The following is a 72089-nucleotide window of genomic DNA, read 5'->3' on the forward strand; positions in this document are numbered from 1 at the left end:
TCAAAGTTATTCTTTCCGATCAATCCATTGGGCTATTCCTATAAGTGTCACAAACATCCCTGGAGTTCATAGTAAAATAACACCTCAAGACACAAATCAACCAAAACTCTAATGTCACCTAGATACCCTAATGTCACCTCAAGTATCCGCGGGTTTGATTATATGATATGCATCACACAATCTCAGATTCATCTATTCAAACCAACACAAAGAATTTCATAGAGTGCCCCAAAGTTTCTACCGGAGAGTCAAGACAAAAACGGGTGCCAACCCCTATGCATAGATTCCCAAGGTCACGGAACCCGGAAGTTGATCACCAAAACATACATCAAGTGAATCAATAGAATACCCCATTGTCACCACGGGTATCCCACGCAAGACATACATCAAGTGTTCTCAAATCCTTAAAGACTAAATCCGATAAGATAACTTCAAAGGGAAAACTCAATCCATTACAAGAAAGTAGAGGGGGAGAAACATCATAACATCCAACTATAATAGCAAAGCTCGCAGTACATCAAGATAGTGCCAAAACAAGAACACGAGAGAGAGAGAGAGAGAGAGAGATCAAACACATAGCTACTAGTACATACCCTCAGTCCCGAGGGTGAACTACTCCCTCCTCATCATGGAGAGCGCCGGGATGATGAAGATGGCCACCGGTGATGGATCCCCCCTCAGGCAGGGTGCCGAAACAGGGTCCCGATTGGTTTTTGGTGGCTACAGAGGCTTGGCGGCGGCGGAACTCCCGATCTTGGTTCTGTTCTGAAAGTTTGGGGATATAAAAGAGGTGTTGGCGTCGGGAATAAGCCAGAGGGGTCCACGAGGCAACCACGAGGTAGGGGGTGCGCCCAAGGGGTAGGGTGCACCCTCCCCCCTCATGGTGGCCTCGAGACTCTTTTGGTCCATCTCTGATGCTCCGTGGGCTTCTTTTGGTCCAAAAATAAGCTCCGTAAATTTTCAGGTCAATTGGACTCCGTTTGGTATTCTTTTTCTGCGAAACACAAAAACAAGGAAAAAACAGAAACTGGCACTGGGCTCTAGGTTAATAGGTTAGTCCCAAAAATCATATAAAATAGCATATAAATGCATATAAAACATCCAAGATGGATAACATAATAGCATGGAATAATCAAAAATTATAGATACATTGGAGACTTATCAAGCATCCCCAAGCTCAATTCCTGCTCGTCCCTGAGTAGGTAAAAAATAAAAACATAATTTTTGATGTGAATGTCGGATTTCAGGATCCGGCAACCCGTGAGAGGTTTTAACACTGGGGTGCGTGTGGAGATCTCAACCTGCCCAGCCTGCCTACTTGCGATCCTCCCTAGCCTAGCGCGTAGAGCTCACCGAGATAGAAAGACCTAGAGATTTATACTGGTTCGGGCCACCGTTGTGGTGTAATACCCTAATCCAGTGTGGTGTGGTGGATTGCCTCGAGGGGCTATGGATGAACTAGTACAAAGGATGAACAAGCCTCAGGAGGTGAGGTGTTCTTGAGCTGGTGTGGTGTTTGGGGGTGGAATGGATCTCTCCCTCACTATGGTGGTGGCTAAGTCCTATATATATTCGCATTGGTCCTCTTCCCAAATATGAGCGGGAAGGGATTCCACAATGGCGGGATTTGAAAGGGCACAAGTAGTATAGTCTATCCTGACAAAAGTAGTCTTCGCCTGCGAAAAGCATCTGGTCGTGACGCTGCGATGGGATCGGTGATGATCTCCATCCTTTGGCTGATTCCTCGGGACTCCTCGCCTGCAGATTTCCTCCCTTGCATCAAAGAGGAAACCTACGCTCTGCACCCGCCTGGCGCCCGCCTGGTCTTGTTCATCATGGCTCACGTCAGCTGAGCCTCCCGAGGTAGCTGCATAGAACTCTCCGCCCCTCAGGAGCCCTCCTAAGGAGGCCAACTCCTTCGGGGGTCTTGGCGTCATCTGCCTCGCGAGGCTTGCCCCCTCGCGAGGGTCTTGCTGTGTTGGTGTTGAAGCTGGGACATACCAGGCCATCAACGGAGCCACGTGGTGGGTCGTGATGACCCACAAGTGTAGGGGATCTATCGTAGTCCTTTTGATAAGTAAGAGTGTCGAACCCAATGAGGAGCAGAAGGAAATGACTAGTGGTTTTCAGTAAGGTATTCTCTGCAAGCGCTGAAATTGTAGGTAACAGATAGTTTTGTGATAAGATAATTTGTAACGGCTAACAAGAAATGTAATTAAATAAGGTGCAGTAAGGTGGCCCAATCCTTTTTGTAGCAAAGGACAAGCATGGACAAGTTCTTATAATGAGAAAAGCACTCCCGAGGACACATGGGAATTATCGTCAAGCTAGTTTCATCACGCTCATATGATTCGCGTTCGTTACCTTGATAATTTGATATGTGAGTGGACCGGTGCTTGGGTACTGCCCTTTCTTGGACAAGCATCCCACTTATGATTAACCCCTATTGCAAGCATCCGCAACTACAAAAGAAGTATTAAGGTAAACCTAACCATAGCATGAAACTAGTGGATCCAAATCAGCCCCTTACGAAGCAACACATAAACTAGGGTTTAAGCTTCTATCACTCTAGCAACCCATCATCTACTTATTACTTCCCAATGCCTTCCTCTAGGCCCAAATAATGGTGAAGTGTCATGTAGTTGACGTTCACATAAAACCACTAGAGGAGAGACAACATACATCTCATCAAAATATCGAACGAATACCAAATTCACATGACTACTAATAGCAAGACTTCACCCATGTCCTCAGGAACAAGCGTAACTACTCACAAAGCATATTAATGTTCATAATCAAAGGGGTATTAATATGCATTAAGGATCTGAACATATGATCTTCCACCAAATAAACCAACTAGCATCAACTACAAGGAGTAATCAACACTACTAGCAACCCACAGGTACCAATCTGAGGTTTTGGTACAAATATTGGATACAAGAGATGAACTAGGGTTTGAGAGGAGATGGTGCTGGTGAAGATGTTGATGGAGATTCACCCCTCCCGATGAGAGGATCGTTGGTGATGACGATGGTGAAGATTTCCCCCTCCCAGAGGGAAGTTTCCCCGGCAGAACAGCTCCGCCGGAGCCCTAGATTGGTTCCACCAAGGTTCCACCTTGTGGCGGCGGAGTTTCGTCCCGTAATCTTGCTTATGATTTTTTCCAGGGTAAAAGACTTCATATAGCAGAAGATGGGCACTGGAGGGCCACCAGGGGGCCCACGAGGCAGGGGCGCACCCCACCCTCGTGGCCAGGGTGTGGCCCCCCCTCTGGTACTTCTTTCGCTCAATAATTATCATTAATTCCAAAAATGACTTTCGTGGAGTTTCAAGAGTTTTGGAGTTGTGCAGAATAGGTCTCCAATATTTGCTCCTTTTCCAGCCCAGAATCCCAGCTGCCGGCATTCTCCCTCTTCATGTTAAACCTTGTAAAATAAGAGAGCATAGCCATAAGTATTGTGACATAATGTGTAATAACAACTCATAATGCAATAAATATCAATATAAAAGCATGATTATCGATGGGAAACGACACCTTTGGGATCACGAGGATCCCTTCTGCAGTTGCGGAGCGCGGGATTTTGAGAAGAGCAGGATTAGTAACCAACGCAAGGATCGTTTACCCAGGTTCGGGCCATGAGGGACGCGTAAAACCCTGGTCCTGCTTTGGTGGATGTATTGGGTGTTCTTGAGCTCCTGAACTAGCTATGGTGGCTGCATGGTCCAAAGAGCCGAATCCCTCTCCAGTACGCCATGGGCCTCCTTTTATAGTCGAAAGGGGCTGCCACAGTGGCACACAGGAGGTGGAAAGGCCTACAGTGCTATGAGCTTATCGCTCGTATTACAGGACAAGACGCATTTAATGCGTAGCTTAGGTGTCCCCTCGCTTTATCGGGGACGGGGGCGAGGCCCGTCCCGTCCGTCGCCGCTCCTCCTCGCTTCGACACGCGCCCTGGCCAGCGATGCATGTGGCGCCATGTAGGCAGGCACACAGCTGAGGTGGCATGGTGGTGGAGCCTCCACGAAGATCTGTATGCCGCCACGCAGGCATGTGCTGAGTTGGCCTGGAAGCTGCATGTTGCCACGCAGGTGCCTGCCCAGCTGGTTTGGGCTGGCAGCTGCATGTGAACGGCGGTGGTGACTTGGTTGGCGCGGTCTTGGCGGTGGCCTCGCTGATGCCCTTGGCAAGGGCCTTGCTGGGTGGCCCGGCAAGGGTCTTGCCGTGGCGCGCTGTCGTCCCCGGCAAGGATCTTGCTAGGTGTCTTGCGGGTTTCCTCGGCAAGGATATGGTCGAGGATCGTCGCCTCCCAATCCTCATCTGATCTTGAATATTCTTTGTCTTCACAAAGATCTGCATGCCACCATGGAGGTGCCTCCCAAGACCTGGCCCAACGTGGTTGATGGTGTTGGAGACCATGGGTTCGAGGGTGGCTCACTCCGCTGGTGTGGGCGAGCTGCCCCGGCAAAAGGCTTGCCGGGGCTGCTGAGGCTGCCCCGGCAAGGGTCTTGCCGGGGAAACCTACTTCGTCCATCTTCTTTGTGTGGTCTTGGTGTTTGGTGTTGCCTTGTTTGTCTTGTGCCTTCGGCTTCTCTCCGGCTCCCCTCCCTTGCCCTCCTATGTGCGGCCGTGGCGCGTGGCTCTGACTGCCCGTGCACAAGTAAAGGGGTTAAAAGGAGAGCCCCTACTTTTGTACACCGACGGGAGCCCCCGTGCCTGGGCCACACATAAGCGTGACACGTTGTTGGGCCAGGCCCAGAACGGTGCGCGGGCAGGCGGGGCAGATTTTACCGCGGTAACTGTTTCGTCTGCTGTGCTTCCCCACGACCTGCGTCGAACGCGCGTCGTGGAAGAGCGTTCATGACATGGGGCGGGCATGCGTGGGACGGTTTCTGCATGCATGCATCGTATCGCAGTTAATGGGAAAGTAGGCGGCCCGCGCCTTCCCTCTAAAAAGGAATAACCGCGGGCGCGCTGCTCACTTTACCCCTCCCCTGTGTCTCCTCCAATCTTGGAACCGCCGCACCCTTTCTTCCTCCTTCCCGAGCCCCCTGTCTTCATCCACCGTCGCTGCGCTTCCGCCATCCTATGCCCTCTTGCTTCCCGCAGCTGCCATGGCGCCCAAATCCACCAAAGGCAAGGGAGTGGCCAAGGATGCTGGGGCGACGGAGCAGCCGGAGAGCGAGCTGGTGGCGCGACGGGCGTAGTTTGCCTACTTCCCCTCGACGGTCGACGTGTCCGAGCTCAGGGAGTTCTTCAAACCTCTGTGGGGGGGTGAAGACGGGGGGAGAAACAACGAAGCATCCAGCCATGCGCGTCATCCCCGCCAGCGCCAAGGCCGCCCCAAATCGGTACCCTTTCTTTGTCGATTACTTCTCCTGCAGGCTCTGTCCCCCCTTCTCCGATTTCTTCAAGGACGTCATGCACACCTACGGCTTCCGCCTTCTGGATTTCACTCCGAATGTCATGGTGTGCATGGCTCTCTTCGCACACCTCTGCGAGGGCTTTGCCGGGGTGCACCCCAACACGACGCTCTTCCGCCACTACTTCTCCCCTCGGATCCAAAAGGGGGGCGCCATCTCCGGTTGCGTTGCCTGGATTCCGAGGGCCAAGGGCGCGTACCTGGAGGGCGCCACGAAGGAGAGGTGGGAAGAGTGGCGGGGGCGGTGGTGCTGGATTGAGGAGGAGAACCCGCCAGCATTCTGCGAGGTTTGTCGGGAGCCACCGGTCCGTGGAAAAGACTGGGGCAACGTCGACACCGACGACGAGAAGCTCACGATTGCCACCACCAGGATTCTTCGGCCCACCGAGGCTGGGCTCACCCTCGAAATGATCGGGGCGGACTTCATCCGCCACCGAATCGCTCCTCTGCACAACAAGGGGAGGCCGGCCTGGCTTTTCACGAATGCTGTTGACATCATGAGGCTCCGCCTTGGCCTCGACCACAACCTGACGGTGCTGAGGCACGCCCATCTCTGCCAACAGATCTTCCAGCTTGAGGTCAATGACGACGGTGAGGTTGAGCGGTCCGGCAAGGCTGCGAGGGCTGCCGTGAAGGCCGGCAAGGTTGTTAAAGAGCTCGTTTTCAAGTTGCCGGTAGGAGTGGTCCCGATGTGCAACAATCTTCGCCGGTCCGACATCATCACCATGATGTCGTACTTCAATCCGCATAGCCTTGACCCGAGCTAGGTCGAGCCGGATGAGCTCCAAATGCAGGAATTCTTAGACACCTTGCGCGAGGAGTACGCCACTGCCGAGCCGCGGCTCATCCAGGACACCTCCCAGGCGGAGCTGGACTACATCGCCACCAGGGTGGCGGAGGGAAGCTCGCTGAGAAGGCCGGCAGCACCGGCGGTGTGGAGGACAAGGCCGTGGTGGAAGCGGAAGATGAAGAGCTTGCCCGGTGGACGACGGCCGCTGGGGAGGCCAGCAGCACCGGCACCGGGGTTCCCCTCATTGAGGACGTGGCCGACGACTCGTCGGATGAGGAGGACGAGGGGGAGGAGACCATGACCACCGACCCTCCAGTCACTAGAAGAGGGCGATTCCTACGGCAGGCCACCTCGGGCGAGCCGGTCCGTTCCGGCCGGGCCGCACAGCTGCGACAGGCCCAGGAGACGTCTGGGCGCCAGACAAGGGATGCGGCAACGAAGAAGGTGGTGAAGGCCGTGGCGGCGAAGAAGAAGGCATCCGCTTCTTCAACGTCCAAGCGTGCCCAGACGCCACCGCCTCCCCCCTCGCCGGCAGACGTTGGTGCGGGGATTGCTTTTGACTTTCGACCCCTCAACCCAGAGAGGAAGAGGAAAGCTCCAGAGGAGGAGGAGGAGGAGGAGGAAGAGTAAGCTCTGCTTTCCCCCCTTCTTTTCTTTTTTGTTTTCTCCATTTCCTCAAATGGTGCTGCCTATTTTGAATCATCTTCATCCCGCAGGGACGTGGAGATGTTGGCCCAAAGGGTGAAGAGGGAAAGGGTCTCGACGAGCGGCCAGCCCCTGACAGGCACCTCCAGCACGCCACTGGTGGTGTTGAGCAGCCCGGACAGCAGCCCCCAGCCCCCAGCGTGAGTCCATCACCCGTCCTTCGTCGACGTGCGCTATGGGTATGATACTTTGGTACTGACCATGCTGTGGATGTAGGAGGGGAGCAGCAGCAAGGGGAGCCACATAGGGCTTCTCCCAACGTGCCGCCCCCATCGTCCACACCGCCCCAAGGGGCGTCCCCGGCAAGGGCACCAAGCACCGAGCCCATGCACATGGAGGAGGAGGAGGAGAACGCGGGCGCCGGTGGCTTCGCCTCGACGCCCAACCTTGGTGGAGAGGGGACTTCTGCTTCTCGGCTTGGCACGGGTAAGCCACTCGCCTTCCGTTCCTGCTTGCGTTCTTTCTTTCTTCTTTACTGGCTTTTTGATCTCGGCCTCGCCCTATCCCCTTCTTGACATTCAGAATTCCCCTCGATGGACCCAGAGGACGTTGATACCATCATCAAGGATGTCACTGAGGATGCCGCGGCGCAGGCCGAGAAGATCGCCCCCGAGGAGAGCGCCAAGTGCGTTGCTGAGGACGCTGCCAAGGGGCTCGTCAGGGAGCCCGGCAAGGGACCTGCCGGGGGGGCGGCAAGGCTGCTACCAAGGAGGAGGTGGTTGATGACCAGCCCTCCTCCGCCGCCGCCTCCGGCTCCGGCAGGTACCTGAGGGTGGGTGACGACTTGTTCGTCCTCCTCCCAGGTGCATCGAGCACCAGGACACCCGTTGAGGGAGAGGTGTTCGACGAGGAGGTGCTTTCCGCGGCCGGGTTCGAGGTCGTCGACGAGCCGGGCGTTGATAGCAACGGTTCCCAGGAGGAGCGGCTGCTCCAGGCCATGGGCGCCAGCTTCCGAAAGCTCCAGACGCTCCACCGCGCCCGTTTGGACAAGGCCAAGTCCAGGACGGTGATGGTGGCAGAGGCGGACCTCCAGGGGCGCGTCTCCGAGGCGCAGGACTGGTTCCGCTAGGCTCAAGACAAGCTGAGGGCCGCCCAGGGCGAGCTGGCCAAGTGTGACGTGGAGCTCACCATGAAGCTGGCCGACATCGAGAAGGCCCAAGAGACGGCGAAGAACTTGGCCGTTGCTGTCGAAGCCGCCCGGACCCAGCGCGAGGCCGCACTAAGCTCCCAAGAGGAGGACCTTGCCGCGCGCGAGGAGAAACTCGCCACCACGCTCCGCGGCAAGGATGAAGAGGTGGACAAGCTCGTCGTACAGCGGACCCAAGAGCTAGAGCAGAGTCACAGGGAGGCACTCGATGCCCATGCTCTGGTTCACGCCGACAAGGTGAAGGAGCTGGAGGCAGAGCGGGATGAGCTGAAGGAGCAAACTTTGAAGCTGTCCAAGGAGAAGGACACGCTCAACAGCGCCTTGGTGGAGGCGCACGATGCGGCCGTCAGCAAGGCCGGAGAGCTCTCCGAGGCCAACAACTCCATCAGAGACCTCAAGCTGAAGCTGGAGGATCTCGAGAAGATGATGTCGGAGGCCAAGGCCCGAGAGGGGACCCTGACCAAGGACCTGGAGACCGAGAAGCAGCTGCGGAGGAACGAGGCCGCCAACCTTAACAACCACGTGAAGGGCGAGAAGCGTTGGCTCGGACGCCTCGCCGTCGTTGCAAACTCGGCTGCCATGCAGCTGGCCACCATGGGGATGTCGGACGTGAGGTACGCCCCAGAGACAAGCCTGAGCCCCAACGCCAACCTGACCCTATTCTTTGAGAGGGTCATCGGCGCTCTAGAGCGGCTTCACTCCAACTGGACGACCTCCCTGGCCGAGGAGTCCCGGATGCTTTGCCGGGGCGCCATGACCAAGGTGCTTGCCAAGATGGCGCACTGGCATCCTGACCTTGACTTCGAAGCTGCGCTGAAGAGCTTGCCGGAGGATGCAGACATCGCGGCGCTCAAGGAGCGTATCAAGCCCATCATCAGCCGCATCGACGGAATCAAGAGGTTGGAGGGCCAGCGCCGGGATTAGGCACCCTGTTTCTTATCGCCGCTGCAGGTTCATGACCAAGACAATTGCTATCTTTAGTTAGAACCGCGGTGCCAATTTTCTATAATATAACCCTGCAGTACTTCTGACATTATGCACGTTATTTTCCTGTTCGATTTTCCTTTGTATGTCCACCCTACATTAACTGGGTAGGCTTGCCGGCGCGTAAACCCAGGGCGGCGGCGTGAGGACGGATCCCTATTGGCCTATCGGGTGCGCATGCTCCGGGAAAACCACCTTACCGCCCTTAACGCGGCCGCTTGAACTGTCGAGCTTGACTCGAGTCAGAGTCGAGAGTGTTGCTAATTGCGGAAGGCTGCCCTGCCGCTCTCGACGCGGCCGCTTGAGCTGTTGAGCGAACTCAAAAAAGAACAAGGGCATTGCCAACTGCGGGAGGGCCCCTCTGCGTACAGGTTTTCCATACATAGGCCGAATCTCTGAGGACGATAACCATATACTAAGGAGAAAAGTTTAAAGTTTGGCATGACTTAGCTTTCTCGTCACTGCCCTGGCATCCTTCACGCTCGCAGACAGCGCCACTCTCTTGGCCTCCTTCTCCGCGGAGCCGTGGCGATGAAGAACTGCTAGGCCTACTACTAGGCTAGATTCTCACAATTGCGGGCCCCTACCTAGCGCGCCAAAGATGTCGGTGGGAAACGACACCTATGGGATCACGAGGATCCCTTCTGCGGTTGCGGGGTGCGGGATTGTGAGAAGAGCAGGATTAGTAACCAGCACAAGGACCATTTACCCAGGTTCGGGCCGCGAGGGATGCGTAAAACCCTAGTCCTGCTTTGTTGGATGTATTGGGTGTTCTTGAGCTCCTGAACTAGCTGCGGTGGCTGCGTGGTCCAAAGAGCCTAATCCCTCTCCAGTACGCCATGTGCCTCCTTTTATAGTCGAAAGGGGCTGCCACAGTGGCACACAGGAGGTGGAAAGGCCTATAGTGCTATGAGCATATCGCTCGTATTACAGGACAAGACGCATTTAATGCGTAGCTTAGGTGTCCCCTTACTTTATCAGGGACGGGGGAGAGGCACGTCCCGTCCGTCGCCGCTCCTCCTTGCTTTGACATGCGCCCTGGCCAGCGATGCATGCGGCGCCATGTAGGCAGGCAAGCAGCTGAGGTGGTGCGGTGGTGGAGCCTCCACGAAGATCTCCATGCCGCCACGCAGGTGTGTGCTGAGTTGGCCTAGAAGCTGCATGTTGCCATGTAGGTGCCTGCCCAGCTGGTTTGGGCTGGCTGCTGCATGTGAATGGCGGTGGAGACTTGGTTGGCGCGGGCCTGGCGGTGGCCTGACGCCCTTGGCAAGGGCCTTGCCGGGTGGCCCGGCAAGGGTCTTGCTGTGGCGCGCTGTCGTCCCCGGCAAGGATCTTGCCGGGGGCCTTGCGGGTTTCCTCGTCAAGGATCTTGTCGAGGATCGTCGCCTTCCAATCCTCATCTGATCTTGAATATTCTTTGTCTTCACAAAGATCTGCATGCCACCATGGAGGTGCCTCCCGAGCCCTGGCTCAACGTGGTTGATGGTGTTGGAGATCGTGGGTTCGAGGGTGGCTCACTCCGCTAGTGTGGGCGAGCCGCCCCGGCAAGAGGCTTGCCGGGGCTGCTGAGGCTGCGCTGGCAAGGGTCTTGCCGGGGAAACTTGCTTCATCCATCTGCTCTCTGTGGTCTTGGTCTTTTGTGTTACCTTGTTTGCCTTGTGCCTTCGGCTTCTCTCCGGCTCCCCTCCCTTGCCCTGCTATGTGCGGCGTGGCGCGTGGCTCTGACTGCCCGTGCACAAGTAAAGGGGTCAAAAGGAGAGCCCCTACTTTTGTACATTTACAATGATGCAAAATGGACGTATCAACTCCCCCAAGCTTAGACATCGCTTGTCCTCAAGCGGAAGCCGATATCAAAAAATATGTCCACATGTTTAGAGATAGAGGTGTCGATAAAAATAAAATACGGACATGAGGGCATCATGAACATTCTTATAACAGCAAAACACACACACACACACACACACATATATATATATATCATATGATTTCTTATGCTCAAGTAACAACCTATTCACAATGTCAAGTATGCATCATAAACTTCATTGGGAATTAACAAACTATAATCTCAGTCATTGAAGCAATTGCAATTTATCATAACATAGGAAAGAGTCAATATAAGAGCTTTTCAGCAAGTCCACATACTCAACTATCATTTAGTCTTTCACAATTGCTGACACTCACGCAATACTTATGGTTATGGAGTTTTAATCGGACAAAGAGAAAGAAAGGGGCTTATAGTGTTGCCTCCCGATGTTTTACCTCAAGGGTTACCTCAAGGATAATGTCAACAATAATAGTTCATGCTAACTTACAACCAATTGGATATATATATATATCAGGATCTTTCCAACACGAGGTGCTTGCCAAAGGATAAAATGAAAAAGGGAAAGGTGAGGATCACCTTGACTCTTGCATAATGTAAAAGACATAAAATAAAAGATAGGCCCTTCGTAGAGGGAAGCAGAGGTTGTCATGTGCTTTTAGGGTTGGATGCACAAAATCTTAATGCAAAAGAACGTCACTTTATATTGTCACTTGTGATATGAACCTTTATTATGCAGTCCGCCGCTTTTATTACTTCCATATCACACGATCGTATAAAGCTTATTTTCTCCGCACTAATAAGTCATACATATTTAGAGAGCAATTTTCATTGCTTGCAACATGACAACTTACTTGAAGGATCTTACTTAATCCATAGGTAGGTATGGTGGACTCTCATGGCAAAAACTGGGTTTAAGGATATTTGGAAGCACAAGTAGTATCTCTACTTGGTGCAAGGAATTTGGCTAGCATGAGGGGGAAAGGCAAGCTCAACATGTTGGACGATCCATGACAATATACTTTAACTAAGATGCGAGAAAACATAACCCATTACATTGTCTTCCTTGTCCAACATCAACTATTTAGCATGTCATACTTTAATGAGTGCTCACAATTATAAAAGATGTCCAAGATAGTATATTTATATGTGAAAACCTCTCTTTCTTATTACTTCCTATTGATTGCAATGATGACCAAAACTATGTTTGCCAACTCTCAACAACTTTTATGCCTCATACTCTTTATGTGTGAAGTCATTACTATCCATAAGATCAATATGAACTCTTTTATTTCTTTTTATTCTTTTATGCATTTAAGATCATAGAAAGATAGCAAGCCCTTGACTCAACACTAATCTTTATTATATATAGCTCACGGACTCGATTACATAGAGGGATCACAAAGCAAAACTCAAAACTAATTCATACCAAAACTTTATTCTACTAGATCAAGATATTACTAAAAGGATCGAGCTAAGTAAAACGGTAAAGATAGAAGTGTGATGGTGATACGATACCGGGGCACCTCCCCCAAGCTTGGCAGTTGCCAAGGGGAGTGCCCATACCCATGTGATTATGTCCTCGGAGGTGATGAAGGTGGTGATGATGATGGTGGATAATCGCACATCGAGCGTAAAAGCTCCTCCAATTTGCGGATAATGCCCTTGAGTGCGACGATATGATCCTTCAACAAAACATTTTCCTGTGTGAGATACTTGTTTTGTATGCGAGCTAACTCAATCATCTTGAAAGCTTCAATCTCAGTTGGGGTAAAGAGGTTAGGAAGAGGTTGAAGGATGTTTTCTTCTTCTGCCACCGAAGCTTGATCCTCCATGGCCTTCTTGATCCCATCATCCTTGTTGATCTCCCCAGGTTCTTCTCTCTTCAGCTCAATCTTCAATAGCCAAGCATCCTGGTCTTCATTGTTGGAGGAGGGTGACATCATGGTGCTCTAGATCTGTTAGAAAAACATCTCAAAACAAAGACAGAGGATTTTTGTGTGATACGGTGGTCAAAACCTTCGGGAGATTATATAATGAATTTTTACCGACCAAAGGAAGTAACGTGCAAGAAAACGGAGTCCGAAGAGCACACGAGGTGCCCACGAGGCAGGGGGCGCACCCAGTAAGGTAGGGTGTGCCCTCCACCCTCGTGGACGCCTCGTGTCCTTCCCGACTACTTCTTATTTTCCTATTTTCTTAAATATTCCAAAACAGAGAAAAATTGCTATTAGGATTGTTTTGGAGTCGGTTTACTTACCGTACCACATACCTATTGCTTTTCGGAGTCTGAAACATTCTGGAAACTGTCCCTTATGTATTCCTCCAGGGTTACGGTTTCAATAATATTAGTTTCGACATTTATAGGATTACCTGAGATACAATGTTTGATTCTTTGACCGTTCACCACCTTCGGATTTGTGCCTTCGAAGTTGTTGATTTTTATGGCACCGGAACGATAGACCTCCTCGATAACGTAAGGACCTTCCCATTTAGAGAGAAGTTTTCCTGCAAAAAATCTTAAATGAGAGTTGAATAGCAACACATAATCACCTACGTTAAACACACGCTTTTGTATCCTTTTGTCATGCCATATTTTAACTTTTTCTTTAAACAGCTTGGCATTCTCATATGCTTGGGTTCTCCATTCTTCAAGTGAGCTAATGTCAAATAACCTCTTCTCACCGGCAAGTTTGAAATCTTAATTGAGCTCTTTAATGGCCCAATATGCCTTATGTTCTAGTTCGAGAGGTAAGCGACATGCTTTTCCATAAACCATTTTATATGGAGACATACCCATAGGATTTTTATATGCAGTTCTATAGGCCCATAATGCATCATCAAGTTTCTTGGACCAATTCTTTCTAGATCTATTAATAGTCTTTTGCAAAATTAATTTGAGCTCTCTATTACTCAACTCTACTTGACCACTAGACTGTGGGTGATAAGGAGATGCAATTCTATGATTAACATCATAATTAGCAAGCATTTTATGAAAAGCACCATGAATGAAATGTGAACCGCCATCACTCATGAGATATCTAGGGACTCCAAACCTTGTAAAAATAACTTCTTTAAGCATATTAATAGAGGTGTTATGATCAGCACTACGGGTTGGAATAGCTTCTACCCACTTAGTAACGTAATCAACAACAACTAAAATTTGTGTATATCCATTAGAGGCGGGAAAAGGTCCCATATAATCAAAGCCCCAAACATCAAATGGTTCAATAACAATGGAATGATTCATAGGCATTTCTTGACGTCTACTAATATTACCAATTCTTTGACATTCATCAAAATACAAGACAAACTTACGGGCATCTTTGAAGAGAGTAGGCCAATAAAAACCGGATTGCAATACCTTATATGCAGTTCTATCTCCAGCGTGGCGTCCTCCATATGCTTCCGAGTGACACTTGTGTAGGATCTGTTCATGTTCATTGTTAGGTACACAACGTCTAATAACACCATCTACCCCTTCTTTATAAAGGTGTGGGTCATCCCAGAAGTAATGTCTTAAATCATAAAAGAACTTTTTCTTTTGCTGGTATGTGAAACTAGGTGATATAAATTTAGCAACAATGTAATTAGCATAATCAGCATAGCATGGAGCAGTACGAGAAGCATTTATGACCGCTAATTGTTCATCAGGAAAGCTATCATCAATAGGTTGTGGGTCATCAAGAACATTCTCTAACCTAGACAAGTTGTCTGCAACGGGGTTCTCAGCTCCCTTTCTATTAATAATATGCAAATCAAATTCTTGGAGCAAGAGAACCCATCTAATAAGTCTAGGTTTAGCATCTTTCTTTTCCATAAGATATTTAGTAGCAACATGATCAGTGTGAATAGTTACTTTAGAATCAACAATATAAGGTCTAAACTTATCACATGCAAATACGACTGCTAAGAATTCTTTTTCAGTGGTAGCATAATTTCTCTGCGCACTGTCTAGAGTTTTACTAGCATATTGAATAACATTTAATTTCTTATCAACTCTTTGCCCTAGAACAACACCTACAACATAATCACTAGCACCACACATAATTTCAAAGGGTAAATTCCAATCAGGTGGCTGAACAATAGGTGCAAAAATCAATGGTTTCTTAAGTATTTCAAATGCTTCTACACAATCATCATCGAAAACAAAAGGAATATCTTTTTGCAGTAAATTAGTCAGAGGCCTAGAGATTTTAGAAAAGTCCTTAATAAACCTCCTATAAAAACTGGCATGACCAAGGAAACTTCTTATACCTTTAATGTCCTTGGGACACGGCATCTTTTCAATAGCATCAACTTTAGCTTTATCAACTTCAATACCTCTTTCAGAAATTTATAGCCCAAGAGAATGCCTTCATTAACCATAAAGTGGCACTTCTCCCAATTCAAAACAAGACTAGTATCTTTGCATCTCTGCAAAACTCGATCAAGGTTGCTCAAGCAATCATCAAAAGAGGATCCATAAACGGAGAAATCATCCATGAATACCTCACAAATCTTTTCACAAAAGTCAGAGAATATAGCCATCATGCATCTTTGAAAGGTAGTAGGTGCATTACATAAACCAAAAGCCATACGTCTATAAGCAAAAGTACCGAAAGGGCAAGTAAAAGTGGTCTTTGCTTGATCATCTGCTGACACAGGTATTTGAGAGAAACTAGAATAACTATTAGAAAGCAGAAATGTGTATGTTTGGATAGTATTTAAAGCATTTGATCAATAAAAGGTAAAGGGTAATGATCTTTCTTAGTAGCTTTATTTAATTTAAGGAAATCAATTACCATCCTATAACCTATAATAATTCTTTGCGGGATCAATTCATCTTTATCATTAGGAACAACAGTAATACCTCCCTTCTTAGGGACACAATGGACAAGACTTACCCACTGACTATCAGCAATGGGATAAATTATACCTGCCTCGAGGAGCTTTAGTATTTCCTTTCTTACCACTTCTTTCATCTTAGGATTTAACCATCGTTGATGATCACTAACTGGTTTGGCGTCTTCGTCCAATTTTATTTTGTGTTGGCATAGAGTGGGACTAATGCCCTTAAGATCATCAAGAGTATATCCAATAGCAGCGCGGGGCTTCTTCAGAGTTTTCAATAATCTTTCCTCTTCCTGCTCTGAAAGGTTAGCACTAATAATAACAGGATATATCTTTTTTTCATCAAGATAAGCATATTTAAGTGTATCAGGTAATGGTTTAAGCTCAAACACGGGATCACCCTTGGGTGGAGGAGGATCCCCTAGGATTTCAACAGGCAAGTTGTGTTTCAAAATAGGACCCTATTTAAATAATACTTCATCTATCTCCCTTCTTTCATTCATAAACATATCATTTTCATGGTCTAGCAAATATTGTTCTAACGGATCAGTAGGAGGCACGACAATAGAAGCAAGACCAATAATTTCATCCTTACTAGGCAATTCTTTATTATGGGGTTGTCTACGGAATTTAGAAAAATTAAACTCATGTTCCATATCCCCTAATCCAATTGTAACAACATCCTTTTCGCAATCGATCTTAGCATTGACAATATTCAAGAAGGGTCTACCAAATATAATGGGACAAAAGCTATCTTGTGGGGAACCAAGAACAAGATAATCAGTAGAGTATTTAACTTTCCCACACAAGACTTCAACATCTCTAACAATCCCCAATGGTGAAATAGTATCTCTATTGGCAAGCTTAATTATAACATCAATATCTTCTATTTCAGTGGGTGCAATAACATGCATAATTTCTTTATATAAGGAAAGAGGTATTGCACTAGCACTAGCACCCATATCACATAAGCCATGATAACAATGATCTCGTATTTTAACAGAAATAACAGGCATGCCTACAACAGGTCTATGTTTCTTAGCATCGGGTCTAGCAATATTAGCAGCTTCATCACAAAAATAAATAACATGCCCATCAATATTATCAGCCAAGAGATCTTTAACCATAGCAATACTAGGTTCAACTTTAATTTGCTCAGGAGGTGTATATGTTCTAGTATTACTCTTATGAACAACAGTTGAAGCTTTAGCATGATCCTTTATCCTAACAGGGAAAGGTGGTTTCTCAACATAAGTAGTAGGAACAATAGGATCATTATAAGTGATAATCTTTTCTTCAACTGTAACAGGTGCAACTAATTTTACTTCAATGGGAGGATTATATTTAAACCACTTCTCCTTAGGGAGATCAACGTGAGTAGCAAATGATTCACAGAAAGAAGCTACTATCTCAGAGTCAAGTCCATATTTAGTGCTAAATCCACGAAAAGTATCGGTATCCATAAAAGATTTAACACAATCAAACTTAAGTGTCATACCTGACTCCTTACCATCGTCAGAATCCCAATCTTCAGAGTTGCCTTCAATTCTTTCCAATAAATCCCACTTGAATTCAATAGTCTTCATCATATAAGAGCCAGCACAAGAAGTATCGAGCATGGTGCGATCATTGAGAGAAAGCCGAGCATAAAATTTTTGAATAATCATTTATCATGAGAGCTCATGATTGGGGCATGAATATAACATTGACTTAAGTCTCCCCCAAGATTGAACGATGCTTTCTCCTTCACGAGGCCAAAAATTTTATATATAATTATGATCATGATGAACAAGATGCATAGGATAAAACTTCTGGTGAAATTCCAATTTGAATCGTTTATAGTCCCAAGATCCCGTATCATCACATAGCCTATACCATGTCAATGCATCTCCCTTCAAAGATAAAGGGAAGACCTTCTTATTAACAACATCGTTGGGCATACCTGCAAGCTTAAATAATCCACAAACTTCACCCACATAGATAAGGTGTAAATCGGGATGCAATGTTCCATCTCCTGCAAAGGGGTTAGCTAGCAGTTTCTCTATCATACCCGAAGGAATTTCAAAGTAAACATTTTCAGTAGGTTCAGTAGGTTGAGGCGCAACTCTTTGCTCTATTGGTCGGGGTGAAGATGCCCCGAACAAGCCCCTCAAAGGATTAGTTTCCATAGTAACAAGTGACAGTAAATTTCAGCACACTATATAAATGTTTCCTTACCAAGTTCCACTCATCAAAGGCGCTTCACTCCCCAGCAATGGCGCCAGAAAAGAGTCTTGATGACCCACAAGTGTAGGGGATCTATCGTAGTCCTTTCGATAAGTAAGAGTGTCGAACCAAATAAGGAGCAGAAGGAAATGACAAGCGATTTTCAGTAAGGTATTCTCTGCAAGCGCTGAAATTGTAGGTAACAGATAGTTTTGTGATAAGATAATTTGTAACGGGTAACAAGAAATGTAAGTAAATAAGGTGCAGTAAGGTGGCCCAATCCTTTTTGTAGCAAAGGACAAGCCTGGACAAGTTCTTATAATGAGAAAAGCGCTCCCGAGGACACATGGGAATTATCGTCAAGCTAGTTTCATCACGCTCATATGATTCGCGTTCATTACTTTGATAATTTGATATGTGGGTGGACCGGTGCTTGGGTACTGCCCTTTCTTGGACAAGCATCCCACTTATGATTAACACCTATTGCAAGCATCCGCAACTACAAAAGAAGTATTGAGGTAAACCTAAGCATGGCATGAAACTAGTGGATCCAAATCAGCCCCTTACGAAGCAACACATAAACTAGGGTTTAAGCTTCTGTCACTCTAGCAATGTCGGATGTTGGGTTCTGGCAGACCCTCAAGGTTCGAACTCTGGGGTGCGCACGAAGATCTCTCCCCTACCGACCTACGTCCGATCGTCTCGTGAGATCTAAGCTAAAAACGATGAACAACACAAGGGACACGAGATTTATACTGGTTCGGGCCACCGTTGTGGTGTAATACCCTACTCCAGTGTGTGGTGTGGTGGATTGCCCTAGAGGCTGATGATGAATAGTACAGGGGAAGAACAGCCTCGCGAGAGGTGTTCTTGAGCTGGTGCGATGAACTGCTTGGGTGAGTTCGATCGCCGCTCTCTTAATGAGCACTCGATGAGTCCGTCCCCTTCCTCTATGGTGGCTAGTCCTATTTATAGAGGCCCTAGTCCTCTTCCCAAATATTGAGCGGGAAGGGCGCCAACAACGGCCATATTGAAGGGGAACATCTAGTACAAGTTATCCTGACTAAAGTTGGTCTTCGGCTGCCAAAGGCACTGGCGATGACGCCATCTTGGGCTCCACGGTGACCACCATTCTGCCGCTCTGCTGGTCTTGGTCTCCTTGCACTGAAATGGCAACCTTTGCCTAATGCCTCGGTACTCCACGCCCGCGCTTGCCCCCTTTGTACCAAAGAGGAAGCAAGGACTCTACGCAGGCCGGTGCCCGCCTAGCGCCTGCCTGGTCTCGATCGTCATGGCTTGCGTCATGAGCACCCAGTGAAGTACCCAGCCTTGATCTCTTCGCCTCTTTGTGAGCCTGCCTGGCGAGGCCGTTCCTGAGGAAGCCTTGCATCGTCCGCCCCGCGAGGCTTGGCCCCTCGTGAGGGTCTTGAGTCTTGCGCTGATGAAGATGGGCCGTACTGGTCCACCACTTGAGCCACGCCGCGGGCAGCAGGCAGGCAAGTCTGGGGACCCCCGTTCCCAGAACACCGACAGTAGCCCCCCGACCCAAGGTGCGCTCGGACTTGGCTTAGCGAAGAAGCGAAGGGGCAAGTGTGGAGCGCCGCGGGCCCCATCAGCCTATAGTCTTGGGCACCGCATGGCGGTTGATTGGACGTGGGCGTCTCCGCTTCCCCATGCTTCCTCATTATGTGCCTGGCTAAGCGGCCATGAGGCTTGTAAACAGTTATCCTCCCTTCGTAGCCTGCGCTCCTTGTTCCTCTTTCCTCCTCGAGCCTCTGCTTCCGCCTCCAATCCATCTCGAGCTCTTCCCCCCTCCCATTGCCATGGCGGCAATGAAAAAGGATAAGGGGAAGAAACATGCGCCTTCGACCAGCGCGCCTCCGGCGGTTGCTCCCACAGTCGACAAATCGCTCATACTCAACCTGGGAGCCCTGGAGAAGGTCTGCTCCGCGCTTGCCTCCAGCTTCAATGAGTGCGGGAAGACAAAGGTCTGGCCCGCGTCCCACGCCTCCTTCGACAGGATCGTCACGGAGGTCCGATTCTTTGTGGACGCCTTATGGGCAGGCCTGGTTCCCCCTTTTCCGCCTTCTTTAATGTGGTGCTTTCCCATTACCAGATCCACATGATGCATCTTGGCCCCCAATCCATTACTCTGCTTGCTGTCTTCGCCTTCGTCTACGAGGCCATGGTGGGGATTCCCCCTTCCGTTGCCCTTCTGCGCCACTTCTTCTCTCTGCGCTTGTCTGACCCTTCCTGATGCTCGGGATGCGTGAGCTTCCAGGCCGTGCCGGAGACGGTCGCCTCAGGGATCGATTTCGGCCTCCCACCTTCCACGAGCTGGTTCCGGGAGCGGTGGCTGTATGTGGACGTTGAGGTGCCCAGCCCCCTGCTCGTGCACCCGATGTTGCGTGCCATTCCCAATCCTGGTTGGGGTCACGAGAAGCTTACGAGCCCCCAGCTTGCCTTCACCTGGCATCGCTTCGAGAGGCTGAGGGAGCTCGGGGTGATGGTGCCCCGGGTGGTGAAGGAGTTCCTCCAGCGTTGCATCGCTCCTCTCCAGCGCCATTCTCTCCCAATGTGGGCTTACTCCAGTCGTCAGGGCCGCATGAGGCTCCAGGAAGGGAATCTCGCGCCTGAGACGCTGAAGAAGGTGTTGCTGGTCTTAACTGGTGGCCCCTCTCCTGGCAGCATTCATCACGGGGCACCCTGTTGTACCTTTGCTCAGACAGGGTCGACTTCATGAAGCAGATGCCCCACTTCGACGAATGGGGGTTGCGCCCGGCTGGCCTCGTGGGGCCCCGCGAGAACCCGGTTGTTGTGATCCTTCCCCCAGCCGCCCGCGCCGTCCTTGCCCCAGGAGTCGCTATAGGGAGGCAAGTATTGGCAGGAGCTGGGGGGGCCTGATGTCGAGGTGCTGATGTCGCGTGGGACTCCCGAAGCGTCATCCTCCAGAGCTTACAGAGCCCCTCGTGAGGTGGTGGCTGATGAGGGGGCGCGGCCTGCCACTCCCGAGGCCGAAGCCCCCGAGGCCTCGGCAGGCCACCAAGAGGTGGCACCTAATCACTCCTCTCAGGCTGGTGCCCTTGATGTAGGCCGTCCTGATGCCTCGGCTCCTATGCCGCGCGCCGGCTCTCACATCGCGAGCTTGGGCCAGTTCCGTGTAGATTTTGAGGCCCTTCGCAAGAGGAAGGAGGCTTCCGGTGGTGATGATCGCTCGTATCACCCACTGAAGCACAGGAAGTACTTTGCCATGGACGAGTAAGTCCCTCCTTCTCATAGCCCCTTGTTCGCCTCTCCCTTTGTTGACTGTGGCCTTTCAGGATTCCCTCTAACGAGTCCGCGGAGCCAGCTGAGGAGCCCCTCCCTCAGGCTCCTCTTCCATCACCAACCTTAACTGCCCCGAGCCTGCGTGCCGCCCTTGGTGCAAGCTTGGCTGGAGAGGCAGGCCGGCCCGAGGCACGCCTTGATCCTGTCATCGTGCCGCTCTTCCCTCGTGAGCTCTCCTTGGGCACATTCGACTTGCCCTGAGCTCCTCCATTGATCATAGGTAGCGAGTGGCTGAAGCCGATCTTTGGGTCCTCAGCGGGAGGTGGATCAACGCCTGGCTGGGTCCCTTGCAGGGCCCGCCCGGCGAGCGCAGGGGCACTAGCCCCTCGCCCCCTGCCGAGAGGGGGCGAACCACTCCAAGGCCCTCCGCCAGCGTCGATGGCGGAGGATGGTGTTGACGACGTGCTTGGGCGTGCACGGGAGCGCAGCGCTGTCCGCCAAGAGTTCCTCCAGAGGGCAGTCGATGCAGTGAGCCAGCTCGGCGCAGAGCTGGTGGCTGAAGATGCGCGTCTCAAAGCTGAAGGCTTGAGGCTGGTCGAGGAGCGATGCAAGCTAAAGGCGGCTATTGGTCTCGTGCGCCACCATCGTGACCTCGAAAACGCCAAGGCTAAGGCATCCCTGGTGGCCTCTCGAGAGGCCTGTTCCCGGGCCCTTGAGGAAGCTCAGGTGGCAGATAGGCGGCGCAAAGCTGCGGAAGAGCGCGCGTGGGAGCTCCAAGACTGGTGCTACTCCCCGGAGCAGCAGGTGGGGCTGCGCTAAGGTGCCCTTGTGCTGCTGAAAGGGGGGCCCGCTGAAGAGGCGGAGCTCCGGAGGCGCGAGGAAGCACTGACGCTGGAGACTGCCGAGCACAACCTTGATCTGGAGCGGTTGGAGACAAGGGAGCGCCAGGTCGCCCAGGCGGAGGACGAGATTGGCATGCGGGAGGCCCGGATCCAGGAGGAGATCGACTGTTGCGTGGCGGAGGCTCGCACCAGCCTTGAGTGCGAGTATGAAGAGCGGCTGGAGTTGATCAGGGCTGAAGCCGTGGGCAGGACTGCTGCCCTCAGGACCAGGTTGACCGAAGCCACACAGCGAGCTGAGGCCACCGCTGCCGCGCTAGGCTCGACGCAGGCTGAGCTGGCCTCCTCCTGCGCCGAACTGCTCCTTCTTCAACGGCGGTTTGATGATGCCAAGGTCGTCGCGTAGCGGAATGCGGACGAGTTCCGCCAGCAGCAGACGTTGGAACACATGCACGGCCCCATGCTCCGGACGCTCAGGGAAAGGGATAACACGGCCTTAGGCAACATCTGCGAGGCTGTCATCGAGGAGCCGCATGTGACCAACTACGCCGGCAATCTCCAGTTCTTCACTCACGTGGTGACGCATCTGGAGAACCGCTCTGAGAGGTCTCGCCAGCTGGTGGAGGAACGGAGCCGCGGCCTGCTCACACGGGCATTCTCCCGCGTCTTCAGCCATCTCCAGAACCTCGATCCCCTCTTCGACTTCGATGCCGCCATCACCCAGGTGCCTGAGGCCGTCCGAGGTGATCTAGTGTGGTGGGTGGAGGACAATGTAGATGCGCTCGTCCGGGCCTTCACCTTCGATGACGACGGGGTGATCGTTGCTGCCGATGAAGGCGTCGTGGTGAACGGTGGTGGAGACGGTGCCAATAATGGTGATGAAGAGGCTGGCAGCGACGACGGTGGTGCCAGCGATGCCTCCGGGGACGCCCTGGGGGATGCAGCAAGCAATTCGTCCGATTGATCCCGCGCTTCCCCCGGCTGCTTGTCCTGCGTAGGAAGAGACTCGGGCGTGGCCCTAAAGGTTGTGAGAGCATTTTTGGGAGGGGAAGCCCCTCATGTAAGAAGATTGTTGCCTACGTGTTGTCAAGATTGGCGCCGGATGGGTGCCTGCATGATGCCATGATTGTCGCGATGAGTAGGTTGTCGTGGTTTTACCTTTGTCTTGGCGAGCCTCAAGTGGGCCTGTGGTGTCTATTTGAGGGTCTCATGGGGGTCCCATTTGACCATGCGGCGAGAGCCTGGCTGGAGCGAACTCCGGCCGCGAGACGGCGGGCGCACATGCTAGGCCCTGCCCTACTCGCAAGGGGCCCGCGAGAGGGAGGCAGCTAGTATGAATTCCCACTTGAACAGAAATCGGGGCATGAGAAAGCACACGAATAAGACACGACACCCCTCCCCGCACACACAAATGCAAATTCGACTTCAACTTTAGATCCGAGACGAGAAAGCTTGTTCGCACGAAAAAGAAAGCAAGAGCAAAAGGCCGCGTCCGGCACCTAGTCTAGTCTTCGACGTCTTCTCACTAGCGCGGAGCTAAGTGCTACCACTGGGCGTGGGAGGGAGCCCCCGAGGCCCAAGGGTGGCTCTCCGGAGACTCCGGGGCGTGTACAGCCCCAACTCATTATTACGTGAGAGTGTCATGGGCGGCGAGCTTCACAGGCACTGGGCCTTCTTCACAGGTACTGGCCTTGCTTCATATCGCCAGATGAGGGGCCCGCCTTGTGCCACCCTTGACTCCATCGACGGCGATCAGAAACCAGGACAACACCAATGGGGAAAAGAGGACGCCACCGGTTCCCCCGACGACCACGGGTCCTCTTCTGGGGGCAAGCCCTGGGGCACCTCCCCGGCAGAGGGCCTACCTCCGAAGAACACCTTGCTCCGCACGCCGTGGGGAGGAGCCTGGCTCCCGACCCCTCTCCTGCTGCCCCCAGTGCCCTCCTCCTGAGGGGAAGGAAATGGCCGCACTGGGGCAGCCATCCTCTGCGGTGACCTGAACCTCCTACGACCCATGGTTAGCATAAGCCTACTCCTGAGGAATTAGCAGTACCCGGTTGTTGTCGAGGCTCCCGTGAGGCTCCTGAAAGAGCTCGGGGTACCAGTTGAGGCACCCGTGAGGCTCCCGTTCTGGCACCTCTTCCTCCCAGCCTGACCCGAGGAATGAGCCATGGTCTTCCTCCAGCGCGTACCCTCGATCCACCATGCGGGGCACATAGGCCTCCGGGGTCACCACCCCAAAGGCCTCGCCGTGGTGCTCCGTGCGCCATGCAGTTCGACTTGAAGCTCCATCTTGGGGATGGTAGGGTGGCGGCCCGCCGGGACCAAAGGCAGTGATGCGCATGCCCTCGCTTACCAGGGGCGGTGCCGGCGCAGCTTGCTGCTCGGTGTTGATGGCCAGGCCGGTGTTGATGAAGCCTTGAGGCGCGCCCCGGGGTGCGTGGGCGCGGATCGGTCTGCCTCGTGATCCTCCCGGGGCCTGGGGTGGAAGCTGGACGCAGAACGGGGGAGCCCCTGATGCAGCGGCATCCAGGAGCTCGGTGACGCGTTCCAGCAGCACGTCGCGGCCGCTTTCTTGCAGTCTGCACCGCAGCAGCTCCCGCGCCACCGTGAGAGCGGCCTTCATGTTTGCCTGCTCCCGCCGGGTGTGCAGTGCCGTGGCCGCAGCGTGGGTTGAGGCCCTCGCTGACGATCGTACCTGCCGTGGAGTGAGGGCAGGGGATGCCTAACCGCGCCGCACGCGCCCCGCAGCGTTCTGCGGGGCGCGGGCTGCCTGAGGTGTGGGGCTAAGGTCAGCTTGGGCAGGTGGCACGGGATGGGCAGGCCATGCGTCCCAGCGGTCGGAGTTGGCCGTCGGGTCGCTGGACATGGAGGCGGTGAAGTGGCAGAACGTAGGACGGAAGAAGGAAGATACCGGCGCACCCCTACCTGGTGCGCCAAATGTCGGATGTTTGGTTCCGGCAGACCCTCAAGGGTCGAACTCTGGGGTGCGCATGAAGATCACCCCCCTACCGACCTACGTCCGATCGTCTCATGAGATCTAAGCTAAAATCGATGAACAGCATAAGGGACACGAGATTTATACTGGTTCAGGTCACCGTTGTGGTGTAATACCCTACTCCAATGTGTGGTGTGGTGGATTTCCTCAAAGGCTGATGATGAATAGTACAGGGGAAGAATAGCCTCGCGGGAGGTGTTCTTGAGCTGGTGCCATGAACTGCTTGGGTGAGTTCGATCGCCGCTCTCTCTAATGAGCACTCGATGAGTCCGTCCCCTTCCTTTGTGGTGGCTAGTCCTATTTATAGAGGCCCTGGTCCTCTTCCCAAATATTGAGCGGGAAGGGCGCCAACAACGGCCATTTTGAAGGGGAACATCTAGTACAAGTTATCCTGACTAAAGTTGGTCTTCGGTTGCCAAAGGCACTGGCGATGACGCCGTCTTGGGCTCCACGGTGACCTCCATCCTGCCGCTCTATTGGACTTGGTCTCGTTGCACTGAAATGGCAACCTTTGCCTGATGCCTCGGTACTCCATGCCTGCGCTTGCCCCCATTGCACCAAAGAGCAATGACTCTGTGCAGGCCGGTGCCCGCCTGGCGCCTGCCTGGTCTCGATTGTCATGGCTTGCGTCATGAGCACCTCGTGAGGTACCCTGCCTTGATCTCTCCGCCTCTTCGCGAGCCTGCCTGGCGAGGCCGTTCCTGAGGAAGCCTTGCGTCGTCCGCCCCGCGAGGCTTGGCCCCTCGCGGGGGTCTTGAGTCTTGCGCTGATGAAGATGGGTCGTACTGGGCCACCACTTGAGCCATGCCATGGGCCGCAGGCAGGCAAGTCTGGGGACCCCCATTCCCAGAACACCGACAAGCAAACCATTATCTACTTATTACTTCCCAATGCCTTCCTCTAGTCCCAAATAATGGTGAAGTGTCATGTAGTCGACGTTCACATAACACCACTAGAGGAGAGACAACATACATCTCATCAAAATATCGAATGAATACCAAATTCACAGGACTACTAATAGCAAGACTTCACCCATGTCCTCAGGAACAAGCGTAACTACTCACAAAGCATATTCATGTTCATAATCAGAGGGGTATTAATATGCATTAAGGATCTGAACATATGATCTTCCACCAACTAAACCAACTAGCATCAACTACAAGGAGTAATCAACACTACTAGCAACGCACAGGCACCAATCCAAGGTTTTGGTACAAAGATTGGATACAAGAGATGAACTAGGGTTTGAGAGGAGATGATGCTGGTGAAGATATTGATGGAGATTGACCCCCTCCCGACGAGAGTATCATTGGTGATGACGGTGGTGATGATTTCCCCCTCCCGGGGGGAAGTTTCCCCGGCAGAACAGCTCCGCCGGAGCCCTAGATTGGTTCCACCAAGGTTCTGCCTCGTGGCGGTGGAGTTTCGTCCCGTAAGCTTGCTTATGATTTTTTTTCCAGGCTAAAAGACTCCATATAGCAGAACATGGGCACCGGAGGGCCACCAGGGGGGCCACGAGGCAGGGGGCGCCTTGTAATGGTGGGCGTGCCCCCCACCCTTGTGGCCAGGGTGTGGGCCCCCTCTGGTACTTCTTTCGCTCAATAATTATCATTAATTCCAAAAATGCCTTTCATGGAGTTTCAGGACTTTTGGAGCTGTGCAAAATAGGTCTCCAATATTTGCTCCTTTTGCAGCCAAGAATCCCAGCTGCCGGCATTCTCCCTCTTCATATTAAACCTTGTAAAATAAGAGAGAATAGCCATAAGTATTGTGACATAACGTGTAATAACAACCCATAATGCAATAAATATCGATATAAAATCATGATGTAAAATGGACGTATCAGGCCGCAGGCAGGCAGGACCGGATACCCCCAAGTCCAGGATGCCGACAGTAGCCTCCGGGCCCAAGGCACACTCGAACTTGACTTCCAGGCGAAGCCAAAGGGCAAGTGCGGAGCACCGCGGGCCCTAACCGCTTGCGGCCTTGATGATGCGTGGCGATTGATTGGACGTGGGCGACTCCGCTTCCCCATGCTGCATTGGCAACTGCTCCCATCTGACAAAAGGGGTGTTGCCTGCCGCCAGGCTTCCATTTCTCCTTCTTTGTCTTGCGCCAGATCCCCTTCTCCCCACAGCGGAAGAGCTCACAAGATCTGCCGATTCTCCACCAAATCCTCTACCTGATGGCCGCCAAAAAGGCCATGGCTTCCTCCCCGGTCTCCGGTGCCGCCTGGTGCGAGCTAGGGCTGATGGCGCTCTGCGTGACCAGGGAGAAGCTCGAGACAACACTCCTCCTGACGGTGAGCGACGAAAATGAGTGGGGGAAGACCTTGCTCCGGGTCGCCACCGCTGCCCTGGAGCCCGCGGGCAGCAACTTCTTCCCTTTCTTCATGCACAGCGTCTACTCCGGGCTGGTACCTCCGTTCTCCCCTTTCTTCTTCGCCATCCTTCACAACTATGGTCTCCATGCGCTCCACATCCATGCCAACTCCATCCTCCTTCTGTCCCTCTTCGCCTTCTACTGTGAGGTGTTCATGGCTGTTCTGCCCTCCGTTGCCCTGTTCCGCCATTTCCTCTATCTTCGCAAGACCAGCGACAATCCGGTCGGGTGCATCGGTTTCGTCGCGGCACGGGGTGGGAACGCAATCTCCCACGCCGGGAAGAAGGTGGAGGACACCGTGAAGAGGTGGGTGTTGATGGATGCCAAGAGCTCTCAGAGCTTGCTGAAGCTGCCGGCCGGATTATTCGTCTCCAACAAGTGGTGGAAATCTGAGAAGATCACCGACCCTACCCTGACGCCGTTCATGAAGACAATGGACAAGGAGTTGAAGGATGCGAAGCTGACGGGAGCCATGCTCATCAGGGAGTCCCTAAAGCAGCGTGTCGTGCCGCTTCAAGACGCCCTCGTCCCTTGTGGAAGATTGGCGGTGATGACGACAAGATCCGCCTGCACCGAGATCCCCTTCCCGAGGAGGAGCTGAACAAGGTGCTGATCTACCTGACGGGAAGGGACTCAAGCGACCCTCCGGAGGGCTGGCTCCCGCTGTACGACTGTGATGATGCCGAGGAGGCCGACGCGGCGATGCCTGTCTTTGACGAGCTCGGGTTTGTGCGGCTGGGGTCTTCCTTGCCGCCTACCACCTTGGTGCTCCTCTCCTCCGACGGCCAATCCTCCGAGGCCACCGGGGATGAGGTTGTGGATGAATCCTCTACCTCGGAGCAAAGGGAGCTCCTGCGCAACCTTTCAGACGATGATGATGATGACGAGCCCCCGGTGGTGGAGGTGCCGCGACTTCCAGGGGTCACCACGAGGTCTGCGCTGGCATACTTGAAGAAGCACAAGCGAGCAGTTGTGAAGAAGAGCAGGTCCGCGGTGATTTCTCCGGGCAGCATCCCACCTTCGCCGACGCCGTCCCAAGCGGCACCAACCGCAAGCTCTCCTGCTCCCAAGGGCTCGGCGCCAGCTACTCCGCCTCCGCGCCCGCTGCTGAGCATGAAGAGGCACTACTCCTTTGTTGACCAGTAAGTTTCTCCCTTATCCTCGCTTGTCAGTTCTTGAATTGGTGCAGAACATATTCTCTTGTCACTGGCAGCAGCCGTTGAAGAAGCACGGAGGTCGCCGTGGCAGCAAGTGACGGAGCAGCCCCCGTAGCCCTGGTGACGAAGAATGTCGCAGCCCCCACGGCCCTAGGGGCAACACCAGCTCCGGAGGACATGGATGCCCATCCTCAGGAGGTGCCGATTCGCTCAGCAGGCCTGACTCCTTCGGCGCCTAGTCTTGCCATGGCTGCTGAGGACAACCAGCCTCCGGAGCCCCCGGTCCTTCATGAGGCTAAGGTTTCTTCTGCCTTGGCACCGAGGGCGTCTCCTCCCTTGCCCAGTGCGTGGCCGAGTCACGTGTTCCTGCTTCCTTCGGGACCCTGGAAGAGGCAAGGGCGGCGCTGGACCTCCTCCAGGGTGAGCTTCAGGGCCCGGATTGTCGTTCGGCGCGAGGACGCTTGGGGTTGATCTCTGGTTGGCCCAGGGCTGATGCGTCTGTCCGTGTGGCCTGGGGCTCTGTGGAGGAGGCCCAAAAGGCGCTTGGGGTGGCTGCCATGGTGCGTGACCTGGCACATAAGGATGCCACAAAAGCCGAGGACCGGCGCCGTGCGGCGGAGGCTGATCTGAAGACTCTCCAGGTCCAGCAGGCCATCCAGCTCCAGGAGTGCGAGGAGAAGCTGAAGGCCCAGGAGGCTGTTGTTGCCAGTTGGGACGCCGAGGTGAAGAAGACTGCCTTAGAGCAGGTTGGGGAGCGCGATCGCTTGGTGAAGCTGAGGGAGGAGGTGGAGGCAGCCCAAGCGGCCTTGTTCGAGGCCAAGAAGGTGGCCACCAAGGAATGCGACACCCTCTCCTCCCTCGAGGCGCGCTTCCACAAGGCCCAGAAGGCGCTCTTTGGAGATGGTCCCTCGGGAAAGGCGATGGTGAAGACCCCAAGGGAGAGGCCTGCTGCTCTGCTTCCTGAAGTCGTGGCGGTGCTCAAAGATGCTATCGATGGGTTTACATCCCTGGTGGAAGGCGAGGCACGCTCACTTTCTTCCTCGGCTCTAACGTGCGTCTTCAGTCATCTTTATCTCTAGGATGCCAGCTTCAACCTCTCCTCCTTCCTTACTCCGGTGGACGCCGACTCCTGGGATGTTGTTGCTGCCGCCGTGAAGAGCTTCGTGGACACCATGCTGGACAAGTACATGGTGGTTGGTTCTCCAAGTGAAGCAGGTGGGACAAGCGACGCGCCTGACGATGAGGTTCCGCTGGCGAGCGGTGGTGATGCCCAAGTCTGAAGAGGTGGCTTGGAGATTCTGCTTTCGCCTTTTATCCTACACCATGCGACATGCCTCGGGGAGGCGTTTAAAACTATTTGCTTGGAACAATATGTCTTGTAATAACTAGATTATGCTTCTTCAGCTTTTCCGTTTGCTTTATGATACGTCTCCAACGTATCTACTTTTCCAAACACTTTTGCCCTTGTTTTGGACTCTAACTTGCATGATTTGAATGAAACTAACCCGGACTGACGCTGTTTTCATCAGAACTGCCATGATGTTGTTTTATGTGTAGAAAAGAAAAGTTCTCGGAATGTCCTGAAAATCCACGGAGGCACTTTTTGGAAAATATAAAAAATACTGGCAAAAGAATCAAGACTAGGGGGCCTACACCCTGTCCACGAGACAGGGGGCGCACCCCCTCCTCCTGGGCGCGCCCCCTATCTCGTGGGCCCCCTGGACCTCCACCGACCTCAACTCCAACTCCATATATTCATGTTCGGGGAGAAAAAAATCAGAGAGAAAGTTTCATCGCATTTTACGACACGGAGCCGCCGCCAAGCCCTAATCTCTCTCGGGAGGGCTGATCTGGAGTCTGTTCGGGGCTCCGGAGAGGGGGATTCGTCACCATCGTCATCATCAACCATTCTCCATCACCAATTTCATGATGCTCACCGCCGTGCGTGAGTAATTCCATCATAGGCTTGCTGGACGGTGATGGGTTGGATGAGATTTACCATGTAATCAAGTTAGTTTTGTTAGGTTTTGATCCCTAGTATCCACTATGTTCTGAGATTGATGTTTCTATGACTTTGCTATGCTTAATGCTTGTCACTAGGGCCCGAGTGCCATGATTTCAGATCTGAACCTATTATGTTTTCATGAATATATGTGTGTTCTTGATCCTATCTTGCAAGTCTATAGTCACCTATTATGTGTTATGATCCGACAACCCCGAAGTGACAATAATCGGGATACTTCTCGGTGATGACCGTAGTTTGAGGAGTTCATGTATTCATTATGTGCTAATGCTTTGTTCCGGTTCTCTATTAAAAGGAGGCCTTAATATCCCTTAGTTTCCGCTAGGACCCCGCTGCCACGGGAGGATAGGACAAAAGATGTCATGCAAGTTCTTTTCCATAAGCATGTATGACTATTTACGGAATACATGCCTACATTACATTGATGAACTGGAGCTATTACACGAGGAATCGCATCCGGCATAATTATCCATCACTGATCCGTTGCCTACGAGCTTTTCACATATTGTTCTTCGCTTATTTACTTTTTCGTTAAACTGTTACAACAACTAAAAAACCCCAAAACTATTATCTTTACTTTTCCCACCGTTACCTTTATTATCATACCACTTTTGCTACTAAATACTTTGCTGTAGATACTAAGTTATCCAGGTGTGGTTGAATTGACAACTCAACTTCTAATACTCAAGAATATTCTTTGGCTCCCCTTGTGTCGAATCAATAAATTTGGGTTGAATACTTTACCCTCGAAAGCTGTTGCGATCCCCTACACTTGTGGGTTATGAAGACTAATTTTTGGCGCCATTGCCGGGGAGCATAGCTCTATTATCTGAGTCACTTGGGATTTATATCTGTTGATCACTATGAAGAACTTGAAAGATGACCGAACTATGATTTTGCCCTCAACTACGAGGGGAGCTAAGGAACTGCCATCTAGCTCTGCACTAGATTCTCCTTCTGTTATTAGTAAACTTGCGACACCTAAACCTGCTACTGCTATGAACTCTGATATGTCGCATGTTATTGATGATGCCACTTCTGATATGCATGATGAAACTACTTCTGTGCGTGATACTACTTTGCCATTAGGTGAATTTCTGGATGAACAACTTGCTAGAGTTAGGGGGAATGAAATTATTGAAGATGCTATTATTGATGATAGTGATGATGAAAGTTATTCCAATGATTATGAATTGCCTGTTGTTCCTAAGGGTTATGTTATGAATGAAGAAGCTGCTAGTGAAATCTTTGTTTGCAATGATAGATATGATCTTAAGAAATTATTAGCTAAATGGAAGCAGCAGTATCTTAATGCTAGAATGAAACCTGACCCTGCTTTTGCTACTTCACCTATTTGTGTTACTGATAAGGATTATGAGTTCTCTGTTGATCTTGAAATTGTTACTTTAGTAGAATCAGATCCTTTTTATGGCCTTGAATCTGAAACTATTGTGGCACATCTTACCAAGTTGAATGATATAGCCACCCTGTTCACTAATGATGAGAAGTCTGCTATTTTTATATCCTTAAGATATTTCCGTTCTCATTAAAGGGTGATGCTAAGACTTGGTATAATTCTCTTGCTCCTGGTTGTGTGCGTAGTCCCCAGGATATGATTTATTACTTCTCTGCTAAATATTTCCATGCTCATTAGAAACAAGCTGCCTTGTAGGAAATATATAATTTTGTGCAAATCAAAGAAGAGAGTCTCCCACAAGCTTGGGGGAGGCTTCTCCGATTACTTAATGCTTTTCCTGATCATCCTCTTAAGAAAAATTAAATACTTGATATCTTTTATAATGGACTATCCGATGCTTCCAAGGACTACTTGGATAGTTGTGTTGGTTGTGTTTTCAGGGAAAGAACAGTCGACAAAGCTGAATTACTATTGAATAATATGTTGACTAATGAAAATAATTGGACTCTTCCTGAGCCAATTCCTGAGGCAATTCCTGAACCAATTGAGCCAACTCATGAGCCTATTCCTAAACCCACTCCGAAGAAAAGAGGTGTTTTATTTCTCAGTCCTGAAGATATGCAAGAGGCAAAGAAATCAATGAAAGAAAAAGGTACTAAAGCTGAAGATGTTAAGAATTTACATCCTGTTGAAGAAATACATGGTCTTAATATACCGCCTGTTGAAGAACCACATTGTCTTGATAACCCGACATAGGTAGTAAAGGTAAATTATCTCTATAGATTTGATAAAGTTGAAATCCCCTCTACTAAATTTCATAGCCATGCTTAGATAAATTTTATGACTTTATGGATAGAGAAGAAAGTTTTAATGCTTATGTTGGTAGAGAGTTAAAGAATAATGCTTTCGAGATAGGACGCGTGAGCGATAATATGGCTAGAGTTAAAGGTGAACTCAAACTCATTAGCAAATATACTTCTATGGTTGCTACTCAAGTTGAGCAAGTACTTAAAGCTCAAAATGATTTGCTTGATGAATTAAATAATAAAAATGACTTTGCTGTTAGAGTGGCTACTAGAACTGGTAGAATGACTCAGGAACCTTTGTATCCTGAAGTCCACCCTAGGAGGATCGAACAAGATTCTCAGAGAAACAATTTAGAGGCACCTAGTTCTTCCAAAAATAAGAAAAAGAAAAATGATAGGACTTTGCATGCTTCTAGTGAACCTGCTGTAGACACACTTGAGAATCCTAATGATATTTATATTTCTGATGCTGAAACTCAATCAGGTGATGAACATGAACCTAGTGATAATGTTAATGATAATGTTCATGTCGATGCTCAACCTAGCAAAAACAATGATGTAGAGATTGAACCTGCTGTTGATCTTGATAACCCACAATCAAAGAATCAACGTTATGATAAGAGAGATTGTGTTGCCAGGAAGCACGGTAGAGAAAGAGAACCATGGGTTCAGAAACCCATGACCTTTCCTCCTAAATTAAACCATCCAAGACAAAGGATGATGAGGATTTCGAGCGCTTTGCTGAAATGATTAGACCTATTTTCTTATGTATGCGCTTAACTGATATGCTCAAAGTAAATCCTTATGCTAAATATATGAAGGATATCATCACAAATAAAAGAAAGATACCGGAAGCTGAAATTTCCACCATGCTTGCTAATTACACTTTTAAGGGTGGAATACCAAAGAAACTGGGAGATCCGGGTGTACCAACTATACCATGCTCCATTAAAAGAAATTATGTTAGAACGGCTTTATGTGATCTTGGAGCCGGTGATAGTGTTATGCCTCTCTCTTTATATCATAGACTTGAATTGAATAAATTGACACCTACTGAAATATCTTTGCAAATGGCCAATAAATCAACTGCTATACCTGTCGGTATTTATGGATGTGCCTGTTGTGGTTGCAAATGTCACTATTTTAACGGACTTTGTCATTCTTGATATTCCCGAGGACGATAGTATGTGTATTATCCTTGGTAGACCTTTTTTGAATACTGCAGGTGCTGTTATTGATTGCAACAAAGGCAATGTCATTTTTCATGTTAATGGTAATGAGCATACGGTACACTTTCCGAGGAAACAATCTCAAGTTCATAGCATCAATTCTATTGGAAAAATTCCAACTACCATTATTGGAGGTTTTTAATTTCCTCTCCGTACTGTCAAGAAAAAGTATGATATTCTTATTGTTGGGGATTTTCATATCCCCGTTGAGGTAACTTAGTGTTATTCGAAATTTCTCCGGTCTCGTGTTATTCGGAATGAGTTTGTTAACAAGACTTGATCAACCTTGTTAGTGGATTCATTTTGATGATCACGAGATGGATGAAACTAGAAGGTACAACCTTCTGTACCCTCTTTTTACTTTCTGTTATTTAGAATAAATAAAGCAAAAATAGTATTATCCGTCTGTTTTCTGAATTATCCGTGCATTAAAAAATATCCCAAAAATAAAAGTGCTCCAAATGCCCTGCAAATTTAGTATGATTTTTTATGGAATATTTGAGTATTTTAGGCATTGAAATCACTGCGGGAAGGGCAAGCACCAGGCCACGAGAGTGGAGGGCACGCCCACCCCACCTGAGCACGCCCCCTGTCTTGCGGGCCCCTGGTAGCCCTCCTCCACTTATGCCAGCACCCACACACTTCATATTCTACACACAAAAAATCCCCATCCAGCTCAAGCACGAGTTCTAGCTCATTTTGCTGCAATTTTCGATCTCCTTGCTCAAAGCTCCATTCACAAAACTGCTTTGGGAGATTGTTGCTTGGTATGTGACTCCCCCGTTGGTCCAATTAGTTTTTGTTCTAGTGCTTTATTCATTGCAATTGCTGCATAGGTGACCATGTTCTTGAGCTTGCATGTTAAATTTATGAGGTCCCAAGCAATTCTAATGCATGATATAGGCTCTAGCCACTTGTAGGAGTAGTTGCTACCAATCTTGTTTAGTTTTATTCACTTTTATTTTGAAGTTACTAAAATTTCAGAAATTTACAGAAAATGTTAAGGAAATTTTTGAGGGGCACTTCTAGCCAAGGCACTCAGGAAAAACAAGCCAAAGAGAAGGAAAAGGCCAAGTATAATCTTCCTCGCTTAGCGGAAGTACGATCGTGTGAATGGCCATGCGATGATTTCTTGAAAGAAGCTGGAATTCATGAAGATTTTTATTCTTTAATCGAGAATGCAGGCCTCCCCGGTTTCATGAACGACCGAATCGATCAGTATCTCTTACTTACCAATACTTTCGTGCAATTTTTTTATTATTATCCTAAGAAGTCACCGCCTGCAGTATCATTTCATTTATATGATGAGTTCAGAGAAATGTCTCTACGTAATTTTTGTACAGTGTGTAGGATACCTTATGAGGGAGAATAAGAGGAACCCCATCGTAATGATGTGGATGGCTTTGTTAACACTATCATTGTGGAGGATCCAAAGAAGGGTTCTGAGGCAAAAATATCTAGCATACACTTTCCTATTTTACACTACTTTGCCATATTTGCTAGTAGATGCTTGATTGGTCATGGAAATACTGGAAACCTTAGTGTTCCTGATATTATCATTCTTCAACATGCCTTGCTGGGAGACAATAGTTTTAGTATGGGTGCCGTCGTTGCTAAACGGTTAGCCCTAAATCGTACAAAAGGCCCCATATTTGGAGGTATCTATGCTGCACGTCTTGCTAGACATTTTCAGATACCCATTAGGCACCATGAGAAAGAGGAGACAAAATTGCCTCCTCACATTTTAGATTACAAGAGCATGGTAGCACACAAGTTTATTGTTGACAAAGAAGAGAAGATGCTCTTGTATAAACTTAGATTTGATAATAAGTACATTGAGATTATTATTTTGCCTGCGCCTCTGTTGTTTGATTTGCTTGCAGAAAATTTTCTTGTCACACCGGAAGCGGTGAACAATCATCGAGCCCAAGCTTTCACTCCAGAACCTGAGCCAGAACCTGAACTGGACCCTTATCATGCATCATCTGTCCAGTGAGATCCGGAGATGACCAGCCAGTGGTATCCTGATTACACCTCTCAGTACACCGGGGAGAGTACCGGCGGTCCTTGGTATTAGACCAACTTAGGCCAAAAGCCTAAGCTTGGGGGAGTACGTATTTCTCACCGACTTTACATTCATGTTCACACACTAGTCGTCGGTGCTCATACTCTTTCATTGTATTATCCATGCTAGTTTAAATTTCTTTTTCTAGTTTTCTTCTTGTGTGTTTGATAAACCTTAAGAAAAACCAAAAAAATAGTTAGTTTAATTTCCATGCTTGTAGTAGAGATTAAAATGAAAACCCAAAAAGATTTCTTGTTCTTCTTCTTACTTGTTGGGAGCTTTCCCGTGTAAATAGTTTTATTTTCTTTTCTTTCCTTTGGGGGTTGAGAAGACCATATTGAAAATGTTTAGTGGCTCTCATATGCATGATTGTTTATTTAAATTAGAGCCCATATTACTTGTCTTATCTTTTGAGTTGAATGCTTGCAGATTCTAGCTTAGTCCAATGCACGTGCACTCTTATTATTATACACTTCATTTGGTCGTGCAAGTGAAAGGCAATAATGACAATATATGATGGACTTATTGAGATGAGAAAAGCTGGTATGAACTCGACCTCTCTTGTTTTTGTGAATATGATGAGTTCATCGTTTGTGATTCAGCTTATTATGAAGTAAACATATTTGCAATGACATTTAGAGATTATAGTTGCTTGTGCCATTCTTGATTAGCTATGAGTTATAATGGTCTACCTTGCGTGCCAACATGCTATTAGAATGATTATGATGTGGTATGATGGGATGGTATCCTACTTTGAATGAATTGAGTGACTCGACTTGGCACATGTTCACGCATGTAGTTGAATCAAATCAACATAGCCTTCATGATATTTATGTTCATGCTAGATTATATCCTACTCATGCTTGTACTCGGTGTGAATTAATTTTAATGCATGTTTATGACTGTTGTCGCTCTCTCAGTTGGTCGCTTCCCAGTCTTTTGCTAGCCTTCACCTGTACTAAGCGGGAATTCTGCTTGTGCATCCAAACTCCTTAAACCCCAAAGTTGTTCCATATGAGTCCACTATACCTTCCTATATGCGGTATTTACCTGCCGTTCCAAGTAAATTTGTATGTGCCAAACTCCAAACCTTCAAATGAAATTCTATTTTCTATGCTCGAGAAGCTCATGTTACAACTAGGGCTGGCTATATCTTCCATGCTAGGTGGGTTATTCTCAAGAGGAGTGGACTCCGCTCCTCATTCACGAGAAAGGGCCGGTAACCGGGATGCCCAGTCCCATGATCCAAAAAGATCAAAGGAAATCAAAATAATTGAACAAAACTCCCCCAGGGCTGTTGTTCGTTGGAGGCACTCATTGTTTTGAGCAAGCCATGGATTGATGCTTGTTGGTGGTTGGGGGAGTATAAACCTTTACCATTCTGTTTGGGAACTGCCTATAATGCATGTAGTATGGAAGATACAACCATCTCATAGTTGTTGTGTTGGCAGCAAAAGTATGCCGCTCAAAATGTTATTCAATCTCTATTTTAAAATCGAGCTCTGGCACCTCTACAAATCCCTGCTCCCCTCTGCGAAGGGCCTATCTATTTACTTTTATGTTGAGTCATCACCCTTCTTATTAAAAGCACTCATTGGAGAGCACACTGACATTTGCATTCATTACTATTGGTTTATATTGGGTATGACTTGACTGGATCTCTTTTACCATGAATTACATTGTTTAGTCAGTCTTTGATCTTTAAAGGTGCTCTGCATTTATGTTTTGCGGTTCACAAAGGGCTAGCGAGATACCATTTTGTTATATCATGTTATGATTGTTTTGAGAAAGTGTTGTCATCCGAGTTTTATTATTATGGCTCGCTAGCTGATTATGCTATTGATATGAGTAATTGTGAGACCTAAGTGTTATTGTGAGTATGGTTAGTTCATAATATTTGCTGAAATTTGAATGCTGGCTTTTCATGTTTACAACAACAAGAGAAAACAGAGTTTGTAAAAGTTTTTCTTTATCACTTTCAGTTTATCAACTGAATTGCTTGAGGACAAGCAAAGGTTCAAGCTTGGGGGAGTTGATACGTATCCAACGTATCTACTTTTCCAAACACTTTTGCCCTTGTTTTGGACTCTAACTTGCATGATTTGAATGAAACTAACCCAAACTGACGTTGTTTTCAGCATAATTGCCATGATGTTGTTTTATGTGTAGAAAATAAAAGTTCTCGGAATGTCCTGAAAATCCATGGAGGCACTTTTTGGAAAATATAAAAAATACTAGCGAAAGAATCAAGATCGGGAGGCACACCTAGTCCACGAGACAGGGGGTGCGCCCCCTCCTCCTAGGCGCGCTCCCCTATCTCGTGGGGCCCCTGGACCTCCACCGACCTCAACTCCAACTCCATATATTTACTTTCAGGAAGAAAAAAATCAGAGAGAAAGTTTCATCGCGTTTTACGACACGGAGCCGCCGCCAAGCCCTAATCTCTCTCAGGAGGGCTGATCTGGAGTCCGTTCGGGGCTCCGGAGCAAGGGATTCGTCGCCGTCGTCATCATCAACCATCCTCCATCACCAATTTTATGATGCTTACCGCCGTGCGTGAGTAATTCCATCGTAGGCTTGGTGGACGGTGATGGGTTGGATGAGATTTACCATGTAATCAAGTTAGTTTTGTTAGGGTTTGATCCCTAGTATCCACTATGTTCTGAGATTGATGTTGCTATGACTTTGCTATGCTTAATGCTTGTCACTACGGCCCAAGTGCCATGATTTCAGATCTGAACCTATTATGTTTTCATGAATATATGTGTGTTCTTGATCCTATCTTGCAAGTCTATAGTCACCTATTATGTGTTATGATCCGACAACCCCGAAGTGACAATAATCGGGATACTTCTCGGTGATGACCGTAGTTTGAGGAGTTCATGTATTCGTTATGTGCTAATGATTTGTTCTAGTTCTCTATTAAAAGGAGGCCTTAATATCCCTTAGTTTCCGCTAGGACCCCGCTGCCACGGGAGGGTAGGACAAAAGATGTCATGCAAGTTCTTTTCCATAAGCACGTATGACTATTTACGGAATACATGCCTACATTACATTGATGATCTGGAGCTAGTTCTATATCACCCTATGTTATAGCTATTACATGAGGAATCGCATCCGGCATAATTATCCATCACTGATCCATTGCCTACGAGCTTTTCACATATTGTTCTTCGCTTATTTACTTTTCCGTTGCTACTATTACAACAACTACAAAAACCCAAAAACTATTATCTTTACTTTTGCCACCATTACCTTTATTATCATACCACTTTTTTTACTAAATACTTTGCTGCAGATACTAAGTTATCCAGGTGTGGTTGAATTGACAACTCAACTGCTAATACTCAAGAATGTTCTTTGGCTCCCCTTGTGTTGAATCAATAAATTTGGGTTGAATACTTTACCCTCGAAAGCTGTTGCGATCCCCTACACTTGTGGGTTATCACTTTATTGTTCTGCGTCGGCAGAGCCCAGCCCCGCGCGTACCTCGGCCTTCGTTGGGTCGTCCGGATCACCAGGACAAGCCTAGGAGCTGAGGGGCTACGCGACCAGTTAGGCTCCTGAGTCACGATGCTCAGGGGTCCTCCTTGACGTGTGAACAGCTTAGGAAAAGATGCAGGGGGTAAGCCTTGATGTTCCGCGTCGGCAGGGCCCGGTGTCGGTGTCAAAACCGGCGGATCTCGGGTAGGGGGTCCCGATCTGTGCGTCTAAGGCTAATGGTAACAGGAGGCAAGGGACACGATGTTTTGCCCAGGTTCGGGCCCTCTCGATGGAGGTAAAACCCTACTTCCTGCTTGATTGATCTTGATGATATGAGTATTACAAGAGTTGATCTACCACGAGATCGTAGAGGCTAAACCCTAGAAGCTAGCTTGTGATATTATGATTGACCCTCTTATGGACTGAACCCTCTGGTTTATATAGACACCGGAGGGGGCTAGGGTTTACACAAGGCCGGTTACAAAGAAGGAGATCTAATATCTGGATCGCCAAGCTTGTCTTCCACGCCAAGGAGAGTCCCATCCAGACACAGGATGAAGTCTTGAGTCTTGTATCTTCATGGTCCAACAGTTCGGCCATAGTATATAGTCCGGCTATGCGGATACCCCTAATCCAGGACTCCCTCAGTAGCCCCTGAACCAGGCTTCAATGACAATGGTTCCGGCGTGTAGATTGTCGTCGGCATTGCAAGGCGGGTTCCATCTCCGAATACTCCAAAGTAAACCTCGAACACTTAAATCGTGTCTGGCTCTGCAAGACGGCTTTCATATTCCACCGTAGAGAGAATGATATTCCACAAATATAATCTGCTAACAACTTTAGATAACGTGACACGACACTATGGTCGAGTCATCATTCAAACCGTTTTCTCAAAACCAGCCACAACACATATTGCGAGGCGGCATCCTCGGCACGTCCTGTCAAAGCAGAGATCATGTTCCCCTTATCGCGGGGCTTTCATCAATACGGGCACGGGTAGCCCAATCGTTCTGTCAATCGTGGCGAGTGGGGAACGAGCGGGTTCCACCAGGCAAGTAGGGAGGCGCAAAAGCTTTTGTTGCCTCTATAAAGAGATAAGGTGTCTTCTTCTTTACCCACGCCTTTCCCTTCCGCTCGTCCATTCCCCTTTGCTCGAGCCCTAGCGCCCAAGCACTCCTCTTCTCCACCGAAGAGAAGTTCTCCGAAGATGTCCGGATCCGGAGCATGAGGCAAATGGATGGCCTCTACCGTCCGGGAGAAGGATATCGAAAAGCTCCGAGAGGCCGGGTACCTAGCCAAGAAAATCAGCTACCGCCTTCCGACGGCGGGACAGATTGTCCCCACTCCGGAGCCCCACGAGAGGGTCGTGTTTCTTCCTCATTTTTTCCGCGGGCTCGGGTTCCCCCTTCACCCATTTGTTCGTGGCATCATGTATTATTACGGGATTGATTTTCATGATCTGTCCCCTAATTCTTTCCTTAATATCTCGACGTTTATCGTCGTGTGTGAGGCCTTTCTCCGTATTTCACCCCACTTCGGCTTATGGATGAAGATCTTCAACGTGAAGCCCAAGGTGGTGAATGGCGAGCACGCCGAGTGCGGCGGCGCCATGGTGAGCAAGATGCCCAAGGTCACATGGCCGACGGGTACCTTCAATGATTCCGTCAAGGAGTGGCAGCAGAAGTGGTTCTATATCACCGAGCCACACGGTAAAAAGTGGGCCACTGCTCCTGAATTCAGATCCGGAGCCCCACTGCGGCTCATGTCCTGGCCCAAGAAGGGCCTGAACTGGTCCTCATCCGACGAGCTGTCAGTGCTCCAAACGCGCATCCAGAGCATGGTAGATAAGGATGTCAAACTCGTCAATGTAGTCCAGGTGATGTTAGTTCGCCTGGTTCTCCCTTGCTAGCATCGAGCCTGCAATTTGTGGGAATACGACCCAGCCAAGCACCAGACCCTACAGGAGCTCTACGGCTCCTCCCACAAGGACATCTGGAAGGTGCTCTTCAAGTCTGGCAAACCGTGGCCGGGCTCCATCGAGGACCGTGGGTATCAACTATCCCGCTCCGCAAGTCCAGTAAGTCACTGTTATGTTTAGCCGGCATATCCCGAGGGACACGCTTTTATCATGCTTTCTACAATAATCCCAGGAATGGACGAAGAAGGTGGGGTGGATACACTGTCCGGCCCTGCTGCCAGAGGAACCGGTAGGACCTCTTCTGACGAAGATGCTGGTCCCAGTGCCTTACGAGGCACCGAAGAAAGAGGCCTCCAAGAAGGTCAAGGAGACCTGGAGCGGCCTTCATCGCCGCGATGCTTCGGACGCAAAATCCGAAGACTCCAGCGCCCATCCCTCCTCCGAAGACGAAGAGGAGGAGGAAGAAGACGAGTCCTCCATGGGGGGAGGGAAGAAAAGGACGGCTTCCCCATCCCTGGAGGCCGAATTGCCAAAGAGGGGGAAAAGTTCCCTCCCGGAGGCTTCCACCACGGTTGCCAATAGCAGCCCGGAGTGGGATCCCAGGGCCCAGCCCCTGGTAAAGTCGTGAGTACACGAAATCCGAACATGCCTACGTGCCCGGGGTTATTAGGATGTAGTAGTTTAACTGTCGCCATACTTTGTGCAGCCCGGCGAGGTCCCATGCCGGACAGTCCTCATCGGAGGATTCGCTGAGCTCAGATGCCCTGGAGAACGAGACGCCTCCAGAGGCCCCTTCCCCGAAGCCTAGGCGCGACACCGAGGTGTCGTCTCAGCAGGACCTGGACCAGGGAGGGCATACCTCTGGGGCCGAATACACGGGAGCAGCGGTTCCCATGCTCATCGACAGCGGGGGCGATCTTAGATTCGGCCCGCAGCCAGACACAGTCCTGGAGACCTTTAAAGCTCCAGGATCGGGCGAGCAGCCCCCCTTGACGGAGGGAGGCAAGCCCGCTCCGCCAGCAACCTCTGTCCAAGCAGAGTTGTCGGGCGGCCTATCGACAACGCTAAAGAGTGCGTCCATCTTCGATAAACATCGCGCCCTCATGGGTGCGGTGATTGAAAAGATTCAGTCCGCTAACAGCGGACTAAATGAATCCTGCCTTAGCCTTATAAAAGGCTTTCAGGTATGTTTTTTTAGAAACCTTTGAAGATTGTCATAGTATGAGTAGTAGCCCCTGATGCACTGTCCGGTGAAAGAAAGAGAGCCGGCCAGGGGATCAAATTTCCGCTTCGCAGGAGACTCAGTTAATGACATATATCCCTTTGTGTGAAAAACAGGCGTCTGTCGCGACGACCGCCTCTCATAATGCGGAGGTGTCCGGACTAAAGTAGAGTCTGGAACAGGTCGAAGAAGAACTTGGCTGCGTGAAGAAGCAGTTGGAGGACAAGCAAGGTATGTCGAAACCTTGTCCTAAGTTCAGCACGAATGAGTAGTTGTGCCTGATGAAAATATTTGTATTGTATGCTTTAGGAGCGAGTGCCAAAATTGAGACACTGAAGAAGGCTGTGGCCAAAGCCGACAAGAAGACCGCCGCAGAGCAGGCTCGTCGCAAGAAGCACGAGGCCGGGGTCATTGAAGCTGAGCGTGAGCTCCAGGAGGCCGTGAAGAAGAGCGAGACCTTAGAGCAGAGTCTAGTAGGGAAAGAGTCTGAACTCGCCCAAGCTCTCCAAGCCGCAGATGATGCTCGGGAAGAAGCCCGAGGTGCTCTGAAGGACATTCCGGAGGCATGGAGGGTTGCGGCTGGTAAGGCTTTTTGTACCCAAAGCATTTTTGGCATAGTAATGGGAGGAACTCGAAGTAACAAACTGAATTTTTGTTTCTCTGGGGGCGTTTGCGGACCTGCCGCGCAGCATATCTGATGCTGCCCAATTCTACAGGACTGAAGAGAAGAAGTCTGCGGAAAAGCATTTCTGGTCGCAGTATTTGGCGCCGAATTATCCGGTGCCCTTTATCGATCAGCTGAAGCAGCTGGTCGAACTGCACCAGGCGGCCGAACTGGCCATGAAGGACTTAGTTGTCCGGCTGTGGCCCGCTGAGCCGATTCCAAGCAGTTACTTCGGACTCGTGAAGCGGATCGTTGGTGCTTGCCCTCGGCTCGAAGTCATTAAGCGGTCGATTTGCATAGAAGGTGCACACATGGCATTTACCCGCGCGAAGGTGCACTTGGGGAAGCTTGATGCTGAAAAGCTGATGACTGAGGGACCACCGGAGGGTAAGGAGCATCGCAAGCCCGAATTGTATTATGAGGGTGTCCTGAAAGGAGCTCGCCTTATGGTGGAACAATGTACCAAAGACACTATATTTCCCTGAAGGCAGTCATGCCATCCTTTGTAATACGGGATAATGGCACTGTTATTATTTATTGCCTGTTATATGAAAGTTTTTTTTTCTCTTCATGTGTGGCCGTTTAGTATGTGTAAATCCTGAGAGTTGGCCAGTCGTCGGCTTCTGCCCCCATGTAAAAAGTACGGGGGTGTTATTTGTATTGTATGCTTTAGCAGCGAGTGCCAAAATTGAGACACTGAAGAAGGCTATGGCCAAAGCCGACAAGAAGGCCGCCGTAGAGTAGGCTCGTCGCAAGAAGCATGAGGCCGGGGTCATTGAAGCTGAGCATGAGCTCTAGGAGGCCGTGAAGAAGAGCGAGACCTTAGAGCAGAGTCTAGCAGGGAAAGAGTCCGAACTCGCCCAAGATCTCCAAGCCGCAGATGATGCTCGGGAAGAAGCCCGAGGTGCTCTGAAGGACATTCAGGAGGCACGGAGGGTTGCGGCTGGTAAGGCTTTTTGTACTCAAAGAATTTTTGGCATAGTAATGGGAGGAACTCAAAGCAACAAACTGAATTCTTGTTTCTCTAGGGGCGTTTGCGGACCTGCCGCGCAGCATATCTGATGCTGCCCAATTCTACCGGACTAAAGAGAAGAAGTCTACAGAAAAGCATTTCTGGTCGCAGTATTTGGCGCTGAATTATCCGATGCCCTTTATAGATTAGCTGAAGCAACTGGTCGAACTGCACCAGGCGGCCGAACTAGCCATGAGGGACTTGGTTGTCCGGCTGTGGTCCGCTAAGCCGATTCCAAGCAGTTACTTCAGACTCGTGAAGCGGATTGTTGGTGCTTGCCCTCGGCTCGAAGTCATTAAGCGATCGGTCTGTATAGAAGGTGCATGCATGACATTTACCCGCGCGAAGGTGCACTGGGGGAAGCTTGATGCTGAAAAGCTGATGACTGAGGGACCACCAGAGGGTAAGGAGCATCGCAAGCCCGAATTGTATTATGAGGGTGTCCTGAAAGGAGCTCGCCTTGTGGCAGAACAGTGTACCAAAGACACTATATTTCCCTGAAGGCAGTCATGCCGTCCTTTGTAATGCGGGATAATGGCACTGTTATTATTTATTGCCTGTTATATGAAAGTTTTTTTCTCTTCCTATGCGGTCGTTTAGTATGTGTAAATCCTGAGAGTTGACCAGTCGTCGGATTCTGCCCCCACGTAAAAAGTACAGGGGTGTTTGGGACATACCTAAACACTCTTTATCCCATTGTTGGGTCCTTTAAGGAGGTGTTCATCACCACGAACCAGGCAATCAGACTATAGGGCTTTATCACTCTCACTTAGCCATAGGAATTCGAGTATGGTAGGCGCAGCCCCTGCTGTTCGGAAGACCATACGAGGGGCTCTAACGGCGCCTGATCGGAAAACCAATCCGTCGCACTCTGCATTTATTATGGCATTATGCGGAATAAATCTTTAAAGATTTTACAACCTCTCGAACAGCTGACCAGCTCTCGCCGTATCATGACAGTCAGTTTTCGGCTTTCTCTACTGAGGTGCTCGTCCGGAAGAACCGGGACACAATCGCAGTAGTTCTCCCAGCGCTACCTTAGCCGATGGAGCGGAACGTAAGGTACCGAAACATGGGAGCCGGGCAAACCCAACTAATGACCCAAGACATGATTCGGAGCTGATGCATATAGTGCTATAAGTTTGGGGTGCCGAGCGACCGAAAAGGTGGCCGGACTTTGTTGCCATATTATGAGTACTATGAAGCCCCTGGCATAGTGGGGCATGACACTATGTGCGGGTGCCGTTATGACGAAGAAAAGAGCGTCAATGAGGAACGACGGCCAGTGAGTGTTATTTTAGTCTACGTATTGTAGTAAAGTGACATGTCTATGCGTATGAGTATGGTTTATGCTTATGAAAAGAGGTGTGCTGGCGGAACCTGTCGTGGCCAGACTGGAGGAGGTTGTGTGTGGATCCGAAGTGTATCCGGATTGTCTCCTTGGGGGGTAATTATGTGTTCCCGCCTTGTGCATCCGAGCTGATTCCATGTCGCCAGTCCTGTTCTGCGCAAAAGTCAGACTGTAAAGACAAATGCTTAGAGGCAGTTGCATGCCATATGGTGGTTGAACCGCGGGTGCCTGATCGGGGCCTGGTCGAGCCAGGCTATCATGCCGTAAAGTAGCTCGGACTCCTCAATTGGTGTTCGGGTGGTTGGCTGCCGAATCGAAGTTCGATAAACGGGCACAACTCGCTATATCAGCGGTGGAGTGCGGCCTTGCCCGTAATTGTGACCATATCACATGGATTTGGCCTGATGTTGTACCGCGTTGAGTCTAGCCAATGCGGTTCGTCCCGATAGTATATGGTAGTTACTGTATAAGGGGACAGTGCCGAAGACTTATTCTTCGACATGGTATTTGTTTGGTGATCCGAAGACAACCTCCAGGGTGGTGGGCCTGTAAAACTTGGCCTTTGCACCTGGGACGACATCTTTTAGAAGATGTTATTAATGGGTTTGATCCTTGAGCGATCAATACCTATCTGGCAAATTTTGTCTTGGCGCAGCGAGTTTGGGCTGCTGTTTATGCCCATAGGGGCTTGTGTGGGATGGAACCCATAAACTATTGGGTTAATAGTAAGTGCAATTAAATTGCTATGGTTGATATTGTCCGGACGGTCGATGTGATCGGAGGTGGTTGGCCGTGTTTTTGTACTGCGGAGGATCTTCCTTTGACCTTGCCATGTTTGGTGGTCTGGGATTCTCGTTGTTTGAGACCTCCTTTCATTGTTTCCGGCGCCCGACCGGCCGTTTTGTTTTGATGATCCGGCATTCTCTATTGGTATGCTTGGCCGCCACTCTAGGGGTACCATGAATTTGATATGGTTGGTCGAGTATGCTGCTCGGGCCGGATGGGCCTGAGTTGTTCTGTTTTCGCTGACCGGACTGGGGGTCGCGGAATTCGGCACCAACTCCCTTGTCTTAGTCATCATCATTATTTTTGTGACGCTTATGTCTGTTGCGTCGAGGTTTATGGATGCTGCCTCGCGTTTCCTGCGTATTTCCCCGGACCATGGTGTATTGGCGTCGGGGTGTGGGATTTAGGTCCTCCTTCTTAGGTTGAGGTAGTGAATTGTGCTTTGTGTACCTTTTGGCAGGGCGACCGAGTCCGTATTCCTCGATAGCCAGGACCTTGGTCCATCTGTCTGTGAGCAAATCTTGGTCAGCTTTGAGCTGCTGTTGCTTCTTTTTCAGGCTTTTCGCCATAGCCATAAGACGTCACTTAAAGCAAACTTGCTCTGCGGGATCCTCAGGCACGCCGAATTCATCGTCGCCGAGGCTCACCTCGTCTTTGGAGGGGGGCATGTAGTTGCCCTCCTCCAAGTATCCGTCCGTCGCCTGTCCAGCCTGCTCGAAGGCAGGCTCATCGGGATTGTATTCATCTTCGGCACCATCTGGATTGTTTTTGAATCATGTGCCAGTATTGTTGTGGCGGGGCTTGGAGCGGCGCTGATGACGTTCATACTTTGCCTTCTTCCTTGAGGGGCTATCCTCCATTGCCTCATCGCCATTGGTTTCCTTGGGAGTGTCCACCATATATATATAATATGAGGAGGTGGTTGTCCAGCGCCCCGTGGGTGGTGGTTCCTGTTCTTATCCTACATCGTCGTCCACACCGTCGATGTCTTCAGAGTCGAAGTCAAGCACGTCGGTCAAATCATCAACAGTGGCAATGAAGTGGGTGGTGGGTGGGCAACGAATTTCCTTGTCGCCTGCTTCCCACTCGAGCCGGACATAGTTCGGCCGGGAGTCTCCTGACAAAGAGAGAGACTTTAACGAGTTCAGCATGTCACCAAAGGGCGAGTGCAGGAAGATATCCACAGCGGTGAACTCCATTACCGGAGCCCAACCAGATTCAGCGGGCTCGGGGGCGCGCGGTCTGGAACCTTCAGCCGGACACGAGTCTGGGGGTCCGGTGACACAGGCTTCCTTGGGGGTGGAGCTTGTGTTCGGCTCTATCGCCGATGAGTGTGCGGCCTCCGGGGCGGGGTCCATCCGCCCGCCCTCGGAAGATGCAACCTACCCCGGATTTAGATCCGGAGCTCCTGCAGGTGCGATATCCCGAGTATTGTCCGACAGCAGGTCTAAGTCGTGCTCGTCGTGACTGTTCGGTGCTCCTAGCGTAGGCCCGAACCCATCGAAGATCAAGTCTCCGTGGATATCGGCCGTGTAGTTCAAATTTCCGAACCCGACCTGATGGCCAGGGGCGTAGCTGTCGATCTGCTCCAGATGGCCGAGTGAATTGGCCCGCAGTGCGAAGCCGCCGAACACGAAGATCTGTGCGGGGAGAAAAGTCTCACCCTGGACCACGTTGTTGTTGATGATTGAAGGAGCCATCGAGCCTTGCAGTGACGACACAGAGGAACTCTCAATGAAAGCACCAATGTCGGTGTCAAAACCGGCGGATCTCGGTTAGGGGGTCCTGATCTGTGCGTCTAAGGCTAATGGTAACAGGAGGCAAGGGACACGATGTTTTACCCAGGTTCGGGCCCTCTCGATGGAGGTAAAACCCTACTTCCTGCTTGATTGATCTTGATGATATGAGTATTACAAGAGTTGATCTACCACGAGATCGTAGAGGCTAAACCCTAGAAGCTATCCTATGATGATTATGATTGTCCCTCTTATGGACTGAACCCTCCGGTTTATATAGACACCGGAGGGGGCTAGGGTTTACACAAGGTCGGTTACAAAGAAGGAGATCTAATATCTGGATCGCCAAGCTTGTCTTCCACGCCAAGGAGAGTCCCATCCAGACACGGGACGAAGTCTTGAGTCTTGTATCTTCACGGTCCAACAGTCCGGCCACAGTATATAGTCCGGCTGTCCGGATACCCCTAATCCAGGACTCCCTCACCCGGCCCCGCGCGTACCTCAGCCGTCGTTGGGTCGTCTGTGTCGGTGTTCTGGGAACAGGGGTCCCCAGACTTGCCTGCCTATGGCCTGCGACGTGGCTCAGGTGGGGGCCTAGTGCAGCCCAGCTTCATCAGCTCAAGCTCAAGACCCTCGCGAGGGGCCAAGCCTCGCGGGGCGGATGACAGGAAGCTTCCTCAGGAGCAGCCTCATCAAGCAGGCTCGCGAGGAGGTGGAGAGATCAAGGCAGGGCACCTCGCGAGGAGCCCGTGACGCAAGCCACAATGATCGAGTCCAGGCGGGCGTTAGGTGGGCGCCGGCCTGCGCAGTATCCTTGCTTCCCCTTTGGTGCAAAGGAGGCAAGCACAGTCCAAGGCATCAGGCAAAGGTTACCGTTTCGGTGCAACAAGACCAAGACCAACAGAGCGGCAGGATGGAAGTCATTGTGGAGCCCAGGACGGCGTCACCGCCAGAGTCTTTAGAAGTCAAAGACCAACTTTAGTCAGGATAAGTGTACTAGATGTTCCCCTTCAAAATGGCCAATTGTTGGCGCCCTTCCCGCTCATTATTTGGGAAGAGGACTAGGGCCTCCCTCTATAAATAGGACTAGCCACCACAGTAGAGGGGGGATCTGATCCAGATTGCGCATAGACTAGAGAGAGCCGACTGAACTCACCCAAGCAGTTCATCGCACCAGCTCAAGAACAGCCCCTCGCGAGGTTGTTCTCATTTTGTACTGTTCATCATCAGCCCCTGAGGCAATCCACCACACCACACACTGGAGTAGGGTATTACACCACAATGGTGGCCTGAACCAGTATAAACCCCGTGTCCCTTGTGTGTTCTTCATTCTAGCTTAGATTCCTTGCGAGCCGTCGAGACGCGAGTTGGTAGGGGAAAGATCTTCGTGCGCACCCCAGAGTTCGAACCTCAAGGGTCTGCCGGAACCCGAAATCCGACATTTGGCACGCCAGGTAGAGGTGCACCGAAATCTTTCTTCCGCTGTTCGCGTGTGATCTTCCGTCGTGTCCATGGCTGACGCTCATCGGGCTCGCGCCGAGCGTCGGGCTGCTCTCCCCACCCGCATCGCCCAGACGGCGCCCGTCGGCGGACGCCCCCGTCGTTCCCCGTCGCCTGCCGCCAACGCCGCCACCAGCCCGGCAGGGAACGAGCAGCAGGCCTCGTCCCTGCATCCTTCGATGCAGCGGGAAGGCCGCACCGCCACCTCGTCGCTGACTCGAGCCGGCTCGTCGTCCCACGCCCGTCGCGCCCCCACGGACACGCACGCCGCGGTGCTCCTAGCGCGTGAGCTCCTACACTACCGTCCGATCGACGACCTCTACGAGGACTGGCTCGCCCGCATCACCGAGCTCGTCAGCACCGCAGGGGGATCTCGTTTGCCATCTCTCTCGCTGCCTCGCCCTCCATCCTGCGCAAGAGGCGTGGATCAAGAGGTGCCCCCGCCACCTCTTCCCCAAGAAGGCGCCCTGGCTCCAAGGCGCGCGGCCCCAGGGCGAGACCCACCGCGTCTGGCGTCTGCGCAACAAGAAAGGAGCTGCCAAGAAATCCCTCGCCCCCAAGAAGGTGCCCGCGTGCTCCCGGCACTGGTGCGCCATGACCGCATCCCTGCGCCACCATGTTAAGACCCCGCGCTGCTCCAAGCAGCGGCGTGTAGGAATTTCCAAGAGCAAGCCCAGCACCAGCAAAGGGCCCCGGTGGCCACCGCAGGCTGCAGCGCCTACACCCCCGAGCAACGCAGTGTCGCGTGGCCAGGCAAGTTCAAGCCTGACCTGCCCCCTCGCTACAATGGCACTGCAGACCCCACGGAGTTCCTACAGCTCTATGAGCTGGGCATCGAAGCCGCCAACGGGGACGAAAAGGTCATGGCGAATTGGTTCCCCATGGCGCTCAAGGACAGTGCCCGCACCTGGCTCCTGAACCTGGCTCCTGGCACGATCTCCTCCTGGGACGAGATGCGCACTCGCTTCATCGTCAACTTCTAAGGCACTCGCGACCGGGCCCCTGCCATGAGTGACCTATGCTGCATCAAGCAGCAGCCAGGAGAGACCCTACAGAAGTACATCCAGCGCTTCAACAATGCTCGCCTCAAGATCCCCAGGGTGACTGAGGAAGCCTTCATCTCAGCCTTCTCCAATGGCGTGCGTGACATCAAGATGAAAGAGGAGCTAGCAATCCATGAAGACCTATGCACATCCCTGGAGCTGTTCAACTTGGCAACCAAGTGCGCCAGGGCTGAGGAAGGGTGCCTCTCCCTCCTCGAGCTGCTGGCTGCCGATCCAGAAGAGAAGAAGCCCAAGGTCAAGGACGTGAAGCGCAAGGGAGCTGCTGTGCTCGTAGCGGAGCCAGACACCAGGCGAGGCAGGGATCAGCCTGAGTCATCCAACGACAGCCGGTACTGCATGTACCACGACCTCCACACCCACAACACCAGCGAATGTCAAGAGCTTAGGGCCGTACGAGATGGGCACATCGGCCGACGCCCCGAGCGCAACGACCGAGGCTATGGCCGAGGAGGAGGAAGAGGTGGAGGACGTTGGGAAGACCGTGGCCCTCGCCAAGGGTGGCGTGACCGACCTCGCGAGGACCATTGGCAGGACCAGCCTCGCGAGGGAGGTTGGAGGGATCAGCCTCATGAGGATCGCCCGCACGGCAACGCAGGCCTCCCTCCTCTACCACCACCGCCAAGGAGGAATGAAGACCAGCATCAGGACGAGGGGGCTGGGGGCTTCCAGGAGCCGCGCCGCAATCGCTTGCATCTTGGGCGGCGCCCAGGCCCCAGCCTCATAGCGCATATTCAAGCAGTTTGCTCGCGAGGTGAATGCAGTCCTCCCCAAGCTTGAGGCCACGCGCCCTCTCAGGTGGTTTGTGTGTGCTATCATGTTCAGCTCAGCGGATCAGCTCAAGTGCGCAGCAACGGCCGGAGTCCTCCCAGTGCTTTGTTCCCCAGTCATCAGCAATGTGCAAGTCACCAGGACCCTCATCGATGGCGGAGCAGGACTCAACGTCCTGTCCGTCGAGACATTCAACAATCTCCAAGTGCCATATGATCAGCTTCAGCCGACCGAGCCTTTCTCAGGAGTCACTGATGGTTCCGATAGGGAAGGTTCACCTTCCAGTCACCTTTGGGCAGGGCAACAACTACCGCACCGAGCTCATTGACTTCAACGTCGCCCACATTCGCCTGCCATACAATGCCATCCTCGGGTACCCAGCCCTGGCCAAGTTCATGGCAGTGACTCACCATGGCTACAATGTCCTCAAGATGCCAGGAAGCGGTGGAGTCCTCACAGTACCCTATGAGGAAAGGGATGCAATGTGTTCTCTTGAGTGTGCCTTCCAAGCTGCGGCAATCGAAGACCCAGATCACAGGAGCGGGAGACTTCCCGAGACGGTCCCTAAGAAGAAGAAGGCTTCACCTGGCCCAAGCCATCAGAAGGCGGGTACCTCTGGAGGCGTTGCATCAGGATTCGCGCCGATCAGGGCGCGCCACCCTCTGTTGCATAGGAAGGCGCGTCTGGCGCCCTCCTCGGGCAGGGCTCGAGGGCTCTTTCTTGGAGAGCCACCGACTTTGCCAAGGTCACGAGGGAGGCGCTCAGGCACCACTTCGAGGCGTGCTTCAAGGCGCGTTTCTCCCAGGAAGGTATGAGGCAAGGAGGGCCAAACCCTCAGGAGTTCATCGCGAGAAACACTCAGGAGCTACAGGAGTCAAGAGTCATGGGCGGCAGCCGTCGCTTGCCCGCTGTAGCCCCACATCCAGGCAAGGATGGCGGGCTGCGCGTCTACATCGATGTGCCAGGGCTCAACCGAGCCACATCTCAGGAGCGTCTCTGGCCTTCACGCGTGGGGCGTTGTGAGGGGCCACCTCACAGCTACGTTCGCATGCCTTTCGGCCTGCCGAACGCGGTCGCCGCTCACCAGCGCCTGCTGAGGAGCATTCTGGAGGCTCAGGAGGCTCAGGAGGTCAGGCATCGCGCGGTCCTGGCAGAGATGGAGATGGTCCTCGAAGATCCACCTGTGCCCCTGGAGCCTCCTGGGCTCTTGGTCCAGGAGTTCGTGAGGATCGGCTTCCTCACCACGCGTCGTTCGCAGCTTCAGCATCCCTTCATCTTCAACGGTATCAGGTGACACCTTTCAAAGTTCCATTTTCAGCTGGGAGCACCCACAGGGCTGCATCATTCCCAGGTCGCGTGGGTCCATCCCTGCAGCATGTATCCGTTTTGCTCATGTTCCTTGCTTACCTTGTTGGGGGCGCCCCTCGAGCTGCATTATCCCCAAGCTGCTCGGGCCTGACCCAGTGGCGTGTGCTTTTTCTGCATCTATCTAAATGGATTTGCCCCTCCATGCTTAACCTGATTCCCGTGATTATCTTCTGCTGCCTATCGTGGACCTCTCCACTCTAATGCAAAGCGCTTGCATGTTAAAAGGGGGGGTGCCTGAGCATCACGACTCATGGGCTCTTACTGGCTCTCCAGCCCTCACCCCCTGGCCTTGACCCAAGGCATCGCGACCTGTCATATACCAGCGGTGGCTGAGCTTGCTCGAGGGCCGGGACCTGAGGATGTAGAGCATTTGCATTCTAACCACCCTGCAGGAACACACCATTGATAAAGGCCCAGAGCCAGGCGCAACCCACCTCGAGGTAGGGCCTCATGAGTCCAGTGCTGGCTCACGGGTGCCCAGATACACCTCTCCTAGCCCTACCGTGTCGGCCATGTGTCAGGGCGGGGCTGTACACGCCCCGGGGGCTCCTCCTAGAGGGGAGCCCCCTCCCACCCACCAGTGGAAGCACCATGCTCCGTGCTGGCTGACGACACTACCGAGGAGTGGCTATGCCCGTACACATACGGAAGCACTATGCTCCGCGCTGGTGATAAACAACTGAGGGCGGCCCACGGCCGTACCAACCTCAGGGATCCCAAAGCTTAGTGCCTGGCACCATCGCAACGCCTCCCCTCGGGAGTGCCGCGCGAGGGGGCTGGACACGGGGGCCACACCCGAGCGCATGCTACCCAGCCAGGTCCCTCGGACCTGGTCGTCGCGCGCCCCTCCCCGAGCGGAGCCAAGGTATGAAAACTCGTTTGAGCGTCAAGGAGGACTCCTGAGCATCGCCACTCAGGAGCCTAACTGGTCACGTAGCCCCTCACTCCTTAGTCCCGTCCTGGTTTCCAGTCGGGGCTAACAGCGGCTGAGGTATGCGCGGGGCTAGGCCCTGCCGACATACAACGACAAATCCACTCCTATGGCTCCCTTCCCTACTTGCTGTTTGCGCGTCAAGGGGGACTCTTGAGCATCGCGACTCAGGAGCCTAACTTGCCACGTAGCCCATCACTCCTTAGTCCCGTCCTGGTTTCTGGTCGGGGCTACGGCGGCTGAGGTATGCGCGGGGCCGGGCTCTGCCGACGTAGAACACAAGCAAATAGGAGGGGAAATGCAAATTCTAGGGAATTCAAAGGCAAATATTACAGGCCATAGATTGTTTCACAATGCCAAACACAAGTTTAAACGCCTCCACGAGGCATGGTGCATGTTGCAGAAAATAAACAGGACAGAAGCCGCGAAGGAATCACTTTCCAGTGGCGCTGCCGCCTGTGGTGGAGTCATGCTGGGCGGTTCCACCTCCCGAGGCCGCGGAGCTGGCGGCATCGCGCCTGGGCAAGGTGCTGAAGGCGCAGAACCTTTCCGGTAAAGCCTCGGCTCGGCCTTTCACGGCCTCAACACCAGCAGCGGCAAGCTCGCCGCTCACAGGTTCCAGCAGGCTGTTGAGGTCGACGTTGGGGTTGCGAAGGTAGACGTGGCTGAGGACACGCGTCAGTGCTGCAGAAGACAGGGCACGCGCCTCGGCCTCAGCCGTGGGACCGAGGCCGTCTGTGACATCTTCAAGTGCACGGACTAGGAAAGGAAGCAGCTCGGTGGGGCCGTCCTCTGCACCAGCCAACAGCTTCTCTAAGCCGCCCTCATAAAGCGTCTTCAGTGCAACGCGTGATTTCTCCACCAGCTTGGCGAAGGCCACTCGATCCTCGGCCAGGACCTTCACCTTGCCGTCTAGCTCGATCCTCTCTGCCTTCAGCGCCTGCTCCAGCGTCTCCAACCAGCCATGACGGTCATCGAGCTCAGCGTCCCGGTCCCTGACGGCAGCCTCCCGAGCCTTCATCTCCTTCTCCTTCTCCTGGCGGCCGCGGACCTCCTTGGCGAGCTCGTCACGAAGGCCTTGCAGCTCAACCTCCAGCGCCTTTCAGCTGCCCCAGGCATCCGCAGCGTCGCCCAGGGCAGCGTCGCGAGCGTCCTTGGCTTGGCAGGCGGCTAGCTTCTCCCCATCGGAGGCCGACGCAGCCTAGCTCAGTGCCGCTCGGACGGAGGCGGCAGAGCAGGCCCAGCCAGAAGCTAGCTCCAAGAGCTCGACCACCAGGCGAGGGTCCGCGCTCCGAAGATCCTCCCGCAACTGGCTCAGTTCGTTGGCAGCCCGGTCCAGGATGGTGGCAGAGGGATCAGAGGAGACGGGAGCCAGTGGAATAGGCAGAGAGGGCGGCAGTGTGATCACGGCTTGGGAGGAAAGGGCCCCCTAGGCCTTGGACACCTCAGCGACAACATCAAGCGCAGGCACCTCTAGAATCAGCGGGGCCACGAGGGCTGACTCCTCGCCAGAGTGTCCCTGGTGGGCTTGCGAAGACGACCGGGCAGGGGAGGCACGAGCCTCGCTGCCTCCTTTCCCCGCAGATGAAGGCGCTGCCCCGGCAGGCAAACTCGCCTCAAGCAGGGCCGCAGAAGCCACTTTCAACCTTTTTGTTGCAGGTGCCGGCCTAGCCAAAAGAATGCAGACATCAAGCCTTGGCAGCAGAAACAAAGCAAAATGTGGATCTAGCACTTACTGGTCGTCGTTCGCGGACTCAAGCAGTCTCCGGCCAAACTTGAAGCCCGAGAGCCTACAGCTGGGATCGGCTTTGGGAGGCCCGAAGGCAGAAGGCGCATCGGGAAGGCTGGAGCTGGCCTCAGACCGCCCCTGGACCAGAGCAGAGCCTGGGAGAACCAGGTCCGACCTGCCCTTCCTCGGGACCAAGGGAGAATCCTCCCCTCCTCGCCTGGCGCCGGCCTCATCGTCGTCCGGCATGGACCGGAGGGCGTGGGACCTGCACCGAGGGACGGACTCCTCCGACTCCTTGCCAATCGCCTTAGAGTCAGACTCTTCTTCCTCGTCCTCTTCTTCCTCCTCACTCCCGCTGGAGTCGCCGGAGGACACGGTCACCGTCGCCAACACCGCCAGATCCCCGGGAGCTTCTGCGGGCACCAGCCCCTCACCGTTGAAGGTGGGCATGGCGTTCACCACCTGCTACCAGTCATCGCAAAGGAACAGGGGGACGGGAGCGCCCTCCGGGCTCGCCACGTCTCCCCCAACCAAGGAGTGGAGAGCCGCGACCAGATCTTCATCGGCCTGGGCCTCGGAGCTTAGGCGAAGGGCGACATCAGCTTCCCCAAGCCTCCACAATGGGAGTGAGTGCTCCCGAAGTGGAGCCACCCGGTGCTCCAGGAACTCCGTCAGGAGCATAGCCCCGGTTAGCTTCACCGCCCCCAAGTTGCCGGGCCTCAGGTCTGTGTTCATCCTCTTCAACACCACCTTCGCACGAGGATCGACAAGCTCCGTGCGAGATCACGCACCAATGGCTTTGGGCTGCCCCGTAGGCAGCATGAGTCGAGGGTGGATGCGCCCAACATCCACCATGACCCACTTGCTCCAGAAGCCTTCAATCCTCTTCCCAGGCTTCGAGATGGCGTTGGAGTTGGAGTATGCGATGAAGCTCGGGCATGCAGAGATGTGAGCACGAGAAACCCGGACGGAAAAGTAATGACACAACAAGGCTATTGAGGGCCTCACTCCAACGTGAGCCTCACAATAATAGGCAAAAATCGCCAGGAGAAGAACATAGTTGGGATGGAGGTGCAAATCTTGCAAGTTGTATTGGCGAAGAACAGCAAATAAGAACTCGGAAAAAGGAGGCACCAGACCGGCGATGATGGCGCTCACAAAGAGCGGGTAGAAGGTTCTCCCCTTGCCTTCAGGCTGGTCGGAGCCGGCCTTGAGCACAGTCGCTCCCTCGTTGCCCAGCGCCACCGTCATCAGGCGCGTGAGGGCCAGATTCTTCTCTGACACATTCGGGGGATCTAGAGCCGGCGAGTACCAGGCCTCGGTCGGGGTCTTGCGAGGCGCCATGGCTTGCCGGAGAGAAGGGATTGAGACAGATCTGGAGGATTTTGGAAGAAAGAAGGAGAAGAGCGAGAAAGGGGATCTGGAGCAAGGAGAACGAGAACGAAGCAGGTAAGTCTGGCCCGGACACCCCTTTTGTCAGATGTGCGGTTGCCGAGGCGTCGTGGGGAAGCGGAGACGCCCACGCCCAATCAATCCCCACATGACGCTCAAGGCCGCAGGCTATTGGGGCTCGCGGCGCTTCGCACTTACCCCTTCGCTTCTCTGCTAAGCCAAGTCCGGGCGCTCCTTGGGCCCGGGGGCTACTATCGGTGTTCTAGGAACGGGGGTCCCCGGACTTGCCTGCCTGCGGCCTGCGACGTGGCTCAGGTGGGGGCCCAGTGCAGCCCAACTTCATTAGCTCAAGCTCAAGACCCTCGCGAGGGGCCAAGCCTCGCGGTGCGGACGACAGGAAGCTTCCTCAGGAGCAGCCTCATCAGGCAGGCTCGCAAGGAGGCAGAGAGATCAAGGCACGGCACCTCGCGAGGAGCCCGTGATGCAAGCCATGACGCGAGACCAGGCGGGCGCCAGGCGGGCGCCGGCCTGTGCAGTGTCCTTGCTTCCCCTTTGGTGCAAAGGGGGCAAGCACAGGCCAAGGCATCAGGCAAAGGTTACCGTTTCGGTGCAACAAGACCAAGACCAGCAGAGCGGCATGATGGAAGTCATCGTGGAGCCCAGGACGGCATCACCGCCAGAGTCTTTGGCAGTCGAAGACCAACTTTAGTCAGGATAAGTGTACTAGATGTTCCCCTTCAAAATGGCCAATTGTTGGCGCACTTCCCGCTCATTATTTGGGAAGAGGCCCAGGGCCTCCCTCTATAAATAGGACTAGCTACCACAGTAGAGGGGGGATCAGATCCAGATTGTGCATAGACTAGAGAGAGGTGACTGAACTCACCCAAGCAGCTCATCGCGCCAGCTCAAGAACAGCCCCTCATGAGGCTGTTCTCCCTTTGTACTGTTCATCATCAGCCCCTGAGGCAATCCACCACACCACACACTGGAGTAGGGTATTACACCACAATGGTGGCCTGAACCAGTATAAACCTCGTGTCCCTTGTGTGTTCTTCTTTCTAGCTTAGATTCCTTGCGAGCCATCAAGACGCGAGTTGGTAGGGGAAAGATCTTCATGCGCACCCCAGAGTTTGAACCTCAAGGGTCTGCCGGAACCCGAAATCCGACAGTCCGGATCAACAGGACGAGCCCAAGAGGTGAGGGGATACGTGACCAGTTAGGCTCCTGAGTCGCGGTGCTCAGGAGTCCCCCTTGACGTATGAACGACTTGAAGGAGAAGTGTGACAACCAGGTCTTGGCGTTCTGCGTTGGCAGAGCCCGGCCCCGCGCATACCTCAGCCGCCGTTGGGCCGTCCGGATCACCAGGACGAGCCCAAGAGGTGAGGGGCTATGGGACCAGTTAGGCTCCTAAGTCGCGATGCTCAGGAGTCCCCCTTGACGTATGAACAGACCAGCCTACCTTTTCCTCGCCAAGCTCTCTCTTGGGAGGGGTGCGTGAAGACCAGGCCCGTGTGGCCCGGCAAGGTGGGGTACGCCAGGCGTGACCTGAGCGTAGCCCCTGTGCCCAGCCCCCTCGCGCTACCTTCCCGAGGGAGAGTAGCGCGATGAGTCTAGTCACTGAGCCCGGAGGCTCCCTGAGATTAATGCGGCCGTGAGGCCACCCCCAGTTGTTTATCACCAGCGCGGAGCATAACGCTTCCGCTCTTGCATGGGCATAGCCACTCCTGGGCAGTGTTGATGGCCAGCATGGAGCATGGTGCTTCCACCGATGCGTGGGAGGGGGCTCCCTCTAAGGAGAGCCCCCGGGGCATGTACAACCCCGCCCTAGCACGTGGATTGTGCGGCAGGGCTGGAGGAGGTGTATATGGGCACCCGTGAGCCAGCGCGGGACTCACGAGGCCCTACCTCAAGCCGGATTGTGCCTGGTCTTGGTTGGGGATGCTTGAATTGGTCCTGCGAGATGCTTAGGTAGCCTGCACCGAATGAAATTCCTAAGGCTATTGCATGAGAAGGCCAGACACCAACGACCCCAGGAGGTGACGTGAATGGGGCCGGCCCGCCAGACAGAGCTCAACCGCTAGATTTATCGACGTTGCAGGGACGGACCTGAGCACAGACGTCGTGCCTAGTCTTCTCATGCAAAGATCGTGAAGAAAAACAGCCGGCGCGCGGTTCCCGTGGCCACAGGGGCACCAGGTCGCGCACCCTTGCTTACCCATCACGATTAGCTCATGCGAGAACAAGGCACCAAGAGCCACGGGAGGTGACGTACACGGGACCGATCTTTGAGCCAGAACTCAGCTGCTTGGGTTTAGCAACACTGCAGGGACAAACCCGAGCACAGACGCCATGCCAGTCCTTAATCACGAGGCGGTCGCAGGAGGGCTTGCAAGGGCGCGAGACGTTCTTAGCAATGAAGCACCGATTAGGCACTCAGTAATTCGAAAGTAGTTTGCAAAGGATTGTAACTGGCTTTGATAAAGTGCAAAAGGAATACACGCCGTAGGGACAGACCCACACGGCCTGGGGATGATGCAGCCTGAGGGGCGCCCCCAAACTGAACGAACTAGGGATATGTCACCTGGTACCATTGCTGAAGAGTTGTTGAGGTAACCAAAAAGCGCGTGCTGCTGAAGCCGTTCCTCATGAGCCGCTCCGGTGCCGGGCCTCGGGAGGCTCGAAGGGACCGGAAGGCTCCTGAGGGTGCTCCTCCATCTCCGCCAAGATCGCCTGGTCCCTGGCTTCGCAGGCCGCCTGAGCATCCCTCATGCAGCACTGGAACGCCTCAGCCACGCCCGCCAGGCCAAAAGGCATGCATGAGTAGTTGTGGGGCGGTCCCTCGCATCGGCTGACATGAGACGACCATATGAGCTGTCGAGACGCGGCCCTGTTGAGCCCAAGGATGTCGATGCAGATGCGGAACTCTTTACCCTCGCTAGGGCAGCGAGCCCCGCCTCGCGGCAGGCGACAATCGCCTTGCATAACCCTTCCTTCCTGAATCTCCTCGATTGCCTCGCTGATGAACTCCTAAATGCCTGGTGCCTCACGCCTGCTGCCTTCTCCTGGGAAGCATGCTCTGAAGAGCGCTTCCACATGGTGCCGGTGCGCCACTCTCGCGACACTGGCTAGGTCTGAGGCCCTCCAGAGGAGAGCCCCCGAGCCCAGCCTGAGAGGGGCAACGAGCATGCCTTCCTATGCGATGGGTGAAGGCGCCGCGTCCGGAGACGCGAGACTCAGTGTTGCATCCTCGGGTGATGCTCCCTCACGAGACCCCTGGCTCAGCTGTAGCTTCTTTATCTTGGGGAGACCTCAGGAGGGAGGGCGCCGTCTTTGTCTTCTGGGTTTTCAACTGCTGCAGCCTGGAATGCACGCTCGAGGGAGCACACCGCATCCTTCTCCTGACAGGCGACCTTGATGATGCCGCTGCTTCCTGGCATCCTGAGGATGTTGTTGCCGTGGTGCGTGGCTGCCATGAACTTGGCTAGTGTTGGGTACCCAAGGATGGCATTGTAGAGCAGGCGGATGTCGGTGACATCGAAGTCAATGAGCTTGGTGCGGTAGTTGTTGCGCTCGCCGAAGGTGACAGGGAGGCGAACTTGCCCGATCGGGTGCATTGATCCGAGGGTCACTCCTGAGAATGGCTTGGTGGGGTGCAGCTGGTAGTATGGCACCTGGAGCCTGTCGAACATCTGGACGGAGAGAACATTGAGCCCTGCTCCGCCATCAATGAGAGTCTTGGTGACGGTTACGTTGCTGATGACGGGGGAGCAGAGCATGGGGAGCGCGCCAGCGGTGGCCGCGCACTTGAGCCGGTCTGTGGAGTCGAAGGTGATGGCGCACATGGACCACTTGAGAGGGCGAGTTGCTTCAAGCCTGGGGAGCGCCGCATTGACCTTGCACGCAAACTACTTGAAGACACGATGAGAAGTTGGGGCCTGTGAGCCGCCCAAGATGCAGGCGATGGCCCGCGGCTCCTAGAAGCCCCCAGCCCCCTGGTCCTGATGGTGATCTTCATTCCTTCTTGGTGGTGGAGGCAGAGGAGGCAAAGCTGCATTGCCCTGAGGGTGGTCCACACGAGGCTGCTCTCTCCAATTGCCCTTGCGAGGCTGGTCCTACCAGCGGTCCTCACGAGGCTGGTCGTGCCACTCCTGACGGCGGTCGCGTCCATCCCAGCGTCCTCCACCTCAGCCACCTCCGCGACCATAGCCCCGATCGTTTCGCTCGGGGCGTTGACCGAGGCGCCCGTCGCGGAGAGCCCTGAGCTCCTGGAAGTCGCTGGTGTTGTGGCTGTAGACGTTGTGGAAGACACAGAACGGTCGCTTGCCCCTGGATGACTCGGGGTGGTCGCAGCCGTGCTTGGTCTCTGGCTCTGCCGCAAGCATGGCTGGACCCTTGTGCTTAGTGTCCTTGGTCTTGGCCTTCTTGTCTTTGGGATCAGCATCAGGGAGCTCGAGGAGGGAGAGGCATCCCTCCTCAGCCCTCGCACACTTGTTCGCCATGTTGAACATCTCGAGAGCAATGCATAGGTCCTCGTGGATGGCGAGCTCCTCCTTCATCTTGACGTCGCAGACACCGTCGGTGAATGCAGAGATGATGGCCTCGTCCGACACCTTGGGGATCTTGAGGCGGATGTTGTTGAAGCGCTGGATGTACTTATGTAGGGTCTCCCTAGGCCTCTACTTGACACGGCGCAGGTCGCCCGCGGCAGGCGGACAGTCGCGAGTGCCCTGGAAGTTGGCGATGAAGCGGAGGTGCATCTCCACCCAGGAAGAAACTGACCCCTCGATTAGGTTCAGGAGCCAAGAACGCATGCCATCCTTGAGGGCCATCGGGAACCAATTTGCCATGATCTTCTCGTTGCTGTTGGCCGCCTTGATGCTCATCTCGTAGAGCTGTAGGAACTCGGTGGGGTCTGCGGTGCCGTCATAGCATGGAGGCACGTCAGGTTTGAACTTGCTCGGCCAGACGATGTTGCGGAACCCTGCAGTGAACGTGCGGCATCCTGCCGTGAAAACCGGAGGTCGTCGAGGGGGTGGAACATGGTGCTGGTGCACGCGCACCGCCACCTCCTATGGCGACTCACAAACCTGGTGCTGGGGTGCTGGAAGCACGTGCGCTTCTCCTTGGGGGCGTTGAACCACCTGGTAGCTCATGGTGTCCCGAGCAGGCGTCGGGCGCTGCGGGTCGCGCCATGGAGCCATACGCCTTGGCTCGACGATGGCGCCTCGGGCCGGAGGCGGAGGAGGAGCCCTGTGCGCGACGTCGCCCACTGCAGGTGGTTGCTGAGGCAGCGAGCGAGCCGGCCCGTCGGAGCCCCCGTGCGCAATGCTGATGAGCTCGGCGATACGCTCGAGCCACTCCTCGTAGAGATCTCCCACGGGACAATAGCAAAGAAGCTCCCGCGCCGTGAGCAGAGCGGCGTGCGCATCCACCTGGCTGCGGCGCGCGTGGGATGACGAAGCTGCTGGAGTCAGCGATGGAGTAGAAGTGCGGCCATCACGGCGCACCAACGGGTGCAGCGATGAAGCTTGCTCCTCGTGGCCGACAGGGCCCATGGCGGCGTTGGCCATCGGAGAAGGAGCGCGGCGGGCGCAGCCGTCACCCGCCAGAGCCGCCTGAGCGACGCGGGCGGCGACCGCAGCCCGACGCTCGGCATGAGCCCTGCGCGCGTCGGCCATGGAGATGTCGGAGCAAAGACAGATCGAACGACGGAAGAGAGGATCCGACGCACCCCTACCTGGCGCGCCAAATGTCGGATTTCGGGATCCGGCAACCCATGAGAGGTTCAAATACTGGGGTGCGTGTGGAGATCTCAACATACCCAGCCTGACTACTCGCGATCCTCCCTAGCCTAGCGCGTAGAGCTCACCAAGACACAAAGACACAGAGATTTATACTGGTTCGGGCCACCATTGTGGTGTAATACCCTAATCCAGTGTGGTGTGGTGGATTGCCTCAAGGGGCTATGGATGAACTAGTACAAAGGATGAAAAAGCCTCAGGAGGTGAGGTGTTCTTGAGCTAGTGTGGTGTTCGGGGTGGAATGGATATCTCCCTCACTATGGTGGTGGCTAAGTCCTATATATAGTCGCCTTGGTCCTCTTCCCAAATATGAGTGGGAAGGGATTCCACAACGGCGGGATTTGAAAGGGGACAAGTAGTACAGTCTATCCTGACAAAAGTAGTCTTCGCCTGCGAAAAGCATTTGATCGTGACGCTGCGGTGGGCTCAGTGATGACCTCCGTCCTGCCGTCCTGGTGGCCTTGGTATTGTTGCACCAGAGTGGAAACCTTTGGCTGATTCCTCGGGACTCCGCGCCTGCGACTTTCCTCCCTTGCACCGAAAAGGAAACCTGCGCTCTGCACCCGCTTGGCGCCCGCCTGGTCTTGGTCGTCATGGCTCACGTCAGCTGAGCCTCCCGAGGTAGCTGCAAAGAACTCTCCGCCCCTCAGGAGTCCTCCTGAGGAGGCCGACTCCTTCGGGGGTCTTGGCATTCTCTGCCTCGTGAGGCTTGGCCCCTTGCGAAGGTCTTGCTGCGTTGGTGTTGAAGCTGGGCCGTACCAGGTCATAGACGGAGCCACGTGGTGGGCTGCAGGCAGGCAGGACTGGATACCCCCAAGTCCAGGAAGCCGACAGTGGAATGCTACCGAACATATTTATCCATGTAATTTTCTTTATTGTGGCATGAATGTTCAGATCCGAAAGATTCAAAACAAAAGTTTAATATTGACATAAAAACAGTAATACTTAAAGCATACTAACAAAGCAATCATGTCTTCTCAAAATAACATGGCCAAAGAAAGCTACCCCTACAAAATCATATAGTCCGTCTATGTTCTATCTTGATCACACGAAGTATTTAAATCATGCACAACCCCGATGATAAGCCAAGCAAATGTTTCATACTTTTGATGTTCTCAACCTTTTTCAATCTTCACGCAATACATGAGCGTGAGCCATGGATATAGAACTATGGTGGAATAGAATATGGTGGTTGTGGAGAAGACAAAAAAGGAGATGGTCTCACATAAACTAGGCGTATCAACGGGCTATGGAGATGCCCATCAATAGATATCGATGTGAGTGAGAAGGGATTTCCATGCAACGGATGCACTAGAGCTATAAGTTTATGAAAGCTCAAAAGAAAACTAAGTGGGTGTGCATCCAACTTGCTTGCTCATGAAGACCTAGGGCATTTGAGGAAGCCCATCGTTGGAATATACACCCCAAGTTCTATAATGAAAAATTCCCACTAGTATATGAAAGTGACAACATAGGAGAGTACTCTCTATCATGAATATCATGGTGCTACTTTGAAGCACAAGTGTGGTAAAAGGATAGTAGCATTGCCCCTTCTCTCTTTTTCTCTCATTTTTTGTTTTTTGTTTTTTGGGGGCCTTCTCTCTTTTTTTTGGCCTCTTTTTTTCGTCCGGAGTCTCATCCCGACTTGTGGGGAATCATAGTCTCCATCATCCTTTCCTCACTGGGACAATGCTCTAATAATGATGATCATCACACTTTTATTTACTTACAACTCAAGAATTACAACTCCATACTTACAATAAAATATGACTTTGTATGAATGCCTTCAGTAGTGTACCGGGACATGCAATGAATCAAGAGTGACATGTATGAAACAATTATAAATGGTGGCTTTGCCACAAATACGATGTCAACTACATGATCATGCATAGCAATACGACAATGATGAAGCGTGTCATAATAAACGGAACGGTGGAAAGTTGCATGCAATATATCTCGGAATGGCTATGGAAATGCCATAATATGTAGGTATGGTGGATGTTTTGAGGAAGGTATATCGTGAGTGTATGGTACCGATGAAAGTTGCGCAGCACAAGACATGCTAGCAATGGTGGAAGGGTGAGAGTGTGTATAATCCACGGACTCGACATTAGTCATAAAGAACTCACATACTTATTGCAAAAATCTATTAGTTATAAAAACAAAGTACTACATGCATGCTCCTAGGGGGATATATTTGTAGGAAAATACCATCGCTCGTCCCCGACCGCCACTCATAAGGAAGACAATCAATAAATAAATCATGCTCCGACTTCATCACATAATGGTTCACCATACATGCATGCTACGGGAATCACAAACTTTAACACAAGTATTTCTATAATCCACAATTACTCACTAGCATGACTCTAATATCACCATCCTCATATCTCAAAACAATCATAAGGAATCAAACTTCTCATAGTATTCAATGCACTTTACATGAAAGTTTTTATTATATCCCTCTTGGATGCCAATCATATTAGGACTTAATTCACAACCAAAGCAAATTAACATTTTGTTTAAGACTCTCAAAATAATATAAGTGAAGCATGATAGTTCATCAATTTCTTCAAAATAAAACCACCTCCATGCTCTAAAGAGATATAAGTGAAGCACTAGAGCAAATGACAAACTACTCCAAAAGATATAAGTGAAGATCAAGGAGTAGTCGAATAATCATGTAACTATGTGAAGACTCTCTAACATTTAAGAATTTAAGATCTTGGTATATTATTCAAACAGCAAGAAAATAAATGACGCTCCAAGCAAAACACGTATCATGTGGTGAATAAAAATATAACCTCAATAAAGTTATCGATGAATAAAGACGAAAGAGGGGGATGCCTTCCGGTGCTTCCCCAAGCTTAGGCTCTTGGTTGTCCTTTAATATTACCTTGGGGTGCCTTGGTCATCCCCAAGCTTAGGCTCTTTCCACTCCTTATTCCGTAGTCCATCGAATCTTTACCCAAAACTTGAAAACTTCACAACACAAAACTCAACAGAAAATCTTATGAGATCCGTTAGTATAAGAAAATAAATCACCACTTAGGTACTGTTGTGAACTCATTCTAAATTCATGTTGGTGTTATGTCTACTGTATTCCAACTTCTCCATGGTTCATACCCTCCAATACTACTCATAGATTCAGCAAAATAAGCAAACAACACATAGAAAAGAGAATCTGTCAAAAACAGAACAGTCTGTAGTAATCTGTAACTCTCGAATATTTCTGTCACTCCAAAAATCCTGAGAAATTCGGAAGTCCTAAGAATGTTTCTATTAATATTATGCAAAATGAATCAACTTAAAAGCACTCTTCTGTGAATTATGAAACTTGTTTTTGTGAGCGCAAAAGTTTCTGTTTTTCAGCAAGATCAAATCAACTATTACCGTAAGCCATCCCAAAGATCTTACTTGGCACTTTATTGAAACAAAAGTGATAAAGCATGATTACTAAAGCAGCTTAATCATGTGAACACACCAAAACATTAGGTATAAATATTGGGTTGTCTCCCAACAAGTGCTTTTCTTTAGTGCCTTTCTAGCTAGGCATGATGGTTTCAATGATGCTCACATAAAAGATAAGAGTTGAAACACAAAGAGAGCATCATTAAGAATATGACTAGCACATTTAAGTCTAACCCACTTCCTATGCATAGGGATTTTGTGAGCAAACAACTTATGGGAACAACAATCAACTAGCATAGGAAGGCAAAACAAGCATAACTTCAACATTTTCAACACATAGAGAGGAAACTTGATATTATTGCAATTCCAACAAGCATATATTCCTCCCTCAGAATAATTTTCAGTAGCATCATGAATGAATTCAACAATATAACTATCACATAAAGCATTATTTTCATCTGATGCACAAGCATAAAAAATTTATTACTCTCCACATAAGCAAATTTCTTCTCATGAATAGTAGTGGGAACAAACTGAACAAAATAACTTATCATGTGAGGCATAATCCAATTGAAAATTAAAATCATGATGACAAGCTTCCTGGTTATCATTATTCTTTATAGCATACATGTCATCACAATAATCATCAAAGATAGCAACTTTGTTATCATAATCAATTGGAACCTCATTCGAAATAGTGGATTCATCACTAAATAAAGTTATGACCTCTCCAAATCCAGTTTTATCAATATTGTAATAAGATTCAACACCCTCCAAAATAGTGGGATCATTACTTCCTAAAGTTGACACTCTTCCAAACCAACTTTCATCAATATAATCATCATAAATAGGAGGCATGCTATCATCATAATAAATTTGCATATCAAAACTTGGGAGACTAAAAATATCATCCTCATTAAACATTGCATCCCCAAGCTTGGGAAAAACATTAATTGCCGCAAATAAATTCTCAAACATGACATTTCCATCAAACATAGCATCCCCAAGCTTGTAACTTTGCATATCACTAGCATCATGGATATTCAAAGAATTCATATTGACAACATTGCAATCATGCTCATCATTCAAAGATTTAGTGCCAAACATTTTATAGCATTCTTCCTCTAGCAATTGAGCACAATTATCGGAATCCTTATTTTCACGAAAGACATTAAAAATATGAAGCACATGAGGCAACCTTAATTCCATTTTTTGTAATTTTATTTTATAAACTAAACTAGTGATAAAACAAGAAACTAAAAGATTCGATTGCAAGATCTAAAGATATACCTTCAAGCACTAACCTCCCCGGCAACGGCGCCAGAAAAGAGATTGATGTCTACTACACAACCTTCTTCTTGTAGACGCTGTTGGGCCTCCAAGTGCAGAGGTTTGTAGGACAGTAGCAAATTTGCCTCAAGTGGATGGCCTAAGGTTTATCAATCCGTGGGAGGCATAGGATGAAGATGGTCTCTCTCAAACAACCCTGCAACCAAATAACAAAGAGTTTCTTGTGTCCCCAACACACCCAATACAATGGTAAATTGTATAGGTGCACTAGTTCGGCGAAGAGTTGGTGATACAAGTGCAATATGGATTGTAGATATAGGTATTTGTAATCTGAAATTATAAAAACAGCAAGGTAGCAAGTAGAAAAAGTGAGCAAAAATGGTATTGCAATGCTTCGAAACAAGGCCTAGGGTTCACACTTTCACTAGTGCAAGTTCTCTCAACAATGATAACATAATTAGATCATATGACAATCCCTCAACATGCAACAAAGAGTTACTCCAAAGTCACTAATAGCGGAGAACAAACGAAGAGATTATTGTAGGGTACGAAACCACCTCACAATTATTCTTTCCGATCAACCATTGGGCTATTCCTATAAGTGTCACAAACAACCCTAGAGTTCATAGTAAAATAACACCTTAAGACACACATCAACCAAAACCCTAATATCACCTAGATACTCCAATGTCACCTCAAGTATCTGCCGGTTTGATTATACGATATGCATCACACAATCTCAGATTCATCTATTCAAACCAACACAAAGAACTTCATAGAGTGCCCCAAAGTTTCTATCGTAGAGTCAAGACGAAAACGTGTGCCAACCCCTATGCATAGATTCCCAAGTTCACGGAACCCGCAAGTTGATCACGAAAACATACATCAAGTGAATCAATAGAATACCCCATTGTCACCATGGGTATCCCACGCAAGACATACATCAAGTGTTCTCAAATCCTTAAAGACTCAATCCCATAAGATAACTTCAAAGGGAAAACTCAATCCATTACAAGAAAGTAGAGGGGGAGAAACATCATAAGATCCAACTATAATAGCAAAGCTCGCGGTACATCAAGATCGTGCCAAATCAAGAACACGAGAGAGAGACATCAAACACATAGCTACTTGTACATACCCTTAGCCCCGAGGGTGAACTACTCCCTGCTCGTCATGGAGAGCGCCCGGATGATGAAGATGGCCACCGGTGATGGACCCCCCCCCCCTCCGGCAGGGTGCCGAAACAGGGTACCGATTGGTTTTTGGTGGCTACAGAGGCTTCCGGTGGCGGAACTCCCGATCTTGGTTCTGTTCTAGAAGTTTGGGGATATATAAGAGGTGTTGGCGTCGGGAACAAGTCAGGGGCGGTCCACAAGGTAGGGGGCGCGCCCAGGGGGGTAGGGCGTGCCCTCCACCCTTGTGGTGGCCTTAGTACTCTTCTAGTCCATCTCCGATGCTCCGTGGGCTTCTTCTGGTCCAAAAATAAGCTTCGTAATTTTTTAGGTCAATTGAACTCCGTTTGGTATTCTTTTTATGCGAAACTCAAAAACGAGGAAAAAACAGAAACTGGCACTAGGCTCTAGGTTAATTGGTTAGTCCCAAAAATCATATAAAATAGCATATAAATGCATATAAAACATCCAAGATGAATAACATAATAGAATGGAACAAATAAAAATTATAGATACGTTGGAGACGTATCACCGTGTCGTGTACTCCTCCGTCGTAAGAGTGGAGTGCTCGCTTTCATAAATGTTCTTGTCCCTTTCACCGACATGTGGGACATCAAGCAACTAGGTCCACGTGCCATATCGATATAACAGTGCAGAGCAGCAGGGGTGAAGCACCCCAATCATGGCGCCGGTGTAGTAATGAGCAATGAGGCGTCAAATCACAAAGTTTAACCTTTCCCGCAGTTTAGTTGGAGGGACGAAGTAATCTCTACTCCTATAAAAGACTCAGTTGGTGATGATGGTGTGTCTGCCATCCGCCATTTCTGACCATTAGATCTACATCTAACGACTGTGATGTAAGTTGCAGCCTTTTTGCAACAATTCCCACTTCTCTGCTCCAGTTTACACAAAACCCCTTAGTATCTTGAAACCAACCACATTCCTCCCTTACCTCATCAAAATAGCCAAAAGAATATATTTGGAGTGAAACATAAGATATTTTTAGTGATATGTATATGAAAACTAAACTGTTCTCTTTCAAATTTATGAATATGTATTATTCTACTTTGGATCCGTTGCAACGGACGGGCTCATTGCTATAGTGATCTTGCATCATCACAACAAACATCTGTTGTACTTGTCCGAGCCGGATGCTCGCAACGCGATGACTTGAGTTCGAGTTATGTCCTAAAGTTTAGTTTTTTATATTTTTTAATATATACTTCTTTCACTACTGTATTGAGAGTGGAACCCACAAAGTACTTAGAATACAAGATTAAGGATGGATTTGTTTCCTTTTAACTTTTTGTACGAATCTGTAGCCAGCCTGCAAGTCATGTACACACTGTACTGATAGTGGAACCCACAAAGTACTTAAAATACAAGATTTCTCAGTTTGCATGCGGGTTTAACAGGGGCATTTGATGGAGGCGAGGAGGCGTGTTCAGCCGGGCGTGCAGCGGGCGATGCAGTACTATTCGATTTGGCAGCTACTAGTAAACCAGGACAGTTCCCGATACGGCTTTAATGCTGACGAGGGAGAGGGTAACGGTTCCTGAAATGTTGAAAGGCCAATGATGCATCCTCCTTTAATTAGCATGCTGAATGCATGAGAAAAGTAATGGTAGGAGGACGGGGAAAAGAGGAAGCACGATGTGAATGCAATGCAGTTTGCACACATATAAAGGCGCCCCTCTAGTCCAATGCATCTAGCACGTACGCACCTAAGAACCTACACTAAGCGCAAAAGTGCTCACTCCAAACCCATGGCGGCGATGCGCGCGAGCGGCTAGCGGTTGTGCCAGATGGTCCATGATGCCAGCCCGCGACATGGCACCGGGGATCGTCTCCAGATGGTGTTGGCGACCGGTTGGTTCATGGCCATCATCGACGCCAGCTACGACTCTCAGTTGGACCAGATGATTGTTGCCACCATCAACAAGTTCACCATCGTCAAGAAGCTCGCGAACGACATCACCGTACTCCTCCAGCCCGCACGCCTGGGCTCCTCATTGCCTTCCACCCTAATCAACCTCCATGGTGAGAACCTCTTTCAAGCACTGGTGGCCCTGTGACTGCCTGCCGACGCAACAAAGAATGTCCACCTGGAGGTCGCGCTCGCTGCGAGGCGCCTCGCCCTGCAAGAATTCATCGACCTACACATCCACGTGTACGAGGAAGTCGTGTACATAGGTATCTACAAGGCTGGTGAGGACGCTACGATGTTGGCCTTCCTCAACCGGCTTGAAGCATTGGATGCCTTTGCTGAGAAGCACCTTGACCTCGCCACAAAAGCTGTGGCTGCTAAGCCGCCGGTCGGTGGCCCGACGCACTGAGTCAAGGAGGAGGATCTCATACATTGATGGATCCATCTTTCTTCTTTCCTCCTGTAACCACCACTGTGATTGCATCATCGTGGCTGAGGGAGTCCCGGACTAGGGGGGTGTCCGGATAGCCGAACTACCATCATCGGCCGGACTCCAAGACTATGAAGATACAAGATTGAAGACTTCGTCCCGTGTCCGGATGGGACTTTCCTTGGCGTGGAAGGCAAGCTTGGCGATACGGATATGTAGATCTCCTACCATTGTAACCGACTCTGTGTAACCCTAGCCCTCTCCGGTGTCTATATAAACCGGATGGCTTTAGTCCATAGGACGAACAACAATCATACCATAGGCTAGCTTCTAGGGTTTAGCCTCCTTGATCTCGTGGTAGATCTACTCTTGTAATACCCACATCATCAATATCAATCAAGAAGGACGTAGGGTTTTACCTCCATCAAGAGGGCCTGAACCTGAGTAAAACATCGTGTCCTTTGTTTCCTGTTACCATCCGCCTAGACGCACAGTTCGGGACCCCCTAGCCGAGATCCGCCGATTTTGACACCGACATTGGTGCTTTCATTGCGAGTTCCTCTGTGTCGTCACTGATAGGCTCGATGGCTTCTTCGATCATCAACGACGATGCAGTCCAGGGTGAGACCTTCCTCCCCGGACAGATCTTCGTATTCGGTGGCTTCGCACTGCGGGCCAATTCGCTTGGCCAGCTGGAGCAGATCGAAGGCTACGCCCCTGGCCGTCAGGTCAGATTTGGAAGTTTGAACTTCACGGCTGACTTCCGAGGGGACTTGATCCTCGACGGATTCGAGCCACAGCCGAGCGTGCCGTACTGTCACGATGGGCATGATTTAGCTCTGCAGCCGGACAGTACCCTGGAGGCCGCACTTGAACCCGCTCCGATCTTCGACTCGGAGCCGGCTGCGCAGACCAAGGATGGATGGCTAGACACCACCTCGGGGGCTGCAACCTCTACGGCGATAGAGCCAAACACCGATCTTGTCCCCCATGAAGCTCGTGACTCCGAGGTGCCGGACTCCTTGCCGGACTCCGGACCTCCCGC

This window comes from Triticum aestivum, chromosome 4B (assembly GCF_018294505.1).
Source record: "Triticum aestivum cultivar Chinese Spring chromosome 4B, IWGSC CS RefSeq v2.1, whole genome shotgun sequence".
NCBI classification, from domain to species: domain Eukaryota; kingdom Viridiplantae; phylum Streptophyta; class Magnoliopsida; order Poales; family Poaceae; genus Triticum; species Triticum aestivum.